This window comes from Elaeis guineensis, chromosome 13 (assembly GCF_000442705.2).
Source record: "Elaeis guineensis isolate ETL-2024a chromosome 13, EG11, whole genome shotgun sequence".
Lineage (NCBI taxonomy): Eukaryota > Viridiplantae > Streptophyta > Magnoliopsida > Arecales > Arecaceae > Elaeis > Elaeis guineensis.
In genome coordinates, this window is record NC_026005.2 from 48884841 (window position 1) to 48948470 (window position 63630).

General features: G+C 35.4%; 1 protein-coding gene across 3 annotated transcripts; it reads left to right on the forward strand.

Annotated features, from left to right (window-relative positions):
* Positions 1-19032: 19032 nt before the first annotated feature.
* LOC105033597 (uncharacterized) lies at positions 19033-49113 on the forward strand. 3 transcript variants are annotated; one of them, XR_012136509.1, is made up of 12 exons: positions 19033-19209; positions 19989-20050; positions 22864-23000; positions 34496-34554; positions 45295-45318; positions 46192-46274; positions 46388-46452; positions 46697-46746; positions 47195-47296; positions 47602-47661; positions 48607-48958; positions 49062-49113. XR_012136509.1 is itself a non-coding variant. In XM_010908461.4 (11 exons), the coding sequence occupies exons 1-11, from the start codon at positions 19207-19209 to the stop codon at positions 48715-48717; spliced, it is 756 nt and encodes a 251-aa protein (XP_010906763.1). In that variant the 5' UTR covers positions 19033-19206; the 3' UTR covers positions 48718-49113. The 3 variants fall into 3 exon arrangements, 2 of the variants coding, with proteins under 2 accessions (XP_010906763.1, XP_073104232.1); XM_010908461.4 differs by having other exon boundaries at positions 48607-49113; XM_073248131.1 differs by having other exon boundaries at positions 19040-19209; positions 19882-20050; positions 48607-49113.
* The last annotated feature ends 14517 nt before the right edge of the window (positions 49114-63630 follow it).

Here is a 63630-nt window from a genome sequence, read left to right on the forward strand (position 1 = left end):
ATTATTTTACTATAAAATTTTAAAAATATATGCTTTAAACTATCCGTTTTTTCTTCACCTCTATCAGTTTATTAATATAAATCAAAATTATACAAAAGAGGGAAGGGGGCTAAGCCTGACCTCCAGAATGCAATGAGGCAAAGAGAGAAAAAAATAAAGGTGACTCACCTCAGTAAATAAAAAGTAAACATGTACAATTTTAGGAAATTAAGAATTGAAAACAAATCTCACAAATTGTCTGAGCTGTTTGTGTCATCCTCATCATCAGATCCAGTATCACGTCCTCCTCTGTTCTAAAGTCTTGCCTTCATATTTAGCTAATCTTTAAAGTACAGCAGCATCTCAATTATCTTGCCCGTCATCCTGCTCCTCTTTTCATTCAGAATGCAGCGATCTGTACTAAAAGTTGATTTCGATGCTACTGTACACATCGGCATAGCTAAAATATTACGTACAATTTCAAACATAATAAAATATTAATTTTTTATATTCTTCCATCAGGACAATTGATAAGCGATATATTTTTACATTTATTGTAGGTATTTTTAGTATTTTATGGTGCTAACATCTTCTTAAAAATCTAATTTCATAAATAAATTAGATTTTCTTACAAAATTAAATAATTTTAAAAAAATATGAAATTAGAGCATATTTATGGAACATGGATATCAATTTAATTAAGCAATTTTAAGCACCAAAATGATAAAAAATTATTGAGTAATTTAATGCATATATTTTTTTTTTATTTTTCAGGAATAAATCAGAGCAAAAATCAAGCCAAAATATCCTGTAAATCAATTTTTATAGCCTTCGATGTACGGTGGACCGACCGCTCGGTCCACAGATTCAGAGGCGCGGTCCACCGAAATAGTATGCAGTGTTTGGCATGACTCACAGACAGACGACTCATTTTCACACGATCCGACGGTTGATATCGCTCCTGATACGTGATCTGACACCGAGATATGCCTTACCATATCCAGCGGTGGTGGCCCACTCCCAGTGTAAGATCCGATGGTCCGAATTAATCTTGAACTAGATCGAAGGGTCCACATTTGTTGCCGATGGAAAATTAAGTGAGGAAGGAAACTCGATGCGTGATCCAACGATCGAAGTTTGATTTGAAGCCCGATCCAATGACTGTGGTGGCTCCCGACTTTGAATAGAAAATTCAAGATGCTGATCGACGGCCCAGATTCCATTCGAGGCATGATCCGATAGCCAGCGATGTTTTCGATCGAGAGAAGGATTTAAATAATGGTTTTTAGGCTGATCTGGATGGTCTAATCAAGATCTGACGGCCAGAATAAAATCATATGGGTATTATATGAGTTCTAAGGATTTTGAAACTCCTTTTGCAATCAGAAAAATGTAAAAAATTCGCCTATAAATAGGAGGTCTAAGAATAAAAGTAAGGGATAGAAAAAATCAATGGAAAAGCAAGAAAAAAATTAAAAAAAAAATTAGAGAGGTTTAGGGATCCAAAAAAAAGGAGAGAATATGGAGCTAGAGATCTTGATGTGTGGCTAAATTCCTTCAACCCGAAAATATGATGAAGCCTGTAAATGAATTTTTATTTTTTTTTATGTATTTAATTTTGCATGCAATAAAATTATACTTTTATTTTATATCTTTTTATTCTGAGATATTAATCTCGCCTACATGGCTTATACCATCCACTGACATGCCGTGATCTCTAGATACAGTACGTGCTTAGAAGAGATAGATCGTGGTATGTTAAATTAAAATCTTATATTTTGTAATTAAATTTAGATGATTTATACTCTAATAGGATGAGCCGTAATTAATTGATATAGTCTGTACCCCTTAGAGATAAACTATACTAATACTCTAATCACAAGAACTAATATTGCAATATTAAAAATAAATAAATCAAATTTGCATGATAGATTCGAAATTTTTGGATTATCTCTCTGATTTATTTATTTTTTATAAATTAATTTATATTTACAATTGAATTCTTGCTATTTTATTCTTTCTTTAATCCTTCAACAATCAATTCTCTTTTATTTCTTCTTCAAAAAAAAATAATCACCCTAGATCTCCATGAAAATGATCCCGACTTACCCTATCTATATAGTTTGAATTGGTTTTTAATCTTGACCGCCTACAACAGTGATCAAATTTTAGCATCGTTGTCAGAGATCTAGGTATGATTATTTTTTTTATTAAGAAAAACTATTTTTAGTCTTATTCTTAGTTTTTTTTTATTTGCTTTCTATCTTGCTTAGTTCCTTATTCAAACTTACTTTCTTTCAAAAAAAAATAAAAAATTTCTACATTGATACCTCATAATCTACTTAAAAAATTAAATACTTAATCACAAAATCTAAAAAATAAAATAAATCAATTTACTTTTAACTAACTACCAAATCTGGGCACCTTTTCTTTTTGCATTATATAATTGCTTAAAACATCTTAAGGGCACAAACCCTAAACAAGATAAGGTAAGAATTTCATCACCCTTTCTTGATCCACAAACCACCATCTTGCATATTGCATTGACCTAAATCTTAACCTAAAATCAATTAAACGTTGGTCCCTAAGGACTCTCGAGCTCAATAGGATAAATGATCCTAAGAGTTGGATTGGGTTAGGGTTAGTTAGTTTGACTGGTGTCTAGAAAAGTGATTTAGAGACTATGTCCTGAAGGAAGGTGGTTATTTAATTAATTTCATTCGCTTATCTGGCCAACTCAGTTGGTATCTAAGAAAAGCAATGAGGGGATTCCCACCAACCTTATACTTATCTGACCAGTTGAGTGGCTAGTCTTTTACCTGTAGTACTTAAAGGCAACCTTGGCAGTTAAAAGCTGTCAAGATCTAGGATTATCCTTAGCTAGGATTGACTGTATAACTTGATTACTAACCTATAAATATTAATCCTAATTAAAACACTCTTCTCTATCGTCTTTCGATTTAGGACTCCTTAAGCTCTTATCTTTAGATTTCTCTTCTCATCTATCTCTCTTTTCTCTTCTCTTAAAAAAAATAAAAAAATAATTAAAAATTTTCAAATTTCTTTTTGGATAAGGATATCTGGCCAATTAGTGAGAATAGATTCAAATTTTGCATCGAGTCCAGTAGACCTTAAGCCCACCATGAGTGAACACGAACATGAACCTCGGATACTAAAAGACCTTTGCTATCCAGTTGGGTCAACCCAACCCTCATGTATCCAACCGTCACAAATTAATGCTAATTTTGAAATTAAATCTCAGATCATAAACATGCTTCCCAAATTCATCGAAATCGAGGATGCATCATTTTTATGAGGGAATTTGAGAAAGTATGCATCACGATGCGGCTCCAATAGCTCATTGAAAATGCTGTAAAACTTAGCTTGATTAACTTTACCCTCAAGGATAGTGCCAAAAAGTGGTTATACGGTCTTCCTAACCAATCCATAGCATCATGGGAGGGTTTTGTTAAAGTGTTCTTGAAAAAAAAAATTTCACACCATAAGACTACCAAATTTAGAAATGAAATTAATCAATTTTATCAATCACTCGATGAGTCTTTTTGGAAGTGCTTTGATCATTTTAAGAACATTTTGAGTCAATGCCCACACTATAGAATAGAAACTTAGAGGCTGTGCCAAATCATTTATGAAGGACTAGATCCAAACTCTAGAATCATGTTAGAATCAATGTGTCAGGATCAATTCATGAACAAAGAGCCTATAGAAGCCTGTCAATTTCTAGAGGACCTAGCAGAAAAGAGCCTACAATGGTAGATTACTAAAAAATTTGATAGACTCATACCTTCAAGAGGGGGTGTATATCAAGTTCAACCTTTCTTAGCTGAAGAGGCTAAATTTACATCTTTGATCCGTAGGATAGAGGCCCTAGAACTCAAGAAACACACCCAAGTGTACCAAGTTGCAACATCCACTTGCAATGGGTGTAATGCCACAGACCACACAATAGAAGGATATCCTTTCTTGATAGATCCAACTGAGAACGAAGTAGCATAGGTGAGCACAACCTATCAAAGATCTACAAATGACCCCTACACACCAATGTACAATCCAAGAAGGAGGAATCACCCCAATTTTTCTTGATCATAAGGGTCAAACTCAAATAAACCTGTCTTCACTTAGCCCAACCTCAGATTCACTCAATCATCAAATAACCCATCTGATTTCAGTAATGATCAAAGGTTTAACTCACTAGAAAAGAGTCTAGAAATTCTAGCAAAGTCGACTGCTAGCACCAACACTACACTAAATAACTTCATGCAAACCACGGACCAGCTTTTAACTTCCAACACCCAGGCTATTATCCATTTAGAGATGCAGTTAGGTCAATTAGCCACGGCTGTGAGTGAAAGAAAAAAATATAAACTACCGAATCAACCCAAGACTAATCTTAGAACCCAAAATAATCAAGGACCACAACAAGGAGCCTAGATCAACTAATTAAATGTAATTTACATCTTAAGATCTGAAAAATAAATAGGCAACCATGTCGATACAGCTGAAGATCAAGATGACCCATTGTTTAAACCATCTCATGAGCAAGTGATCGATCAGACCGAGTCTAAGGAGCCAGATAAATCTAAGGAGTCAACAGAGAGTGATGAAACACCCAAGCCACTTGTAGAATCCACCTCAGGATTTAAGCAATTCGAGACATCATCCACCAATCTTGTAGCTCCTTTTTCAAATAGACTTAGGTCTAATAGACACTCAGTCCATATGGATCAAATCTTAGAGATATTTAGATAAGTAAAAGTAAATATCTCTCTACTAGACATGATCCAACAAGTTTCCACATACGTCAAATTTCTCAAAGACCTATGCACAAAGAAGAAGACCACCAATATTCCCAAAAAAACTTTTTTGATGGTCAGTATGAGCTCATATTTGTTCAGCCATGCTTGTTAAGTACAAAGATCCAGGATCTCCGACAATCTCTTATGTCATTGGGGAAACCATCATTGATAGGGCCTTATTAGACTTAGGGGCGAGTGTGAACATCTTACCTTATTCGGTCTATGAAAAATTGAAGATAGGAGAATTAAAGCCTACAGAAATCACATTGCAATTGGCAGATCGATCAGTGAGGGTCCCCAAAGGAGTTGCGGAGGATGTGTTAATCAAGGTTGGCAATTTCATTTATCCTGTGGATTTTGTGATCCTCGATACTGAACCAGTGTCTAATCCAAAAGGTCACATCCCAGTAATCTTAGAAAGATCATTCTTAGCAACCACTAACGTCCTAATCAACTGTCGCAATGGACTCATGAAGCTCTCATTTGAAAATATGACCATTGATCTTAATATTTTCAACTTTAAAAACAAAAGGGACCAATTCGTTAATGTAAACCTGATCCAAAAGGAGATCTATGTGACCATTGATCTAGAAAAAGAAGATTTTGACTGTAATCTCTGATCAAACCAAAAATTTGAAATAGCTTATGAAATTTTCTCATCTAGTGATCAAAGAGTTCATCCACAATGGCAGTCACCTGTCGAACCATTTGTAAGGATGAATTTTCTGAATGAACCAATTGAAAAAATTTAAGTCCAGGAGGTTAATGCCCCGCTTGATTCACCTCACCCATCTTATTCACTTAAATTTGTCAATCCAATATTTGATACAGGATAAGTGAGGTAGAATTAGTATGGTCTGACTGAAAACGATAAATTTAGCATTTTCTGGGAGGCAACTCAATTTTTTTTATTTTATTTTAACTGATTTTTATTTTTTTAGGAATAAAGGATCGCTCTATGTGGAAATACCTGTCAATAAAATAATCTGGCTGAAGATGATAAACTTAGCACTCTTTGGGAGGCAACCCAGTTTCAGCTTTTATTTTTGCTTTCTTTTGTATTTTATTTAGAGTCTTACTTCGTATCTTTTGTAGAAATTTGAGGATAATATTGGCTAAATTTGGGAGAAGAACCAAATTTTGAAAAGATTTCTGGATCAGATGACATCTCTTCTTTTTTTTCTCTCTTTTTATGCACCCTTCATTTTTTCTACTCCATTGAGGACAATGTCGATTAAGTTGGAGGAGAGAATAATAAAAAAATTTTAATTTCTAAAGTTCTCAAGTAAGTTAGTATTTAGCATTTAAGTACCTAAGTACACTTAAAAATCAAGTTAAACCAAGTAATTTTTTTTTAAAAAAATTGATGCACAGACCAGACAGTTTGTGAGATATCGAGGGATCAAGTATTAAGAAAACTCAATAAAGAGTTAAGTTTAGAACTTAAATAGTTTTTTTTGAGTATTTTTAAATTTTTTTTACCAGCATCAAAGAAGAGTTTACTTCTCATGGACTTGTGTAGGATAATTATACATTTCTTCATATATATATAAAAAAATATGAAAAAAAAAGTTTTCAAATATTTCATGCTGAGTAATCGGATCTCTTTGCCTAAACAAGCATTGAGTTTCGCATCAAAAGGTATGAAGGGCAAAGAAGCTTGTTGTAAAGCTAGTTTTAACTTATAGCCTGTTTGATTCAAACAAATAGATTCGAGGGATATTCTATATCTAGTGTCTTAAAGCCATCTGGTTCGGAAGTCATTGACTGAAAACTCATTACATGGATCAAACAAAAAGTTTAAGGGTTAAGATACTCAATAGTGGTATAACGTTAAAAAAAAAATCAATAAATGAAGGACGGAAGTAATAATATACTTGTCCATATGAAGGTTAATGATTTGGAGATAAAGATAGGAGTAATTTAAAAAAAATTCAAAAAAGATTTAGTGTTCTTAGCTTAACTCCTATATTGATTAGTATCAATACCCCAATGACATACCTCACTCACACTCTACTGAACATCATTGGCCCTTTTTAAAATTATTTGGTAAAATTTAAAATTTTAAGTTAAACAGTGCTTAATTCTAAATTCTTTCTTTACTTGAGAACGAACAAAGTTCTAGTTGGGAGGTGTGATAAGTGACATATTTTTATATTTATTGTAGGTATTTTTGATATTTTATAGTACTAACATCTTCTTAAAAATCTAATTTCATAAATAAATTGAATTTTCTTACAAAATTAAATAATTTTAAAAAATATAAAATTAGAGCATATTTATGGAACATAGATGTCAATTTAATTAAGCAATTTTAAGCATCAAAATGATGAAAAATTATTAAGTAATTTAATATATATTTTTTTTCTATTTTTCAGGAACAAATTGGAGCAAAAATCAAGCCAAAATACCCTATAAATCAATTTTTATAGCCTTCGATGCATAGTGGAATGGCCACTCGATCCACAGATTCAGGGATGCTATCCACCGAAATAGTACATGATGTTTGGCGCGGCTCACAGGTGGGCGACTCATTTTCGTGTGATCCGATGGTTGATATCACTCCTGGTATGCAATCTGACGGTCGAGATCATGCCTTACCATATCCAGCGGTGGTGGCCCACTCCCAATGCACGATCCGATGGTTCGAATTAATCCTGAACTAGATCGAAGGGTCCACATGTGTTGTCGGCTGAAAATTAAGTGAAGAAGGAAACCCGATGCACGATCCAACGGTCGAAGTTTGATTTGAAGCCCGATCCGATGGCAGTGGTGGCTCCCGACTTTGAATAGAAAATCCAGGACGTTGATCGATGGCCCAGATTCCATCCGAGGTGCGATCTGATGGCCAGCGACATTTTTGATCGAGAGAAGGATTTAAACAATGATTTTTAGGCTGATCTGGATGGTCCAATCAAGATCTGACGGTCAGAATAAAATCATACGGGTATTATACGAGTTCTAAGGATTTTGGGACTCTTTTTATTATCAGAAAAAATAAAAAATTTATCTATAAATAAAAAATCTGAGAATAAGAGTAAAGGATAGAAAAAATCAATGAAAAAGTAAAAAAAAAAATTAGAAAAAAAAATTAAGGAGGTTTAGGGATCCAAAAAAAGAGGAGAATATGGAGTTACAGATCTTGATGCGTGGCTAAATCTCTTCAACCCGAAAATACGATGAACCCTATAAACAAAATTTTATTTTTTTTGTATATTTATTTTTTATGTAATAAAATTATATTTTTATTTTATTTTTTTTTATTCTGAAGTATTGATCTAGCCTACACGGCTTATACCATCTACTGACGTGCTGTGATCTCTGGATACGGTATGTGCTTAAGAGAGATAGATCGTGGTATGTTAGATTAAAATTTTATATCTTGTAATTAAATTTAGATAGTTTATACTCTAATAGAACGAGCTGTAATCTACTAATACTGTCTGTACTCCTTAGAGATAAGCTATACTAATACCTTAATCACAAGAATTAATATTGCAACATAAAAAAAAATCTAATTTACATAGTGGATTTGGAATTTCTGGATTACCTCTCTGACTTATTTTCTTTCACAAATTAATTTACATTTGCAATTGAATTATTGCTATTTTATGTTTTCTTTAATCCTTCTACAATCAATTCTCTTTTATTTCTTCTTCAAAAAAAAAACAATCATCCTAGATCCTCATGGAAACGATCCCGACTCACCCTATCTACATAGTTTGAGTTGATTTTTATTCTTGACTGCCTACGACAGCGATCAGTAATACATCAAAATTTTTTATTTGATTTTTATCTAATGTAGAAAAGATTTTATTTCATAAATAAAATTTTAATTTGTAATTTAAAGATGAAGAAGATGCAGATGAAGAAGACGTATGTGAATATCTCTTATGTATAAGAAATAAGAAAATAGATGATGAACAAGAGGTTACTAGAAGTGAGTTGTGAAGATGATGTAAACTATCTAGATCTACAAATTTTTTTATCATATAATGTAAAAATATCATAAAGTAGCTGAGTTGCCTCGGCTTTAGATACTTCAAAATCATGATTCATATATTTATTAATTTTATCAAGTAAAATATGTACGTCATTTAATTTGATCCGTGGATCAAATATAGCAGCTAAGTTATGCATGGGACATGCCACATCCTAATACTGATTTCATTTAATTTTTATTTTATGAGTAATAGGCATTAAAATATCATCATATCTATATTATGCAAATTGATCACAAATTATATATGCTTGTTGTAAAAATGCATAAGAAATTGAAAAATAAACATCAAAAAGTATATTTATAACATTATAAAAACTAACTAAAAAATTTTCTAATTTTTTTTTCAATCAATTTTAGTCAAAATAAAGTCTAATCTACGATCATTGATATATGCACTTAACAAATTTTGGTATGGATATGCATCATGAATCATTGTATATGTAGAATTCTAATAGATAACTGCATCAAGTTTAAATTTTTTGAAATATTTACCATGGTTTAGATATAATTATTTAAATTCTTGTAATCGTGCTCTTGAAGATTGAATAAAAGATACTGCATTCTTAATTCTTATAATTATATTTTGAACAATACTCATTCTAGCTTTAACAAAAAGATTTAAAATATGACATACACATCTAATATGAAACAAATGTCCAATAAGAATGAGATGAAAAGAGTCCTCTAATAATTGGATAGCTACATTATTATTAGATACATTATCAAGTGTAACAGATATAATTTTATTATTAATACTATATATAACTGTAGTTTCATAAATAGCATTGAATATTTGTCGGTCAGAATGGGATAATCAAAAGAATGAAAAGCAAGAATATGCTTATTTAATTACTAATTATTATCTATATAATGAATAGTGACAGAAATAATAGACATACTACTTACAGATATAGTCTGTATATCAGAAGTTAATGATATTTTTGTATTTAAGGCAGAAAGTGTTTCAATTAAATTATTCTTCATTGCTAAGTGATTAGTCATAGTTATTTTTCTAAATGTACGTCTACTGGTTCTTCTGTAAGCAGATTGTAAAGCTAATTGAACATACTTTTTAAAATTAAAAGATTCATATAGGCTAAAAGATAATTCATCCCTAACTATTCATTTTACAAGTACTTTTCTTTGATTTTTATGATTGTAAGCAAAAATTTCTACAAGGGCACCCCCTTGTATATTAAGGGTGCTTTGAAGACGAGAATCACTTACTCTATGAGATTTTTGACGTCTCTTCAAATGGCTAGTTCCTCCAGAACTAGCATAACTATATAATTTAATATATTTTTTATATTTTATCTTATAGACTCCATCAACTAAAACTCTATCAAAATTATTCCATACAATGCTGGTCCTCTTATGGGAAGAAGATCCAGCTTCAATAGAAGAGGCTTCAGAGGGAGTAGAAAGAGTTTCTTCCTCCTCAAAAATAGAGAGAAAGTCAGATTATGCGGCGGCAATACTCTCATCATTATAATTTGCCATTTAAACTGAGTAAATACAAAAAAAATAAAAAGTAACCTGTAACCAACAAAAGAAAATTGAGTAGAGCCGAAGAGGAAGAAGAGGTAGAGTGGAGAGTTGGAGAGCCGAAAGAAGAGGGCCGAGCCGGAAGAGGAGAGCCGACAGAGTAGAGCCGAAAGAACTACCTTTAGAATTTCGACCTTCAAACGAGAGACACTTCCTCCTTTTATATAACTCTTGAATTGCTAAACTATAATTGCTACTTGTTAAATATTGAATGGAAGAGAGCAAAATTGCTAGAAGAGAGAATAAATAGGAGTAAAAAGATTAGAGAGGGAGAGGATTGATTTGATGAATTAGTGTGGTAAGAATGAAAGAGGATGATCCTATTTATAGAAACACCAAAACTTTTATTTTTCTAAAATACCCCTCAATCTAGCCATTTTTTGACTGTTGAAGGGGTCAAAATGGTCATTTTTTCAAATATAACCATTATAACCCAAAAATAAAAAAAAAAAAAAGATTTTAGCCATTAGGGCCGAGTCTAGCCCGTAACAGCCTCAAACGGGCTGTGCCTGGCACGGCCCATTTGGGCTTTTAAAAAAAAAAATAAATAAAAAGACTGGGCCATCAAGCCCACGAGCCTGACGGGCCATGGGCTGTGCCTGGCAAGGCCTACCAAGCCCTGAGCCTAGGGTCGTGCTATGCCGAGGTCAGGTGTAATCGGGCCGTGCTAAGCACGACCCGTTTACAGAACGAGCCGTGTCCGACATAGTCCATTTGGTCTGTGGCCCGATGGGCCTAGGTCGGGCTGTGTCAGGCACAGCCTAGTGCCCAAGTCTAGTGGAGGGAGTGGTATGAAAAGATAAAAGGAGGCACTCACTTTGAAAGATGAGCTCCAAGGGCTATTCCACTGGTCTAGCAAGAATCTCAAGTGTTAGGTGTGGAGAATTGGTGGAATCAAGTTGTGGACAGAGGGATCGAATGGATGGGGGAGTGAATATATTGTAACTGATTGATTTAGGGAGAATAGCCAAATTGTAAAACAAGTTAGATGGAACCAAATGGCTACAATTGATTAGAAATGAGCACATCCAAAGAGGCTTTGCTGGCAAACAAGCGGTTGGCTTCATCTACTAATGTGAAAAGTTTTAGGTTTTATATGAACGAGAGCCTGAGACTGTACTAGGGAAGTAAGAGCACCATGCTTGTCTTCATTGACTCTAGGATGCTCTCTCTAATGTCTGATCACTGGAGAAAGAGAAGGTTGGGGATGTCTAGGTGCCAAGAGAGATCCTGACCAAGAAAAAGGATGAGAAGGAGGGGCCTCAAGATATCTACATTTAAGGGTCTTAGGTACCTTGTAACCTCCCATCATCATTGAATCCCTCATGTTAATCCTATCCTGGAATTGCAGGGAGTAGTGAAGCCATCTTTGCTAAATAACTTTAAAAGGTAAATTATATTTCACAGTTCAGAGATTTGTTGTGTTTTGAAGATTGGACTCTCAAAGCAATCTTTGAAGTAGGTGCAAAGGGTGATAAGCAAATATTGGTCTTACTTTGCTATTCCAGCTCAAGGATTGTTTGTAGAGATTGTTATCATTTGGAAGAAAATCTTATGACTTGTTTGGTTCATGGGAAGTGGAGAGAAGAAGTGCAACTCCTTAGAAGTAGAGATCTAGGAGTCTTCTTATTTAGTTAAAGTTTTAAGAAGAGAAAGAATGAAAAAGACTCTTCCCATAAGAAGATACTTTTCATATTTTATGGAAAGTGAAAACTCATAGAGAGATAGATTTTAACACTTATGATAAGATGAAAATTGATGATTCTTTTTTCTTTCCAAAATATCTTTTTAAGATTGTAAATCAAAAATGATGATGATGATGATGATTTTGCAAATATATGATTATGGAGCATATAAATTCTTAAAAATATCATTTAAATATTATCTTTATAAATAATATAATATAATATAATATTAATATTATCTTGATATAATATTAATATTAATATTATAATATTTATAATATATTAATATTATTTTAATATTTATACTCATATAATATTTTTATTATATATGAATATATCAATATTTATATTACTATAATATTATATTTATATCTTTATTAATAAATTTATTATATTAAAATATTAATATTATATTAATTTAATATTAATACATATATATTAATATTATATGAATATAATAAATTATTATGATCTAATATTATATTATAATATATTAGTATTATATCTATATTAATATAAATATAATACTATTATTTGTATAAAGTTTGAGAGTAAAAATGTATAATCTTATATTTATTAAGAATACAATAGATATTTTATATAGTTTTTCTAGAAAAGTTGTTACTCAATCAAATATAAGGTACTCTGCAATAAGTAAATTTTTCATGATCAACCAAATATACCAAAATCATATTCTAAGGAAGTTACTTCATGAAAAGAAAAGTTCTTCGCCTTATCAATAAAAAAAAAAATCTTCACATGAACTAAACAAGTCCTTATAGTTGTTGATTTTATATCTATTAATTATCGTTGGCTTACTAGATTCTCAACCCTAGATTTTTTTTTTTTTTTTGGAGAGGGAAGGTGTATGTCGGCACAAAGACCGAACAACATCAATAGCTTTGGCAGATGGCTGCATATGTGACCTGCATGGGATCACCAACTATTTTTTGGTGGTCAATTTCGATGTCATCACCACACCACTGAGAAATTGGGAAGGAAGCCTTTTAGGGTATTTAAAGGAGCTAAGGATTTTCATGATTTTATTATTGACAATGGTCTCACTAATATGGGCTATTATGGAGTGTCGTAGATATAGTGCAACATTAAGTAAAAGGAGCTCTGATATGGAAAAGTTTTGATCAAGTCCTCACTAGTAGTTGCTAGATAAGCCAGTATCTACAAGCTAAGGTGAACCATCTCCTAGAATTGAATTAGATCATAATCTTATTATTCTTTGGGCCATGAAGGGAATTAGTAAAAGATATGCTTTATTCAAGTTTAAAAATTTCTAGATCAATTATGGAGTGGAAATTGTAATTAAAAAAGTGTAGTGTTTTCCTCGAAGTTTAGCCTTAGGACATTTTCCTTCTTTTATATCGCTCTCATTTTTGCTTTTGGTCTCTGATGCTCCTCCAAGCTTATAAAATGATTTTTTTAGTGATGAAAGCCTCACTTTCATTGCCATTTGTAGCATATTTGAGATTTTTTGATTGAGTCAAATTATTTTCAAGTCGCATTATGAACATTTCCTCGAATAGGCTTTATCTTTGTAGTCGAGTAAATGTCGAAGTCAAATCATGAAGAATTCACGTATCAAGGTCAGACTTGCTAATTTTTTGCAATCAGAATTTAACCAATTTCTTTATTGGATATCATTCGACTATTATTTTTGATATGTCAGTGGGATATCAACCAACCATTATATTTTATATGCTGGATGGATGTTAGCCAACCATGATTTTTGATATTTTGGTCGGGTATTAGCTAACTGTTATATCCAATATTGCGATCAGATATCAACCGACCAGCTTGATCGATTTTTTATCGAATACCATGCCATGGCTTATCGATCAAATCATTGTTGCTCAAATGGACAGTCTTTTTTGTAGTTGATTCTTATTGAACAAAAAGCTATATGTAAATAAAATATTTCATTATATAAGTATTTAAAATAGAACTTACTGGTAGTACATCCGAAAGTTTTCAGCATTCCAAGTGTGGAGAATCAGAGAGCCGGCGAGATTTCAAGCTTGTACACTCTTGATTTGAGTACCTCCTTGACTCTATAAGGATCTTTCCAATTCGGTGACAACTTCTCTTATTCTGTCAGTTTAAAAATTTTAGCTCATCTTAAAACAAGATCTCTTTGGCAAAAAACCCTAGACTTAACCCGAGTGTTATAATAACGAGTCAACCATTGTTGATATGCTGCCACTTTTAGCCAAGCTCGTTTCTTCTTCGAGAATCTTCTTTGACTTCTTGTTGATTAGTCGCATCCTCCTCAACTTGAGCATATTTCGGTGCTCAGAGTAAGATTTTGAAAACTTCTTATCCAAAGAAAAAGAAAGCTTGGACCTTCAAAGTCCTCACTTCATGGCTAACATGGCCATAACTTCATTCAGGTTGTGGATCACCAAGGTAGCGATGTTGAAGCATGCCATATAATCCTTCAGGGACTTTCTTTCTCGTTACTAAATCGAGAAGGGGCTATCTGAGTTTTGTGACCATCTTCTATTTGTTAGAAATCGGATAAGGTTGCATGCATAGATTTCAAAACCTTTTTGAAATAGCAGCGGAAATAATCTAGGTTAAACCCTTTAACCCTATATGCAATAGATCTAATCTATATCTATCCGAGTCTTGGATTAAAGACATACATATAATCTAAAAATTAAAATAAAAATTGAGATCGGATCTCAATACTTTGCGTAGGTTGAAATACACCACAACCGATGATCCTAAATCTAAAGGTTCATAAGCCGTACAGGTGTCCGACCTTTATAGGTATCCGTCGAAATCAATCTTAAATCTTCTTCTCATTATAGATCCATCTTCTTCAAGATGAATCTCAGTCTTTTGAACCTTTAATCAACTCTTGATTTTTGACTACGATCTCAACACTTGAACTATAGTCTTTACGTCTGTTCCTTGCTGTAGAAGAAATCACTCTCAACTCAGGTATGTGGGAAGATGGGATGCCCAACTTTTGGGCATTGGAAAGAGAAGAGGAAGAGGAGATGGCATGGAGATGGAGAGAGGGAGAAGATCTAATTTCTCATTTCAATTAATTTTAAAAGCCTAGGAGATCATCTCTTATATAGACCTTTTCTTGATTCCAAATCAATTTTCAATCAATCTAAAAGGGCTAGTCCTTATCTCATAAAAATTTTTATCTTTTTAATTTATTTTTTTTAAAAAATCAGATCCAATTAGAAAGGTCTTCACCTCTTTTGACAAGCAAATGGGGTGCCCCACATCAAAATAGGTAAGTTGAGTGGGCGCCCTCATCAAAACTTGGCAAGTAGTTGGGGCACCAACTTTTGACGTCCCTCTAGGGTCTTTGCACACAAGAGATGAGGTGTAGTCCCACTCTTTCTCTTCTTCCATGCAAAGGCAAAAAAGGGGGTGGGCCTCTCTATCTTTCTCACGCCCACTCCAAGGGTTTGTGCCCCTTGGACTTTCCAAAAGGGGAGGCTTGCACCTCCTCTCTTCTTTTCAATAATTCTACGCCACATAAAGAAATAACAAGGAAGAAAATGAGGAGATTAGTTTGCCAACTCATCGACTTGATCTAATCCTTTTAGACCCTCAAATAGGTGCCTCACTAAATCCAAATCAAAATAGATTTAGTTAAGGTTCAAGGTGGTAGACTTGATTCAATCCTTATCTAATAAGAAATTCAAGTCTAAAGAAGAATTGCATTTAACCATGTGCTAGTATGGTTCTTTTAAACCTAATAAGATTTCAATAAATTCTAATTCAATTAGAATTTCATAAGTCCAATTGGACAATTCAAGATTAAATCCCTCAATATGTGACCCCATAGGTTCTATTCTATCTGGTAGTGAGATATATTGTGATCTCTATCATAATATCATCGAAACTCTTTTTGATGGATTGGAACAATTCTAACTTTATCCTTCGAGGGTTATCGATCATCAAGACGATATCCGATGAGTCTCACAATCTTTCAATGATACTTAGCAGTATGTAGTGGCAACCAAGTAGAATAAAAGTTTGAATCTCTAGGTGTAGTTATTATGTGATTCAGTCCTTCTATCGTGAGTCTCGACTTAACGGAGGTCATGGAGAACTCGTCAGATCCCATCGTCAGTCATATGCTAGATTGGCTCGATTCGAGTTTACTTGTAAATCCCGTGAAAACTCTTTTTCAGTATTTACACTTGCTTTGGTCAAAGACTTTTTGAACTCAGTCTCGCATAGGACTTCTCCTTTTTTATCAAGATCGATAGATTTTATCTAGGTGCATCCGACTTCTAACAGTGAACTTGAACTTACAGTAGCCAACATATACAGCAAAGACTTAAATGGCTAGGAACCAACAGAATATGCAGTCAAACTCAGTAGCCTCACTATGAATAGTCGATGACACCGCAGGTCAAAGGACCACTTACATCACTGCAGCTTCGAGACAAGCACTGACGAATGAGTAGACATCCAAGTAATTTTTCATGTTAGTCACACTCAGTATAAATTATTCTCTAACAACCACCTGCACTGATACCTCAGTGTCCCTACACTACAGATCCGAGACTCATCTGCTCAAAAGGGAGATGATCAATGCATCGATTTTTAAATGAATTGATCACTATCCTCTCTGATGATCCTTTAGTCGGGAGTATTTAGAAAGTAACCACTAATTAATATATGTCTCAAATTCTCAATACCTTGAGAATGTACAAAAATCATCTTTGTTAATTTCTAGGATAAATCATGGACACATAAACATGATTGAAAATAAAAATATCCTTTACTGATAATAAAAATATTACAAGTACAAAGTTAAATCCTAAAATTACATAATGTGTCAGCCAATAATTGACTTCTAAGGCACTCATCTAACATTATTACTGCGGAAGTGCATCATAAATTACTTCTCTAGTTGTTCGAAAGAGAATAATATCTGATTGGAGACTAGAGTGTTAGATCTATGCAGACTTCTAGAGAGTTGCTAGAAAAGCAAGATAAAGAAAGATATTTGTCCCTCCTTAAATTATCATGAGAGCTTTATAGCTCTTGAGATAATTGAGTGGATATAAGGAGCCATCATGTGGCTCCAATTGTGGCATGTTGAATTGACATCAAATCAATTCTTCCACAATCCTTTTGGAGAATGAAGGATGGATGTTGAATCCGAGGCCTTCTGCCTAACCTTTGTTGTCCTCGTGCAGCTTAGCACATCGTCGATCAGGCACTTGAAGCTTTTGATCATAGTCGTCCAGTTGATGGAAAATTGCTATGATGCTGTGAGCATCTCGGGGTCGAGTCTTCATCGGACGATCCTGATGGAGAATGGTACCATTTCTCCTAATTCGAGCTTTAACGATGAGGGGGAGTTTGTCGGATCGGAGGATCCGAATGATGAGACTATTGAGCAGGTTGAGATCATCAGTTGTGTCGAGATGGAGCGGCATATAGACTTTGCTCCTTAGGCTGTTGCTCTTGCTATTGCTTTTCCACCATCTATTGCCTATTGGAGATCTTGGATGGTGGCTATAAGGGTTTGCACTTGCTGTATTAGAGTAACAAATTGTCGCGGTCTACTATTATGACAGTGCGAAAAGAACCAGTTCGGATTGTGGAGCTAGTCATTCATCCTATCGTGAGAAAAACTGACCAGAATTAGTTGAAGTATTTTGCACTCACATCCTTGCCATTTTCTCCTTCAAAATTGATTTCTCTTCTCCTATCTAGCACACCAATCTGTTGCCGCTAAACCCTAGTGGCAATGCATTCAGAGATCGATCAGATGCTTCAGAGAGTGTGGGTTGCTCACAACAGTTAATAGACTTGCAAAGAATGTCTACTCATCGAGATTTGTTCGGTAGAGGACCCTCTGATATTTATGTTAACCAGAGTTTAGAGAACAGTCGAAGGAGCAAAAAGGAGAATAGGAGTAGAATATTCATTTTGGAGTTGAGTCTTACCTTAGGATCTTTCTTTTTTACCTCTTTATATAAAGATAGAGCCATAAACTGGCACCTCAGAATCTGATAGGCAGTTAGGGCCCATGAGACCATAATTTGACAAGTCGCTGGAATTCACCTACTAATCTATGGATTAGAATTGTTAGTCATAGATCTCAACTACAGATCGTATCTGTAGATCAGATTTATTAGTCGTGGATGTCAGCTACAAGTTATGCTCATATTTTGAAAGTTACTGAGAGATTTCAAGAATCATCAGCATGATCAAATAGACTGGCTGTTTAATATCAGGGTAGAATCAAAGCTCCATCTTAAGCATATCACATCTCATCGAGCATCATTTTTTGTCGTCAGATGGATTCCGACTCAAAGGTCAGTAAATATCCAATCTGAAGGTCGGACTAAAATTGATGACATTGCACTGCTTCACTTTTGATTTTTAGATTCTTCTTTGATATTCATGATGATCTTGTTGGGTCATCAATAGATATTTTATAGTGACTTCTGGAGAAGAGGTTGGATCAGAAAGTAGATAATTCTGCAACATCAATACATCAACTGGAGTTTGTGTTTCGGCAAACTCCGTATCTATCTTAAAATATGCCTAAATGAAGGTTTGTCTGCCGCGTTTGCCAAGAGCACCACACGACATGATGGGAGGGTCCCATCCGACGTGTCATGTTCATGACTTCGACTACAAAATTAGATGCAGCGTAGTGCCACATCCAAAATAAGCATCATCCATGACTCATCTTGGGCCCATGAAACGCAGCTGCTCGGATAAGTGGAGGCCTAAACTGCGGACCAATCCATTTCTAACCGCCCGTTCTTAAATCGACAGCCGAGATGACAGCTCCTTTCAGATATCAACACGCGGAGCGCACCCGGTATTCGCTCCCAGAACCGCTCCATCAATTCCGTCGCTGTCCTCTCACGATCCATTTCACGAAATGGCCCTCCGTTTGCCTTTATATTACAATGAATGGAATGAAATGCTTTTGATAATAAATGAAAGAGTAAGGGCATTTTACTTTCTGTGGTGGAAATAATTCCAGCTCCCTTTGGGACGCTGGTCCGGGGCCAAGTGAGAAGGGTGCGGAGAGGAAGAAAGGAAAGGGGCTGGAGAGAGAGGAAAGAACACATTTCCGAACCCTAATTCTCTTCTCTCCGACGCCTTTTCGATCGATTTTTTTTCGGATTTCTCGGTGTTCCTCGACGAACTCAACATGGTTAGTATCGTGCGATTTTTCCACACTATAATCGACCTCTCGTTCAGTTCTTGGTCAGAGATTCCGATCTCATGGCTATTTTTCTTCTTCCCATTTTTCTATATTCTCACGAAGTTTTCTTCCTTATTTTACCTATATTGTTCGTATTAGTTTTCCTTTCCTTTCGAGCAGTGTTATTGCTTGGGAATTCCTCTTTTGTTGATTTAGATGAATGATTTTGTGTGTGTGTGTGTGTGTATATATATATTATATTGGAATTTGTTTGATAAATTCTTATTATATTCTGTAGTTGCGTATCGTCTTGCTAATATGAATTTTTGGCCTACCCATGAATGGTTTGAAGTTATGTATATGCCTCTTCTAGATTATAAATTCTTTGCGGAACAATAAAAGGTGAAAGATGTTCTCTGCAGTCAAAGATTTCTTATTTGCAGCAAGTTTGGAGTTTTTGATAGCTAAAGTCTTCGAGCCAATTGCATAAAAGGAATACATTTCATCAATTTGAAGCTGTTTCCACAAAAAATTGAAATCTAAAGAACGCATATTTGCTGCTGAGTTGCTTATCATTTCGTAAATCTCTTGGTCATTTATTTCTTTATTTTTGATTACAAAATGGGTGAGCTGTGTTGGATCTTGAGTTTGTAAATATTCTTGCTATGAACTATGCTGCAGGCTTGAACTCAACGTTGCAAAAAGAAAAAAAAAATATTTTTTGCTAGCTCTTTTGACTCGAGTAAGTTCTTACTGCCTCTCAGTAAATTTGTATATATTTCTGACAGCATAAATTGGGAAGAGGACATCGTGACAAAGTTCAGCAGTTTATGGCAATAACTGGAACCAGGTATGCTTCTGATTAATGCATGTTGTCAAACTTCCTCAGTCTTATCTTTTTCCTTCAATTTTGCTAATGGGTCTGGATATGTTGGATCAACCTAGGTTTGTCATGGTTGGGTTCGATTGACATCATTATAGGCTATTTATTGATGGGAGTGGTATCATATTCTGCATGGATTCATTAATGAAGATTGAACATAAAAATAGTTCTTGCTCTGCATGTGAATTACATAATAATAACCTTGCAACCATTTTACAGTATTTTTATGCTGTCTCTCACACTGAAACAGAAGGAATAGGATTGGAAGGGGAAGAGTGAGAAGACTTTAGGTGCATATACATAATTTGAGCATAAAATGCAAACTCAATCATTCCACTGGTTTCTTGCTTGTCAAATTCGTAATTTGTGGGTGAACAAAATATGAATTTTTAATTTGTTATCTATTAACCACCCATTGATTCCATTCAACTGCTGCTGCGGTCATCTCTGATACTGCCAGTGAAGAAACCAAAATTTTAAACCCCCCCCTCCCCCACCTTTTTGTTTTTTTTTGGGGGGGGGGTGATGTGGTGGGGTTGCTAAGGACAATGTATTGACATGATTATAACAATTTTGCTATGGATTTATAATTGTGATGATCTAAAATTATAATTATTTATTATGATTTTGATATGAAAAATATTAAAAATTGATTTTAAAATTATTTTGTTGATCTAAATTATTCATATGTCTGAAGGTCAAAAGAAAACATAATGGCTCGTAACAGTAAAATGATGGTTTTTGGAGGAATTCATTTTAAAGTACTATTTCTTTTGTGTTTAAACTCTTGAATGCAGGATATCATCAAACAACAGTGGCCAAAATAGTTGCATATTAGCATTATGATGGATGTAGTATATATCGGTTGTAATTGATTTGTGTTTTGAATCTGGATGTATTTTAAACACAATGAAGGTTTCACGTAGTGGAACAGTTATTAAAAACATACCATATATGTCAAATTTGTTTTATTTTATATAATTCCTAAGGCTTGGAGGCTGGCTTTGAAGCCTCACCTTATCTTGCAATCCCCATGCCAAAAAAAGAAAAGAAAGAAAAAATAAACACAATTGCTCCCATTGTCCTTGGCTTTCATATTGTTTCCTCACATGCCCTGTGATTAAAAAAAAAAAAAAATTAACTGAGCAATAAAAAAGAAAGAAATCGCAATAAAAAAGAAAGAACTATATTTACTTGCTCTTCCTTTGTTTATTTATCTTTTAACTTGAATGATGTGTATCAAATAGATCACACATACTATCTCAGTAGATTCTCTCTCCTCTTTTTAATTTGGTATTGTTGACTCCCTATTCTCTCTTTAATTATAGCCTTGCATTTTATTCTGTCACGTGCGTTGCAAAAATCTCTCTTATGTTTAATCATAAACAGAACATCCTAGCTTGATAGACTCTCTCTTCTCTTTAATCACAACATTTTCATGGTTCTTTCACTTGCATGGGCATGGTAAAAAGAGAGGAAAAAGAAAGTAATATAGGTGGTAGTCTGACCATTATCATGGTAAAGTGGAGAAGTGAATCATCGGTATGAGAGAGGAGAATTAGGTTGTGAACGAGGATGGAAACTTTAAATGTGCTTTAGGAGATATATGGCAAGACATAATTGGGCATCTCACCAGATTTGGCTGTTCTATTATTGCCATCGAACTTTTTAATTTGACAACAATTTAAGTTTTCCAATACGATGATATTAAGCCAAATAATAAATGGTGAATGTTTCCTTTTTTTATTGAATAATAATCTCATTCCAATCTGGATGTCTAAAAGTATGAGATAACTACTATTGTTTTTCATTGACATAATTAGATCTAACTTGTCATTCTTGTGGGTATAGGTGGATGGTTTTCTGCTAGATTTTGGGGGTGGTGTGGGTTTTTTTTCGGGGGGTTGGGGGGGGGGGGGGTTGGTTGCACGGTGGTAGTGGTGGGGTGGGCAAGGAGTGGTGGGGTGGGCAAGGAGTAGTGGGGAGGATGCTTAGATTTTGGTGGTCATTCAAAGTATTTGGAGGGCTTTTTCTTTTGGAGGTGCCCTGGGTAGGCATCGCTTACCTCAGCTCCACTTGCTTCTGCCTTTGGATTTCCTATATCTCACAGTCATTAGATCATTGAAGCATGATTTCTCCTGAATTGCTTCAAGCAAAGAACCTTTCGATTTGTATTGAAGCCTCTTCTCTCTGTTACATTAGAGACCCATTCATTTTAGTCAGATTTTTCCTTTTGCTATTTTATGCCTTAGTCTACCCACCTTCATCTCCATCATGTTGATGACCTTATTCCATATTTGCTTTGCTATGGTTATTTTTATTATAACATTTTGTTTGATCTTAATTTTGCCTGAAAATCTTCCTCTTTTGATTATTTATGGGATTATTTATTATCACATTTTCTAAAACTCATTCAAACTTTGTCCCTTCACTAAATATAATATGTGGGTTTGATCCCCAATGAGAAATGCCATTCCTACTTGAAGCTTTTATATGAGTCCTCCATCATTATAGTCCATTAACAATCTTCTCCCTTTTCTGAAGTGATTCTAATGTCATTCTTAATTTCAAATTTCCAATTCCTTAGATGATTTGAGTCATTCAACATGGTCATTAATGTGTGATCTTAATTTATTTAATTTTTTATATTTTGCATCCTGTGCATGACCAGAATGTGTTGAATATTTAGTTAATTTCAGCTATTAGTTTGTTAATGTTATGCAATAATTGTTGTTTCCTATGCATTAAGATCTTATAAGTCATGCTTTTGGATGGTGCAGTGAGAAGGTTGCTCTTCAGGCTTTGAAAGCCAGTGATTGGCATCTAGAGGGGGCTTTTGACTTTTTCTATAGCCAACCACAAATTAGAGCAGTGACAGATTCTAGACATCTTGAAGAGCTTTACAATAGATACAAAGGCAAGTTATGTGACTTATTGTATCCCAGTTGAAGAAATATTACATTTTGTAACTGCTCCTTAGAACTTCTTTCGTACGTAAATAACTGGATTGTAATATGATAACAATATAAGGGTTGATTTGCTCAAACTTTTCATTCTCTCTTCTTAGTTCTGTTGTAAAGATCTTACTGTTGAAATCAATAGTTGGACTAATGCTTATGCTTTTGCTTTTGGATTAGCCCTTAAGCTCTACATTTTTTGATAATTTTATGTGTCGATGTATGGATATTTACATCGAAGTGTACCATTGACCTGAACTTATCAAGCTTTGGAAATTTTAAGAAGTAAGACTTGTGCTCCTGAACACTTGCTTCTCTAGCTTCAACCTTGTACATTTATAGACATCCCTAAGAAATCGAATCCCATTTGACACATGTTTATGGCTTGATAGCTCGAAATTTAAAGCACGTAAACAATTTTGTCTTCGGGGTTTTATTTTTCTGGGTATTTGTACCAGCATCTTGGAGGTGCTACATCATTTGTTATTTGTACTTAGGGTCAGGGTCACTGTGTTTTCTGGAATGTCATAATTCAGACCTTGTCTTCAATACTTTAAATGAGTAAATTGTGCATGTACCACATTGGGTAGGTAGTTCATATTTGGAAATAACAAAGGGAAGAAATTGTTTCAAATATTAGCATTTAAAACAATTAGCGTGCACCACTTGATATAGTTTCACGCATGATAACTTCCTAGATTATATGTAGCACCATACAGAAGTAAAGAAGGGAAGAAACAGTAACCAATTCTAGCATTAAAACAATTAGCATGCACTGTGTGATATAGTGTGATGCATGATAACTTGATAGGCTATATATAATGCCATTTGCATGACAAAACAGAATGTCATGTAAGTAAGATCTATATGCTATTATGTGTTTATCTTAGAACCATGCTAGGCCACCCCAGATTCTTAACAATTCTTAATATGCGATAGCATTTGTATTGTTTATTCTGAGAGAAGGTGTAAGACAGGGACTGTTTTATTTTATTTAGGATTTTATTAGTCAATACTGATGTAGGACAATAGGAGAGAGTTATAGAGAGGAGGGAAGATGTGGCCGGGGGGGCGGGGGCGGGTTGGGTAGGAAATAAGATGACTGAACTTGGCGTCAACCTGTCTATTCATTTTTTTTAAAGAAATAGCATACAAGTCTTTTTCTAGACCCTTGTTATAATTCACAAGCTTGACCAACAAGTTAATGAATTTTTATCCTCTTGGGACTCTTTACAAAGATAGCTAATTAATTTCTAAAACAGACAACTTAATCCTATTGGGAATCTTTAAAAAGATAGCTAATAAATTTCTAAAACAAACAACTTATTGACCCCTAACAACTCGTGGGTACTGTAGCATCACAAATCCCTCAACAGTCATGTGAATAGTAACTGACCCCTAAACTTACCTAAACTGACTCCCGGATATGTTTTTGAGTGGGTATTATTGGACTTCAAAACACTCTAATGATTTTGATCTAAAGGCTACAATTAAAGAAATTCAAATCAGCAAAATTCAGGCTATTGAATGCCATGCAATTATGTCTCGCATCATTCGCTTTGGCTACATGGCTCTTGTCCCTGAGTTCTTTCTCCAAAAGCTTGATCTTCCACTGAGTCTTTATGATTTGATTGTTTGTTTGATGTGCATTGTTTTACAAAGAAACAAGGCATGGATCATTTGTTTGATGGCGATCTTCAAGGAATCAAGCAAATCAGTGAGGAATGGATCTTCATTTGGCTTGATTTTGATCATTGATTTTACATTACTAACTTGATCTTGCCATGTATGCTCCTCGCATGGATTTTCATTATTTTGATCTTTTGGCTTTGAGAAGTCCAATGGATCATCAACTAACAGATTTTCAATTAACAAGTCTTAGATGGTGGTATTGTTGCATGATGGATCCTTATAAACTCTTCACATGATAAAACCAATCTTAGGCTCTTCACATATTAGTTCTTTGGCTTTGTCATCTTTGAGATTCATGATTTTTGGAATGATTTTAAGTTCAAATTAATGGTTTTGATGCTATTGATGTTTCTATCATTCCGGTACACCCTTAATCATGCACGACGTTGATCTTTAGGGACAACCTTACAAGGACTAGGTGTTATCGAACTTTAATATGCTCAAATTAATTAATAATATATAACTCTAAAATGATACAATTGGTTGTATGTATTTAAATATATATATCGAGATCTAGCATCTCTTTGCTTATCGATGTGTTCATAAATATCCGGATCATGGTATTTCGTACATGTCCAAACCGATCGGCACACCCTACACCGTACTGTAGCTGCAGGGAACCGGTCTCATTTAGATCGAATTTTTGAAAAATGGTCTGAACCAGACCGAATCGATCGGTTTGGTATGGTATTGGCCTGAACCCCCCGATATCGGGCGGTTTGATCCGCTTCGGTCCGATTTTCTTTATTTTTTTGTGTCATTGGATGGGATTTTTTTTTGATTTTTTATTATCAGTACGGGACAGTTCGGTATGATACGGTACAGTACTGTATCGATCGGCAACCGATATAGGTTTCGGTACCGAGTCCGCGAATCTTGATCCGGATCATTTGCATCATCAAGAGGAACATCAACCTCTCTCTATCCAAGCGGCATTATAGTCCTGTATGCTCATCCTATAAGGTATGCACACTAGATGGTAACCGGTCGCAAATCTCTTATTGAAGTGTGGCTCTGAGAGGTGTGCTCAAATTGATAGTACGATTGTGGCGGAGCTCATCTGAATATACCAATAGCAAAATCTGACCCATAAAAGGATGCTCTGGACTGTATAGGATAGTAGCTACTTGAAGATGATGCGTTGGGCGCACTATATCTATATCTCTATGGATCATAAGCTATATGTGACTGCGAACCATAGGATCCAGAATACGATGATGAACCTGATATGTCCACGGATCCTACTCTACATGTGAGGATATTTGCAGCTATATCGTATATTGAATGATCTCGATGGGTCCATTATCTGTATGCTATCGTATTCTCGTGGGCTCTACGAGCTCGTGCATCGTGATCCCTAGCTTGTGGGGTATACATAAATTGAGACTTATCAGTGAATCGAAGACCATCCCGTGGCTGTATATTATATACGGTGGTCTTCTGTCATGCACTCCCTTCCTAACCACTAGATTCAATACCATCAGAATTATCAATCATGCTCTCTCTGGTGTCTGAATCTGAGTGAATTAACTCCACTCTTTTCATCGAGACTGCAACTGCCTTTCCTTTTTCTGTCTCTGCTGAACAATTGTCTGCCCTTCTCTCTTGCCTTGCTTTGGCTAATTATGTTGCGAGGATGGATGTCCTCCTCTTTGAGATGCTATGTAGCATGCCGACCTTATCTAAGCATCTCTTGGTCAAATCTTTACGTTGATGTCTTGGACATGGAGTCATGCGATAAATGAGTCTCTAATGGCCCTTCTAGTTGTGGCTGATCAGTTGGGAGCCTACGTAGAATGTTGCCAATAGCCCATCACTCAGCATCCACCCTAATCTTGCTAGCTACAAAACTAGCTGGTCATGAAGGTGATTCTGACTCATAAAGCTTTGGCTTCTGCTGCTGGCTCACAGTTCATCTGATTATCGGATTTGTCATTACTAACAAATGCATCTACAGTTGGGTCTAAGTATTTCAGCTCAACTTCTTTTTGAATGCATTTCAGCCTTAACCTCAGATTGTGGTGAACGTATAAAAGGTCGTCGAGGTGTCTCTGTGTTAGATGGTTCCTTTTTTTGTTGTGGATGAGGGCGAAGGTCGATCAATTGTGCTCGCAATCACTTGAGGAGATCATCTAGGAGAGGATCTAGATGGTAGGTCGCTTTAGATTTTTTGCCAATAAATCAAAATGAATCCATCATTCAGTTGCAAAAGCATTGAGCAAAATTACGTATAAGACTATATCATAATGTACCATATTAGTTTCTATATAACATCAGGTAAGAGTTGTCGTCATTGATATCTAATCTATTTGGTTATCTTGTGTTTGATTATGATAGTTGATTTGTCTCCAAAACTTTCAGTGCCCTCTCTAAATATTTTTGCCCGTGAAAAATATACTTGTGAGCATATGTTACTGGTTGAAGATAGAGTTAACAAAAAATATACCACTTAACCTATCTCTTTTAGACACAGTTGCGATTTTTGGATTGAGCTCCATCTTATGTATCCCATTACGTAGGGTGATCAGAAGCTTCTCATCCATGTCTATCTCAGGTATGGTGTATTGGAACTCGGATTCAGGTAGTAAACTGTAGATTGATTTTATAATTATGTACGTAAAGTTGTATAAGTACAAAAGTAGTAATTTTATTGATTTCTTTCTTATTTGCTAGTTGCATGTCTTTATCCATCTGGTAGTCCCACCATCGTTCAATGATGTTGATGTACTCTTGGACATGTTTTCGACTGCCATCCTAATCTGATTTTCTGTGCTCTCTATCATGTGATATAAGAAGCACATTTGGGGATATCTCTTAATGTCTTCGGTCCGAAGCACCCCATATAAAGGTGGATAGCCTTTACTATCTTCTCGACCCTTGTTTAGAATGTCTGCCTCGTCCTTAAGTCCTTGATATGACTCTTTTTCATGTTGGTTTTTTTTGCTCTCCCGTCACTCGACATTGACAAACAGTTGATGCAGACCTGCTTTCTTATCTAAAAAGTTATCAAGTGCTATGTAGTTTATAGCAAACCAGGTCACACCTGATCTTAGGATCTCTCTCCTTGTGTATCTCCGCATAAGTGACAGGATGCATGTGTGGTTGTAGATGAATCTAGTGATATCCAACGTTGACTCCACTATTTGTTGCACTTCACGAAACTTTCCAATATTCATCAATATGAGATCAATACAATGTGCTGCACATAAGGTCCAACAAATCTACAATTGCCGCTCCATCAGGATCTCTCCTGTGGTCTTGTATTGTGGCCCATTATTGGTGACAATATGCACTATATTTTGCTATCTTATCTGATCAATTATCTCCTCCATCAATCTCAGAATGTACATGGCATCATGCACCTGATCAAAAGCATCACTTGACTTGTGGAACTATATCTTTCTATTATAGTATGTCAGAAAGTTGATGATGCTTCATCTAGTAGGACCAGTCCAATTGTTACACATTACCGTCGCTCCATATGTGGGCCACTTGTTCTGATAGGATGAAATCCAATTTTCTAACTTGTTGTCAAGAAGGTCACCATAAATTGTCTTTTGGTCTTAGAGGATCTACATCCAGTCTAGTAGTCTTTATGGCTAAAATGGCAGAGCGATAGTATGTGCTGCCTGTCATATTTGTTGGGATGTAGTTGAATTGAAATCAGGATCCAATAGCTCACCACATATATTTTTCTGTCATTCTTTAACATACTATCAATCCTCTGTTGCTTTGAATTATTGCTGGGAATCCAAGTCATAGATGGTGGCACCTGATGGAATCTCTCTAGATGAGTTCTTCCCACTGCCAAAATTTTCTAGTGCAAATGCAATATGGCTACCATCTTTATTGATGTTCCTCCAAACTGAGGAGGTCCTCCTGAACTCTGATTCTCCTTTGATAGTTGCAGAGCTTGATCCAGACTCATAATATGATGGTCCAAATCGAACCTTATGTCTGGCCAACTCCTCAAGCTATCACGGATCTTCTAAGCTTGCATCAATGGCAGCTTGGATCTATTGCCTCCTCGTCATTTGAAGTGGAGGTCTTCTCTGACTTCTTGGAGTGATAGGAAGATGGCTCTGTGGCTTAGCAGTCTATCTCTGTCTTCTTCTTCGAAGCCTTCTCTTTCACTACTTTGAAATCAATGAAATACTTCTAAATCATATGCCAGATCTCCTGTGGATATTTATGACACGTGGCTATATCGGGGTAGCTACTAATCAAGTGTTGCTTTAACTTAATTATCTCTCAAATTTTGTATTATATCAATTGCATTTCTAGTGGTGCTGATCCGAAAGCATTGGCTTGTGATCTTAATAGATGTCATACTCTGGGTTCTTCCTCGATGGATCCGTTCCTACAAGATTAAGAAGCACATCAATTTAGTATTTTTATAAATATAATAAAATTTTATTATCTTAAGAAAAATATATTTTCTACTGCTGAGAATGCTTCTAAATTATGTAATACATAATTATAATTTTTCATAATTATTTCTATTTTAAAATATTTTTAATAAAAAAATATTTTAAATATCATAAATTTAGAAAAATTTGTTTTGTACCTCATTCTAAATTATCCAATATGTAGTACTAATTTATTATAATCTTTTGAATTAATTTGATATTTATTAGTTATTTAATTTGAAAATTTTAAATTTCAAAAAATCAGAAAACTAATTTGAGCATAGATCCATATATAACCCTATCATAAATTCTATGTGTATATTTTTCTAAGCCCCTGCGCATACATGAAAAGATATTTATTTATCATTTTTATTCAAACTTAGGCCTAGGTTGCTATGTGCATGATGCATGAAAACTTTCATAAACAGACAATAAATTTATGCTGAGAGTAGCTTGCATGTTCTTAAACAATATTTTGATTTTATAGTTATTTTTCGAATTATATTTTTTAAAATATTTTTTAATTAAAAAATATATTTTTAAATTTAAAAATTATATACTTAACGAAAATTAATGATTTTAGCATCATTGTATAAATCATCCATAGATTTACAACATATAATAAAATCATGCCAAAATTAAAAATTTTGACATGATCTCTTGTTGTTTTTCTAATTTCTTGGAATATCCGGCCTCAAAAAAAAAAAAAAAAGAGGAGGGGAGATGGGGGAGAAGGTTACATACTTTTAGGGTCCGTTCTTTTGTAGGTCAAAGATTTGCATGAGAATCCATACTTTTCTGGATAAATATTTCTCAGGCAATATTTAGATAGAAAAATAATTTACCTATGTTCTTTTATACATAGGAAAGTGGCTTCGGAATTTGTTATCTATGTTCTTTTATATTACTACTTTTCTGGATGAGTTGGTAAAATTTATCCATATTTCTCGTGATATCCCTTATGCTTTTTAGATTTGACTAAGTTATTAAGCATTGAATGATGGAGATTTTAGAAATTGGGATGGGCATTTTAGGCACAACATTAAATGTTTACTTTACTGGCTGATGGAAAAATAATTTAGCCGCCCCTTGGATGAGTAAAACTTTCTCCCATTTTATGTGTAAATATTGCCCATGGTAAAGTAACTTACTTATCTTGAAAAATGTGAGAACATGGGTAAGTTGGTCAATGGGAAAATTGACCAACTTTCTCATGGTATTTACCCACAAAAGAAGGACCCCTTAATCCAATGTTTCCTCTTATTTTTGGGCTGCTTTTTGATTTTTTGAAGGGGAGATGTTGAAAAGAAGGGGAAATGGCTTGAGAAGGTTCGGAAGAGCCTTCCTAGCCATCTAACTTATTAGAATGATGGGTGAACGGATCTGAACCAGATGGTTTGGATTGGTTTAGGACAGTTTGGTCTGTTTTTCGAAAACCAGGGTGGAGCCATACCGATTTTGCCCCGGTATGTTTTGGTATGGGGTGTATCGGATGGTTTGGCTCGGTACGGTGTTCCATAATGCACCATTAATTCAAAAAATTAATAGATTAAGAGGAACTCGACACATATCTTTCAATTGTCTTTTCATACACATCTATAGCAAATTGTAACAAAATTGGGAACTTAGATAAAATTTGAAAAATACTTTGTGGGTTTCAAGAAGTTTATGTAATACATGATTTAGAAAAGAATTTGCGACGATGTCTGAATTAAAGTATGAACTTCTCTTTGTAAGAAGCTTATAGGCACTTGATCTTAAGATGCAAGAGCAAAAGACTAGTAGTCTACCATGACCAGAGTGATGGTGGCGATTTGCTGGTTTACTAGAAGAAATCTTAAACTGGAGTATGATTGTATCTTTCATTGTGCTCTGCATGTCTCATAGGAATATGTTTCTCATTTGGACCTGTCAGTAAATTCTTTGTAGATTCCACAATTCCTCAGGCAAACCATAACTTGTCATCTCATCTTCATCCAGAATATCTCAAAATCTAGGAAAAGTTTAGTGGTTTACTACTCCAAGGTTTGACTGCAACAAACAAGGGAGTTGTGGGTGCTCATCCACGGGCCAGCTTGGTTTGACAGTGGGCCTCTTTCTTGTCTAAAATTGTATTTCCCAAGATTTACCACTGATTCTTAGAATCTCAAGGGATTGAGCTTAGGTTGATGGTTGGTTGTTAAATTCTGCACTTTTCAGTAGGCTTTCGACGCTAACAATTTTACTACATGGTCAGATCCAATTTGATAATAAAGGGTTTGCATGACAATGATGATATGTCTTTGATGCTATTGAGATGAACTTGTCTTGGCTGGAGTTTTTTTTATGGTACAAACTCTAATTGCCACACATGCAAAATGGGTTATGATCTAAACTTTGTATTTTGATGTTCTGTTAAAGTCATTGCCTTTAACTTATTTTATTACTTGATGTCACAGCAACAATGCATGCTCAGCTTTCATTTTGATTGTTTATATAGCTGCATCAGTGTTTGGAGTTTTGTCAACTTTTATGATTTAACTTGTTAACTCTTTTGGGTGGTGTGTCAACGAAATGCGACAAGATTATATCAAACTTAACCCCTCCCCATTTTTCCTCTCCCCATAGTCAATCATAACACAAAACAGGACATGTTTGTTCATGTAATGCAACTTCAGGTCTCACTTATCACTGTGAACATGAAAACAAAATGCTCTCTCCTCTAAGGTTGTGGCATCAGCCATGCTTCACCAAGAGTGACATGAACTATGCCTATTTGTTTATCCATCTCCAATGTCTTGACAGCCATCATTTATCATGATTACCAGATTGATAATCCAAGGATTGAATCTTCTGCTCCTTCCAAATCATACTTTTTTCCCAATGACTACATTATTCACTCGTTGCAACTGTGCCTTTGCCAATGGCATTAATATCTAGTATATGAGCAGATGGGAGACTTAACTTGAATTTACTGGTCCATTAATTATGAATTCTGTTAAAACCACATTGTTAAACACCCATGATGGGATGGTGGCGTCTCGGTTTGTACATGGAATGTAGTGCCGAACATCCCACCCATCTTGGCAGCCATCTCAGTTGAGCACCATGGTAGGTACCCTCCATCCTCTCTTTTCCCCTTTCTTTCGTTCTTTTTCTTTCTTTCTTTCTTTCTTTCTCTTCTTCCTTCCTCTCTTCTTTCACTCTTCCATTTTTTCTTTCCTTTTTCTTTTTTCTTTCTCTTCTTCCTTCTTTCCTTCCTTCTCTTTCTTTTCTTCTTCCTTCCTTCCTTTCTTTCCCCTTTTCTTCGTTCCTTCTTTTCTTTCTTTTCTTCTTCATCATCATCTTTTTCTTCTTTCTTTCCTTTCTTCCTTTGTTGCTTCTTTGTTTCTCTCTTTATCCCAGCCTTAGAATGATTTCACCCTACTTAGGTGTGTTTTGGGCCCCTCCTTGTCCCAATTTCTGTTTTCTCATAGGAGCGAGATAGGATGGCAGGGACACCCCCCATCCCACTGGGGTTTAAAACCATCATTAATACTATATGGTCTCCACTGCTTTTCCATGTGATAAAGGAGACAGTAATGTGTAGCCTTTTTATGGTTTAAGCTCTGCTTTCTATTCTTCCAGAGGTGCCACTATGTAGGTTTTAGGATGAGATGTGCATGGTTAACAGTGTGACAATCTATCTTGTTTTGGGCCTGGTATTTGATGGCTGGATGCCATATGATTGTTGACTTTTTGTCATGATGTTGAAACACAACTCTAACTTTTAGTAGCTTTGCTGGTGTCATGCGATGATGCAAAGCACACATGTATGTCAATTTGCTAGTTGAATGTTTACAGAATAATTTTAGTCTTAGTTTCTAATCTTCATGTGAGTCAAACCAGAGTGGTCGAGTTCTTATAATTAATTTACAAAGCTATCCTGGTTATGGTCTGTGGCCTATCAAGTGTTTGTTTTCGCATTTGCACTTAAGTTGCATTGGTAAAATGGGAGCAACAACAGTTTTTGACTATATAAATGATCCTATTTTATTCACATGCATGGTATATGTCAGATTTTGTAATATTTGGTTGTTTTATAGCTTGGTGATTGCGGAGTTATCTTGACGATCAACACTGTTCTACTAATCTGGAACCACCATTCTGTCCAATGTTGTATGCTTGACTGCTGTTTCAGAGGCATTTTCATGCATGCACTTGATTCCCGTGGTACAGAAATATTTGAAATTTATTGCTGCTGAGTTGTCTTGATGCAGAAAGTACCCATTTGAATCTGGATGCCTTTCTTTATAGCATGTTTTGAACTCCCAAACATAATAGCTTTGTGATGCCTCTGCATTATAGTGATGGACTAAGATAGGAAATGAAATGATGTAGAAGTTGGAGAAATTAATTGGAGACGGTGACACCAAATCCCATAATTATGTAATTTAGAAATCAATCTATAAATTGTTTTTGGCATTTTGAAATTATAGGGACGGTGGATTTAGATTCCTTAATTTTATCACTTTGTTAGTATTATCTACTTATCAACTCTGACATGTGGTGAGGAATATTGCAGATTTAAGATAATCAAGCATCCATAGAGGAGTCTTAACGATGTTAATCATGGAATACTATGTCAGCCATTTCCAAATTGTTTTTTTAAAGATATCCTGTTAAAAAAAGGAATCACGGTTTCAGTCTTTTCCTTTATGACCCACTTTTTTTCCAGTACCTTCTGTTTGATACCTCCCTAACTTTCTTCTACTTCATAATCATTTGAAGTTGCCCTGACTGGAAACAATTTAGTGGACTTTTGCTTAATGGTTAAGATATAATTGATTGCTTCCATAGTAAGGAGTGATACTATAGAGTGGAGAATTTTCGCTAATTTATCTATGATGAACTTCCTGTTTCTTTGTGACTTGCTGTTTGTTCATGATGCATTTCCAGATAATGAAATTGAGGAAGAAAATGTTTGGGATGTAAGATGGTTGAACACCTTTTTGGTAACTTGTTCTTGAAGTCTATCGTCCTTTTTTTCTAATTGATCACTTCAGCTTTTAGTGCTATATGATTGATATAGTTCTACTGGTAAAAACAGTCTTGGGAGTTGGGACTAGGATTTTGTTTCATCATCGTCATTGTTCTGTTTGTGGTGGAAATTTTGCATGGGCAGATTGAAATCTGAAAAAACCAGCAAAACTATAAGCCGCATTAAATATTAAGGAGCTGGTCAGAGTGATGATCTGGAGATTTAACATTAAAGGAGTTTGGTGACTATGGGCACTATCATAGTCCCATCCCCCACCCCCCATTTGTTTAATTCAGTCTAACTAGTTTATTATTCTTTGGATGATAATTCTAGCAAACTTCTTTGACTTTTGCAGACCCTTATGTTGATATGATCATGGTTGACGGTGTATCTCTTCTTTGCAATGACTTGCAGGTGAGTTTTTGGTTAGTTGTATTTTCTTGTGTGTTCTCATTTTATGTCCTCTTCTTACCATACTTCCACCTTCTGCACCAATTTATTAATATCCTTGTCAATTGATTTACATTTTCTAAATATTGTACAAGTTTTGGCTTATATAGTACTTCTTAGTTCCCCCTTCCCCACCCTGAAAATCTTAACAAAGCAATTCGAAAATGCTGAGCTTTTTTTTTTTTTTTCTCAATTAAGGGGATAAATGCCCACAAGTTCAGTATTTTGTTTGAGATCCTTTGATGAATTTTACGAATACAAAGCAAGTATGCAAAACAATAATCATAACTCACAAGTCAGAAGGCTGAGAGAGAGAGAGAGAGAGAGAGAGTCAGCATAAGTGTTAAAATGTAATTGCTTGGCACACGAAAGGATATCTTCTATATGAAGCAAGTAGGAAAATAGGAAAAGATCAGATAAGAGAATCTGCAGGAATAGAGTTGTATACCTAGATGGATATTTCTTTTTTGAGGACTCTCCCTTTTAGTTTTCTTCTTTAGTCAAAATAGAGCATTAGAAACCAGCAACATGTTCAGAATTTGCTGTTAGAAAACAGGAAATTTGATTCAGAAATTAAACGCATAATTGTAGATTTATGCATTGCTCTTTTTGAAGACTTGATCTTATTTTAAATGGATCTTATCCGTGTATGTGAAGGAAAATTGAGTGGATTTCTGATTGGGAGTGCCAAGATGCTTGGGGATAATATTTGTAGTTTGCACTTGTTTTCTAGAGGAGAATGCTACTGCAAACTGCAAAAGCCAAAATAAAAAACAGTCCCTGAATATCTACTGCTCGAACAAAAATTCTGCAGATCGGGAGTTTTAATTTAGGCAGATGGCCCTTTATTCTTAATGCAGAGTATAGCATGTTTTTGTCATGCAACAGAGATTTGTTAATCAGTGTGTTCTTGTATCATTGTCTTTGGAGATTAAAATTGGCACCAAAGTTATGCAATGGAGATTCATTAATCAGCATGCTTTTGTATCGTTGTCGTTTGGGGGTTTAAAATAGTACCAAAGGTGGGTCATAATGTAATATGTTTGCAAGGTTTTCATCTCAGCCGGTATCTTAGCCGAGATACCAGGTTTTATTGGTACAAGGGGCAGTCACTGAAATGATAAAATCTGTATCTTGATCCAGATTATATTTGCCAATATAGACTGATATATCCCAATATACTGGTGATATCATATCAAAAGATTGGCCGAGATTGCCTAATTCGCCTTTTAGAAGCTTAATTTTCTTAAGTAAATTGTTAAATAAACTGTCTTAAAGCTGTGCTTGGATGCTGGTCAAAGGGCGGATGGTTATCTGATGAACCAGCCAAACACCACTCAAAAAACGATGAACAAACTAATTCAGTCAACAGGTGAAAAAGTACTTAACTAGGTTAAAATTATTTCAGGGGTTGGTGATTTAACTTTAACCCCCAAAAGGTTTTCTTTTTTCCTCTGTACATTTTTACTTTATTCACAACTTTATCCTACTAACCATGAGAGCACCAACCAAACAGCAACTAAAGTTATTTCATGTGTTAGTTGGTAAGGGAGTGAATATCGATGGTTAAAAGTTTTTCAAGGGGTGGTTAGCTATTCGGCGTCCAAATGTAGCCTAACATGGAATCTAGTCAGGTTTATGATATTAACTGAGATCTCAATAATCTTGGTTCCTGTAATATTGTTGGTTGGGATTTGCAAAATCTTGTCTTTTCCTATTTTTACAGAACTTCATATCTTGACCGAGATAGACTGAGATCTCGGCATCAGACACCTTCTGAGGTAGCTGAGATCTCAGTAATCAAACATCATGTTTGTTAGTGAGAATTCTTGCATACAATTGAGAAGCGAGCATTGTTGGTGTTTTTGTTTTTTTGTGCTTTTTTTTATTTTGGGGGGGTGGGTGGGTTGCGGGTTGGTGGTTGTACCCTTTCCTTGGCTACCCTTTCAATGTCATGAAACATGGGATAGTTTTTGCTAGTAAAATCCATGCTTAAAAAATGCAATGCCTGCATGACAGAATTATGTAATACTCTGCCATCAGATTAAGGCAAATGGGGCTAATTGGGCCAAACAACACAGCACTTCACTATCATTGTGACTGTGTGTGTACTTTGGGTCATACACTCTGTTTGTGATCCTTCATATGACAACGATGTGCTCGATCTGTATGATATGGTATCCCGCTTGCACCTCTGTTCCTTCCAGGTGTAACTTGTGTACCCCAATTTAAGGGGTGATCAAAAACCTGGAACACCTTATGGAACTTGAACTCTTGACTACCCCCAAATAAGGTGGTGACTTAGGCAATTCATTTATCAGGTTGTTGGTGATTGCATTGTCTTCAGCTGCTTAAAAGTCTAGATTATGAACTGTCACAATTCTTGACTCCCAATGAAAGTTCGAGTATCTAACATGGTCCATATCTGAACCATGTTTTTGATTAATTGACAGCTGATATATTTATTTATTATTAGTTAGGTCAGAAGGCTGCCTGGAGATCCTGTTTTGATTGGAAGGTCTTGTATGGTGATCAATGATGATGATTGCTTAGAAGTCTTATAATATTTAGATGGTTTAATTGTTATATCATGTTAGTACGCAATTAGATTGGACTTTTTTTTTTTTTTTTTTCCAGTGCCAGCCCATCACCGCTAGGTCTCCATTGTCAAAACTCAAAAATATCTTACTAAGCCAACCCTTGAATAGACATTACTTCTGGTTGAAATGCCATTTTTGAATTTCATTGAGTCAAATAATAAAAAAAATTGTGCTTGAAATAGATTTATTGTAGTTTTGTATGGACATTTGCAGATTACTTGAACAAGTAGAATATAATTTGGTCAAATTTAGATTATATGAACTAAGGTTCGCCATCTCAGTATCGGATCTTACACTGGTAAAATCCTATTATAATGTTGGTACGCAGTTTGGTATGGTACGGCAGTGTCGGTATGCTCCGAAATAGTGTACTATTATGAGACCTATAATATCGGTAACAATTTCTAATATGAACTTAGACCTGATGTCCAGAGAAAATCAGCAGCATATTCATTCCATGTATGATTTTAGACCTTATAAGCAACAAAAGTTGTGGCATGCTTTCTTGCTTTAATCACAATAAAAAGAAGATTTGCATAAAATTGAAGGAGAGAGGGAGAGAGAAAGATGGGTATGCAGAACATGGAAAAAGGGACCGATGAAGTTCCCTGCTTAAATGTCCAATTGCTGCTTAAAAGGCCAGCCAGTTTTAAAGGGCCTGTAGGCAAGCCGATCCCCACCATTTAATTGGTTCGGTGAGCCACCTGTTTGGTTCCTAATAGGGCTTCTCAGATGGAAGACGATATGGGCCGTTAAAATTCATGCTAGGAGGTCTGACCAGTCTCTTGTTGATTCCTCAGTTTTAGTTGGACTGTTGAAAAGGAAAGCAATTTATACTTACTGGGTGCTGGATTCTAATTTATTTAGAATTCCATTAGATATGAACAAATGACCAACTACAAGAAATAACAGATCTTTGCTGTTGGGCTTCCAGGAGCCTTCAAAGCACTGACTTGACAAATCTGAAACTTAAATGCAAGGGTACTAAACTTGGGTCTAAGAAAAGGGCCGGTTTAAGCCTTCTCATGAAGTGGAAGAGGGGTGGCTAAAGGCCTTGTTTTTATGGTTCTTTTCTGCTTGTAGTTGCGCTGAGATCCAACCAGATAGATTTGCACCCTTAATGGAGCTGTTAGAAAATCCATTAGAAAAATATGACTTAAGTAGAGTTTTTCCCTAATCCAAAATGTAACAAATTCAAGACTCTCAACACCAATCATGCTTGAAGCCAACATCTGTTAGAAGTACCAATGACTCACCTCCCTTTCTTGATCGTGTTGGTCATATCTGGGTAGACTAGGCTAGTTGTTTTGGTTAAAAGTAAGGTTCACTGTCTTAGTACCTAACCCCCTACAAGTATTATCTTATTGCAGTGTCGATATGGCTGGTATGAAAGTCGGTTGGGTATATGGAGTGTTGATATGCCTCTTGTACTATGTATTGGTTCAGTACTAGTGTGGTACAGTATGGCAAATCTTGGTTAAAACATTGATTCTTAGTCTTCCTGAAAGTACATGAAGAAAAGTTCAGTAATCCAAAAACTTTTAATTTTAATTTTGCACTTAGTTCCTCTTTGCATGTGTGAAGCCTTATATTGCACTTTCTCTTTAACTTATAATTTCATTTAGAGTATAGTTGGTTGTCATTGAATTTAAAGCCACTTTAGAGACAAATGACTGGGGAGTTGATTTAATGATTCCAAACTTGCTTGATGACAAACAAGCAGAAACCTCTATATTTAACAACTATGAATAGTAACAGTCTAATATATGGTTTAAAATTACAAACATACTTCATATACATGATCTTGAAATTCTTGGTTTCTTTGTACCTCGTAAGACATAGAGAACCTGACAGAGGACCATCAATTAATAAGGAATTTCAGGTGCATGTTAGGTGCAAATATGGAAATTAAGAAATTTTATTTTTATTTAGATTTTAGAATTTTGTTTGGACTCTAGAATTTTATTTTTATATGGACTCTAGGGTTTACCTTATTAGATTTTTGGGATGTGTATGTAAACCTATTGCTATGTTAGTTGAGAACAGAGTTTGCATTTTTGAGAATGGAGGTTATTGAGTTGCTCTTCTTTCCTTCCTCTCCTCTTCTCTCCCCTCTTCTTCTTCTTCTTCTCCTCTCTCTCTCTCTCTCTCTTCTGCTATCTTGCGTCAATTAGTATCAGAGCAAACCTTGATCCACCACATCTGCCATAGCATCTCCTCTGCACCATTGCTCCTGGTAACCCCAATGCACCACCATCCCCAGATCATAGATCAGCTGCCAACATCATTGCCGTTCCATGCTCCATTGTTCCCACTCCGACTCCAATCCAATCCCCCAACCCCTGTCCTCTTGATTGTCTTCATCATCTTCCTTGCCTCTGTCGGATCCCTCCCCATCTCCAACCTTTGATTGCCACCACTGCACCTTGCTCCACCCTCCTCAGGTTCCACGAAACCTGCCAGATCCCACCTCCAATCACCAATAGTATGGGAAAAAAAAATGCTTGATCCGCTCCTCTCCATTGAGATCTGTTGTGATATGCTCCCTGTTGAGATTCACAGCGATCCGCTTTCCGCTGAGGCTGGCCGCAATCTGCTCTTTCCCACCAAGATCCATTGAGATCAATTATAATCTTTGTTCCTCTGCTATTCTCCACCACCCTCCATTGATCTCCACTCCTCTTCTGTGGTCTGCCCTTTTTCTCAGGCTTTGGTCTCTCGTCAACTCTTCTCATCATTGCTCAACCTCCTTTCCATCACCACCTCCAAGCTTGCTGCCTTTGGCTTCTTTGCTGCCCTCTACCTCCAGCTACCTTTGCTTGCCATCTTCAGCTCTTTTGCCGTCCTCCACCAACTAGTAAGTTGCTTTAGTCCCAAGTTTAACCTTATCTCTTTTCTTCTACTCCCTTTTCATTAAGTACCCATATTGAGAATTTCCCCATCTTGCTTGCTTGTTCAATTTGAAGCTTAGTTGCTTGTACCTAACCTTTACTTGTATCTAGCCTTTTTGTTTGTCGCATCTTGCCTAGTTTGTGGACTTTGGCATATCATTTGCATTAAACTTATTAGTTCTCCATATGTGTATTGTAGTAGTTCAAGATTCATAATTACTTATTGCATTTAAGTTTGACTTTGCATTTCTTTGCCCCTACACTTGATTGTGTCACACCATGGCCAACAATAAATAGAGTGAACCAAACTACCACAAATGTCGTTCCCTCCACTTCTACACTACAATTTGGCTCTCAAGTGATGCAATAGGAAAAGGAAGAAGGTGCGATTTGATCGACGAGGTTATGCTTTGGGGATCAACAGGCAAATAGTAGAAAATTAGATGGAAGAATCCTTCATTTGGTGAAAGAAATTTTCTCAAAAAGAATTTTATTAATATCTCAAGGATTGCTCTTACAAGGGGTTATGCACATATTTATAGAACATGATATCTTAACCTTAATTTGGGCATAAAATCTGATATAAAATCGTACTCAAAATAGAACTCCACAATAAGAAAATGTACTAGAATTATTCTATTCTAAATATGGAAACCTAGCTAAAATTTCATATCATCCCTAATGGAAAATTTATAAGAAAATCTATCGAAAACCTCTGAATCTGCTGCAATTTTTGCCTGCAAATTGGCTTGCTCCTTTGACACTTGACATGGTTTAGTTGGTTATAGTACTTGTTAACTGCACCTTTGCTACATCATTAAGCCTTTATGAATTCTGTAGCCCATAAATTTGAGCAAATGAGTTAGCAATTTGAGCGATTGAGTTAGCAGGTAGCTCAAGCGCCAAGAGGTATAGGTAGTCGCCATGCAATGAGTGTGGTAGAAGAGTTTGTTAGGCAACCTTATGGGACACTTTATTCAGTTGGGTCAGTCTAGGGTATCCTCTCCACTTTTGGATCATTAGTAACTACTAATAGGATGAGTTATGCCCCTAGACCCGCTGTTAGAGCCTTACATAAAGATTCTTATTATATTATAGAGCATTGAGCTAATGAGGATGTAAATGAGGAGGATGAGTTTATAGAGGAACAACATACCACTAGGCATCAATGTAGATAGGACCATAGAAAGCCAGTCATTTACTGTCCATGAGGAGTCCATCATGGCCCAACTGATCAATCATGCTTTATATCTTGATAGGGTCAATCGGTGGTCCCCTGCACCTTGTAGATGTGATCAAGAGGACACTGGTGGCATTACTAGGTTGGTTAAGGTACACTTTATGATGGTCAATGAGATCTTGGCACCTTCGTAGATTGGTTAGAAGAGCTTGAGGATTATTTTTGATTGGTATGATATCATTGATAGAGAGAGAGTTCGCTTTGCCAGGATGAAGTTGGTAGGGGCTACTAAGAAATATTGGCAAAGCAAAACCTTTAGTGTTTAGATGAACCACTTATCTCCCAGGGGGTAGTTATGAGGTGGAAGTTAATGGAGAAATATCCATCTTTTACCATAGGAATTAGTTGTTTGATCTGCTTTTGAACCTTAGGCAAACTTCAACTGTGTCCAAATACATGAAAAGATTTGATGAGCTTATGCTTAGGACCAAGATAGAGGAAGATCTACTGCACACAATTGGGAGGTTTATCAATGGACTTAGGGAAGATATAAAGGAGGTAGAGTTATGTGCTCCTAATTCTTTGGAGAAGGCTTATCAAAAGGCCATCACTACAAAGCGGTATCTTAAGACTCCTTTTGTAGGTTCTCCTCTTAGATGAGTGAGTCTCATCAGTCCAGAGTTGTTTCCCAGTCTTCTTCTAGGGATGATACTGCTAAGAATGGTGAACCCTAGCTTGTTACTTGTTCTAGTGGTCCAATAGGTGATCCTCGTTCTAGTGGTTTTGGAGTGCAATGTCATCACTATCATAATAGAGGTCACCTAGCTACAGGTTGTCCTTCGTGAGCTTTAGTTTTAGAGGAAGTCTGATGAACCACAAGAGATAGAGGATCAGGTAGTAGATTCCTAGAATATTCTAGAGATGAGGAAGAGTTTAAGGATGAAGTAGAGGTAGATGACCATTATTGTAATGTAGTGAGATGTATTTTGTCCATTGCTATGGATAATGATGAGTGGAAAAGTGTACTAGTTTTTTTCACATCTTCATTTGATGCAGTAAAATTTGGTCTTAGATGGGGTTAGTACCATGAATGTAGTTTTAAAGGTTGTTGTAGCTAGATTGAACCTTTAAGGTAGGGCCAGCCCCAAGCCTTTTAAGGTAGCTTGGGTTAATAAGATAACCTTGCCTATGACCAAGAGATGTTTGGTTTCCATTAAAATGGGAGATTATGATGATGATGTATGCTATGATGTGTTACCTATGGATGTGGCACATACTTTGTTGGGACATTTGCCCATGCCTTTATGACTTAGATGTGACCCACCATGATAGAGAAAACAGCTGTGTTTAAGGGCAAGAACATCCTCTTGATCCCTGCCAAACCCCCAAGTAAGGAGTCTAGGTCTAAAAATAAGCCACCCCCTTTGGTTTCTGTTTGAAAGGCATCCATATTTTGCTGCCTCTTGCTGAATTCATTATAATAATTCTGCTAATAAGTTGACAGGTAAGAGCGTATTTGCGTATGTTTATGGATATCAACCCCATATCACCCCCCCCCCCACCCACATCTTGTTCGTTTGCCACCCAATGCCCATGTTTCTAAACTTGCAGAAAATTTTGCCCAAGACATGCATGATTTGTGTATAAAGATTAGGCGCAAAATTGCTATAAGTAATGCGGATTATAAACTCATTGCTGATATGCATCGTAGGTTTAAGGAGTTTAATGTAGGAGATAATGTCGTGGTTTGCATTTGTCTAGAGCACACGTCTAAACATTCCTTTAAGAAATTGCTTGCTGAGCCGTTGGCCCATTCCCTTGCATTAGAAAACGTGGACCTGGTATATATTTACTTGATTTACATGGTCATATGAATATTAGTCCAGTTTCTAGTGTTGAGGATTTATTACCTTATTGAGGTACCTTTGAGCCTCTTGCTTTGCTATCTAGTGTTCCTGTTGGCACTATAGTTCCTAAGGTGCCATATTTTTCTCAGCAAGAGATGAGATTGAGATAGTTTTGGATGATGAGGTTGTTAGTTTTTCTAATGGTAGCTTCCATCATTATCTTTTCCAATGGAAAAGCCACCCTTCATCTGATGCATCTTGGATTACAGAGAATGAGCTTTGTGCTTGAATCCTAAGTTTCTCGAGGGGTACATGTAGTCAAACTCTCCGGAGTTGAGTTCTTTTCCATTGGTGGAGTGTGATGGAGGACTATCCATTAATAAGGAACTTAGGCATACTTTGGTGCAAATTTAGAAAATGGGGAATTTATTTTATTTGGACTCTAGAACTTTATTTTTATGTAGACTTTAGGGTTTATCTTATTAGGGTTAGGGGATGTTTTTATAAACTCACTGCCATGTTATTTGAGAACACGGTTTGCATTATCGAGAATGCAGATTATTGAGTTGCTCCTCTCTCTCTCTCTCTCTCTCCCTCCCTCTCTCCTCTGCTTCTCTCGCCTCTTCTTCTTCCTTCTCTCTCTCTCTCTCTCTCTTTCTTCTTCTATACTGCATCAGAACCTCTAGGTCATGTCATGGTTTCTGTCTTCTCTATGTTTTATCTTAAATTTGCACTACTATGTAAATTTTTCCTCCTTCCTGTTCCCTTCACAATGCACTTGCACCTAGGTTAAAACTTTTGCCTAGCGCCAAGTTAGTTGTGGTTGTCAGTTAGCTAGATGGGCATGTAAAATTGCATCTGGTAATGAAGACAAATATTGGTGCATCCCTCCAAGACATAGCAGAATGACATTAAATTGCATTTGGAGATGTTTTCCAAGTCTAATACAGCTTTCTACAGGACAAGAAAAATCAGATTTTTTGAAATCTCAATACAATTCAATATTTTGATTGTCGTTATTGCGAAGTCCAGTAGATGAGTCTATTCACCTTTTGTGAAGAAAATGTGCAGTTATTATCTTGATGTTTTTCTTAACAGTTGAAAGATCATTCTTTGAATGCCTGCACACACACAATGTCTCGAGTATGCACACCTAGAAAGCTAGATAATGGAGGTGCCAAATTTCTAGTTATGTTGATAGATTTATTATGTTATCTTGGTTGGTTTGTAATCATAATGTTTAGTGACTAGCAAAGTTTGATACCGAAGGTTGTATTAGCTAACAACCGGTTTGATATGGTGTGGGTCCATACCGTGCTGTTTGGGGCTGTACCAAAGCAAAGCGTTGGAGAGGGAGTGGGAGAAGAGAGGAAGAGAAAGAGAAAGGGAGGGAGAGGAAGAGAGAGAAGGTGAGGGAGAGGAAGAGAGGCTGAGATGTCATGGGGGAGCTTTGAGAGCTCCAGATCTGGTGATGGGGATCGAGAGGGGGGAGGGAGAGGGGGAAGAGAGAGGGGGGGGGGGGGGGGGGGGGGCGCGGAGAGAGTTACCTAATCGGGGATCTTGTTGTTGTCGTCATTGAACTGGCTAAGGATGGAGGGCTTTGGGGATTAAGGTTTTGAAACCAGGGAGAGGTGAAGCGAATGGGGTGGGTCGAGCTTTATATTCCCAACAGAAAGTTTAAACCATGCTGGTAAGTGGTAACTAAGTGGTCCAGTTCAGTATATTCCTGAATCAACTGGTTCGGCACAATTCAACTGACCATGGTGACTATAATTGCAAGAGCTGTTGTACATGTGCTATTAATTGGAGTACTACTTCCACCTTCCAGCTGAATACCATAAAGTGAAACCATCAAGATAAATTGCATGAAGTAATATTTCATGTTAGCTCTAGTTGGATATTCTGTGAAGCAAAAAACTCACTAAGGTACGGAATATGATGCTATAACCGGTGCATCATTTATGCATTAATCTCACTTCCCTCTGGTAATTAGATATTTGTGAACCAAATAATTCACTGAGGCATGGAATATCATGTTATAACCAGTGCATCATTTATGTATATTTGATTTCTTGAAGCCTACTTTTAGAAGTTGTATTTCAACCATATGAATTTTTATATTATTCCTTTTTATAAATTCCTCCAATATCCAGTGACACACTGTTCTTTTCATTTGGCTTTTGCAGGTGGAGCCTCAAGATATTGTAATGGTGCGTACATTTCTAGCACCAGCAACACCTTTCTCTGAGTAAATTATGCTATTGTTAGATGACAGTATAAATGGTTTTTATACTGGACTCCTTGAATGATCTGTTATTAGCTGGTTATTATGTAACGTGGCAACTTTGTTTTTCACATGCCATTGCATTAATGTAGTAATCTTTCCAGGCATATTAAATTTCTAAAGAAGTTCTTTTTAACCATGAATGAGTGGATTTTAAGTAGGATCTGGAAGTTTTTCTACGGAGTTGTCTTACAGAATAAGAGGATGAATTTCAGGATTGGGTTTTGGCCTTTCTTAGATAGTTATTTTATATGTGAAAGATGATTGTGATTTGCTATTTATAATTGTCCTGTGTATGTGCATAAGTGTATAGGAACTTTAGAAAGCTTTCTCCCTGGTTATATTTGTCTAGACTGGTTTATTCAGTGGAGTAGCTTTGCTCTGCCAATTGGTTTTCCATGTTTCATGGCAGGCCCTTCTCTTTACCAAAGTTGCTTTCATTGGGAACTTGACAACAATTCAAAATGATCATAACCAGAATTAATGTTCATCTTATAAACTTTTTAAGCACTCTCAGATTGGATTGTAATCCATGAAGCTAACCACCTGGATGTGAGTAGGCTTGACAATTGAAGTAGATTGTAGCTTGACAATGGGATAAGTTGTATTGCTGGTGTGAAATAAAAATAATTAATTAGTTCCACTAACCTGGTGCACATGAAGTTTTTTCTGGACTGAAAACTTTGCCAACGTGCTAAGGTTGCGGTTCACATAATATTTGCTTTTAAATTTTATGGGAGTCACCTTTACATTACCTGCTGCAAAGGTGCTACATGACTTGGGTTTTGTGTTGCAACAGTTGGTTGTGTCTTGGCATATGAAGGCTGCCACAATGTGTGAGTTCTCTCGGCAGGAGTTTATAAGTGGATTACAATCACTTGGGTGAGATTTTATTCATCTTTGCCGGTAGATTTTTTTCCCCCACCTGTTATATTCAAATGTTTTATTATGAAAGCAATAAAGGATACTGCTAAAGCTGAATCATTTTTATGCAGGGTAGATTCAATTGAAAAATTTCGTGAAAAAATTCCATCACTGCGTGCTGAGCTTAAAGACGAAAGTATGTGTTTTCTATATCAGTGGGAAGTGATTACTTCATTGAAATGTGCTTAAATTTGTTGCATATGGAGTTAAAATTTAAAAATAGAATAAGAAACCATATAGTACGCATTGATTAAAATATGTTTTTGTCACATGGTGAATCTTTTCCATGTTTATCATAGCTTTATTTTGCAAAATGACTTTGTTAGGTGGAAAAGTAATTTCTTATCAAACTGATATTTGCTCTGTCCTTTGTCATCCAGATAAATTTCGTGAGATATACAACTTTGCATTTGGTTGGGCAAAAGATCAGGTATGAATTAATTGTTTTCCATTGTAATCTGTTTTGCCTCTGTAAGGTCCTTGATCAACCTTGTTTGCTATCTACTGATGCAGTTAAAGTTTACTAAACAACTAATGGTTTCATGTCCTTTTTGTCTTGATAATATTTTTTGGTGTCTATTGATTTTTTTTTTTTTTTTTTGTTGGGGGGGGGGGGGGGTGGGGTCTGGAGATTAATCTCATATCTAATTGGGGAAATATAGTGCTCCTTAATAAGTTAGAACTGTAATTTAATCACTTAGTAAGAGGTAATGAATTTTCCACATACAATACAGAACAGATTGAGATGAGTCACGAGTGACAACATCAATTGAAGTTAAGAATTTCCATTACTTAAAATCCTCTGTTAATCATGACACAACCTTCTCTTTTTGCCTGAGCTTTTTACTGGAAATATTGTGTTGTTGTGATATTTGCAGGGTCAAAAGTCTCTGGCTCTGGATACAGCTATTGGCATGTGGCAGTTACTGTTTGCTGAAAAGCACTGGCCCTTGGTTGACTATTGGTGCCAGTTCTTACAAGTAGTGCTTTTACCTTTTCTATTTAATTTTTCTGTGCGCTTTCGTGAATTCAAATTTTTGTTGTGGCAACAAAATTTAATTACATCACATTTCTGCCTCAAAATTAAGTTGTAATAACTTAACTATTTTGATATATTAAGTACTTATTTCCTAGGTTGGTTCCACGTAGATTGCACTTATCCTCCTGCTGCTGCTGCATGCTTTTGCTGCACCTTTGCACTCGATGCTTCTAGATGAACTTTTACTTTGTTCATCTAATTCTTTACTGCAGCTTATTTGACTTCATCACTAACTTTCTGATACAGGTCAGGCATAATAAAGCAATCTCAAGGGATACTTGGTCTCAGCTATTGGAATTTGCTAAGGTACACACAAAATATTTGTTGTATATTATTATTTCGGGTCTGTTATGAAATTGTATTTCTGTAACACTGGTAGGATAATCCAGGGCAAACCATGCTGATGGAGACATGTCTATGAAGGACAAATCCCATATATTCTCACGTAGAAGATGCTACCAAATACCAATGCCTGTAGAAGTTTTTGTTGTGTGTTTATTCTTTAGATTAAAGCCTGGGTTTGTTAAGGGTGCAGCTAAAATTTTGGAGGCAAACAGAAGAGATATATCTAATTGTACTTTTTTTCATAAAGTTATGTGTTGGTACCTGCCTCATAAGATGATGATGGTTATCATCAAATTCACATCCATATGTATTTTTCTTTTAGTACATATTACTGATATGGATATATCTGTAGGTGTTTAACAAATGAATGTAGTATATTTTATTTGACATATTTATTGGTTGTAAAAATTCTAAATAATTTTCAGAAACTGCTAAAACTGCAATGAATCTGCTAAAACTAGAAATTTAGACCAAACTGAAACCAAAACTAGGCTTTTGAACCTTATTGCATCTGTCCAAATGGATGTAAAATATTTTTATTCATGCATATGCACATGCATGATTTTCTTGTTCTGTTTACAATTTTATGTGCTGCTTGGACTTGCTTCTGAGATTAAGTTTATTTATTGCATTTTCTTGTTTCATTTTGCTCATTTTGTTGCATTTGATTTTCTTCCTGTTTAGGATCATGTTCTATAAGAAGATCTATATTTCTTGTTATTTCTCTCATTTCAAATGAAATAATGCGGAAATCTGCTCACAACTTGGAGCTTTTTTCACCCTGTAACCTGAAGATCCTCTGCTCACAACTTGGAGCTTTTTTCACCCTGTAACCTAAAGATCCTCTGCTTTTTTTGGAACTTGAGCATGTATATACTTTTTTAATTTCCATTTTGTTCTGTGCAGACAATTGATCCTCAATTATCCAACTATGATGCAGAGGGTGCATGGCCCTACCTTATTGATGAATTTGTGGAGTACTTGTTCGAAAACGGGATTGTCCAGCGTGGAAATTGAAAGGAAGTTGAGAGATGAATTGTGGCATAGGTGATAGCACACAAATGTACATCATTATCAACTCCTTTTCAATATTTGAATTATTTCCCACCCATGGTATGGCACTAGTTGCTCTTGAATTCAGTCGGTTGCTGCGTAAAATTGGCTTCACCAAAAACAAGATGCTACATTAGAGAATCTTTTAAGCCTGGTGATGGAGGAAATATTCTACTCTTCTGGCTGGCCAGTGAATATAGAGATGGTATTAGTGATTCATCAATGTCTTGATTGTTATATGGCTGAATTTTAATGTTATTTGGTAACTTTTTGGTGCAAGCTGCCTGTGACTGGTTTTTATTCAACAGATGGTAACATTTGCACAACTGGGATGAAAAATAAGAGCTGTTGATTTAGAGATGTTACCCTCTCATAGCAGAATCTCTCGTTGGGTGTCTGACTACCTCATGCATCATTAATCTGCTGTATGGGAATCAGTTGACACAGGCTGATTCTTTTGTTCCCACTTGCAATTTCTTGGATGTGACTTTGTTTTTGGCATTGAAAGATCTTGGATGGGGTTTATTGCCCAAGATTCTCCTACTTGTTGGTTTGTTCTAACCTAGAGAACTGTGGCGGGGGGTGGAAGGAATATACATGGATAAGATAGTATATCACTTATGATGCATTATTTTTATTTTATGTTTTTGTATTTTATGCATTGTCATGTAGTATTGTGTTATATTATATTTTTGAGATTAGGAGAGGTTAATTCTCATTTTCTCTTCTATGTCCACCCCACCCAGGAGGGTTGAAGTTAAAAGTCATGGCATCTCATTTTATAGGGCGCTTGAGTATGGGCTCCTAAGATGTAAGAAATCTTGCCGTTTAATGGTTTTGTTTTCGTGATGTCCAATTAGAAATTGGGCAGCCTAATGATTGCTGATAATTCTCATAGTGCCTGCTTCCTTCTAACATTGATCTCGGAGAGAGGTGGGATGGTGTTGCCTTTATTTGATGGCAACTACAATCCTGGTATGGAAGTAATTTAATTCTCTTTGAAGAGGTGTTTATAGTTTAAAGATGAGAAATCACTGGTGATGAATTTTTTTGAATCAAAGAAGGTCAAGATAATGGCATGTGGTATCCAATTATTGGCTTTAAAAAAGAGCCGTCGATCCAGATTTTGGCTTAATGGATAAGGCTAGGTACAATGGCTAGGAATTTTTCTCTTTTTAAATTTAAAAAAAATGTATTTTTGTATAATAAAATTTAGGAATGCTAGCAATCGGATGATTGAAGTTTTATGTTCAATAATCTGGCTAATAATGTGGCAAGATCAATCAAAATCAGAAAAATAGGAAGATGGGATTCAAAACCATTTGCCTGTGATTGCACTTGACCTTTTAAACCCTCATATGTTGCAACTTAAAATTATAAAATAGGGAACTTTAAGTCCGCTAGGAGAGAAACCTTCCTTCCATTCTTCCTTTGTCTTATTCTTCCTTCCATTCCAGCTTCCAGCCTAATTTTTTCAAAGTATTCTTCTTTGGCACCAATCGCATCTTCATCTGGCAATTGAGTTGGTCAAATCGGCCATCTATTAGGTCCCCCTTGAAATGCCACCATTGTTGTGAAGAAAAGGACCGTCAAGATACTTAAATCGTAGGTTCTATGACAATTTGAGAGGTATGGAATCCAAAACAAAAAAGGTTTATGGTTAAGGGCATTAGAATATTTGCATGAATCTTTATATTTGGAGATTTGTATTTTATTTATTTTATAGAATTTTGATATGATATATTTATCTTTTATTTTTTTCTAAGTCATGATTGTGGTCTTCTGGTCTCTACTTTGTGATACACAATATCTGCTTCCACATGCTATAAAATTTCTATTGTCTGCTTCTAATCTGTTACAGGACTCTTTATGTCTGTTTTCGATCTGCTATAGGACCTTGATGTTTGCTTTACCTCTTAAAAGCCTATTATATAATATTTTAGTAGATCATTAATGTCTGCACTAGATTATTATTTAATGGTTTAGATTATATATTGTCTTGTTTAGAAATAAATTTAGTCTCTTATTGATTATATATATGTTAAAATGGAGCAACCGCATAGGTGTCTCCATTGGACATGTGGATTTTTGGAACGTTCGCCATGTATACAATACTCGAAAATAATACCTCATGCGAAACGTGTCGGTTTGGAGATAAAAGAAAAAAAAAGTGCTGGCGAGAATCGACAGACGGAAAGATGGTGAAAATCGAAGATCCAATGGCACCACTCCTCCCTCCACTATCCCTGCCTCCCATTCTTTTGGGATCGGTTGATATCAGTAGTACTGTCAAAATAGGCTGGCCCGGCCCACAAGGGTCTAAAATTTGATGAGCCGGGTCGGACTAGGTTTAGCCAAAAAATGGGACACCATATAGCTAGCCCAGCCCAGCCCGTTAAAGGCCGTGGGCCGGGCCGAGCCAGTCCATGGGCCTTGAACTTCAAATGACTGAAGAGTGAAGAGCGAAAAAAAGAGAGGTAGAGAGTCCGAGAGGGGGAGAGCCTCGAGCGATCGAGCCTGGAGAGTGGAAAGAGATCGAGAGAGCTTGAGGGGAGGTCGGAGGCAGCACAGATCTGACTCTGAGAGTGGAGAGATCGAGAGAGTCCGAGGAGGAGCCGTGGTCGGATTTGACTCAAAGGTGGCGGTGCCTCGAGCGGTCGAGCCTGAAGAGTGGAGAGAGATCGAGAGAGCCCGAGGGGAGGTGCGGATCTAACTCGAAGAGTGAAAAGATCGGAGAGTCCGAGGAGGAGTTACGGTCGGATTTGACTCAGAGGTGGTGGTGCTGACGATGATGAGGAGGAGGTTCATCCGGAGGTTGGATGGAGGGGCGTCCGTTGGCGGAAGGGAGGAGGGGTCCAGAGGAGGAGGGGGATCGTCTGGAGGTTGGATGGAGGGACGTCTGTCGGTAGAAGGGAGGAGGCGACCAACGTATCTTGATTCGTGATCGAACTCGAAGGCCAGAGGCGGCGGCACCGACGATGAGGAGGAGGAGGATCTGTAGAGCTGGGAGGTAAAAGGGAGAGAAACTAGCAGAGGCGGTCATCCTGCTGGTCTACAACAACGGTCGATGATGTGGGACAGCGGGGCTCAGGAGTCAGGAATTAAAAAATAAATAAAATTTTTTTAAGATTTTTTTTTAAGTTTTCATGGCCCATCCGAGCTAGCCCAACCCAACCCATATTAGCCCTTGGACTGTTGTGGGATGGGCCAAACAGGCTCGATTGTTATTTGGGCTATTCATATGGCAGCCCAGCCCACCCCATTTACAGGGTTGGGCCGGACCGGCCCTATGGGCCAAGCCTATTTTGACAGCCCTAAATATCAGGAGTGGCACTGCTCGACGAAGGTGGAGGAGCTTCGGTGCCTGATTCTGATGCCGGCGCCACATGTGAACCTTCTCCATTTAACATGTGTATAATAACCTGAGATAATTGAAGGGAGACAAGGCGATGGTTTATTGGCGGAGGTTTTTGAGCTGTTTGGCATGGGTCTGGGGGTTGATGCCCTTGCGAAGGGAATGCCAGGCAGTGGGGGAGGAGGGGGGTTCTTGGATGGAGTTGAGGCTGAGCTGAGATTTGAGCTAGACGATGTCCTCTAGGGTCGGGGAGATCTGGTGGCGATGGTGGAGATGGTGGTGGTGGGGAAGGAGGAGAAGAAAGAGCAGAGGGAGGGAAGGAAGATGAAGAGCAGGAGAACAGTGGTGCAGGACACAAAGAGGAGGATGGGGATGCTGATGCCATTGGAAGAGAGAGAAGCCATGGAAGGATGGTTGGAGGTGGAGAGGATTAGAGAATTAAGGATGCAGGTGGTGGTGGTGGTATTCTGCCATCGAGCTGTTTGATAGTGGGCTCTCTACCATGGCACACCAGTGTGCGGCAACATCAACACTGACTGAAGAGCTTTGGTGTGCTATTGGGAGTTGAGGAGATAGATGATGTCAGCTTTGTTATTGGAGTTGACCAAGAAACAAGATGCCGATCAGTTTGTGGTCATAAATAGATATGGATTGATGATTTTTAAGTTTCATGGTGAAATCAATCTCGAAATAATCTACAGTCTAATAATTCAATCTTAAGATCCTCAACCATGTTTAACAATAACTGGCATTAAAACGAACTTCAAATCTAGCTTCGAACTTTCGATGTAGAATGCACTTAAATCGACTCTTTTCGATCCCTACTTTTTGAAGTTAAAATTTCTATTTCTTCCTAAAGCTAAAGATTCCTGATGCAAGAAAGTGAAGGAGAACACAAAATACCCTTTTTTATTATTTTAATTATTTTAAAATATATATAAAATAGATATAATAGAATAGATAAATAAAATAAATTATTTTCTTAAAAAATTACATCCGCGTGCATAATACGGGGTTATAAGCTAGAATAATATTTTATATAGAGTTATAAAAGAATTATTAAATACTTAATAAAGTATTTTAAAAATATGCTATGTAATAATTATATCCTATTATATACAAAAATATTTTAAAAAAATATGCCTCTTAGCATGCAAGATTTATGAGATATTTTTAATATATATAAAATAGATATAATAAAATAAATAAATAAAATTAAATATTATTTTAATAAAAAATTGCATCCCATGCATTGCATAAGGTTCTAAGCTAGTATTTACATAAATTTTTTTAATCTTTTTCAGCATGGATATAGTTGTTACAGTTGTTATTTATCATGGTGGTTCATTTGTCAAGCATCTTACATTCGATTATGTTGGTGGGTCAGTGATAAAGGTAGAGGATATTGATGTGGACAAAGTAGCACATATTAGTATTATTGATGAGTTAAATAAGTTGGGTTATAGTACTGTAGGAAAAGTATACTATGGGGTACCAGAAAGGGATTTCAAGAATAGCTTTAGACTTTTAGATGATGACCAATAAGTTTTTGAGATATTTAGTCAAGTGAACCGTGATGGTATAGTGCATATCTATGTTGAACATCACTTGGATATACTTGAAGTTCTTGATACTATTGAATTTGCAAGTAAATCTGGAAAGGTTGACAATGTGGGTACTGGTGAGAATAATGTTCAAACTTCTGCTAAAAATATAGATAATGATGGTAATAGTAATGCTCACAGTAATGCTAATAATGATACTGATAATGATTCTGATAGTGATGGCTATAGTAATGCTGATTGTGATAGTGATTTTGTGGATGTAAATGTGATAGAAGATGGTAATAGTAGTGACTTTGAAAGTGATTTTGAGATAGAGATGCACATATACAAAGACTTAGGTCCATCCAATCAATTCTTGAAAGATATGGCAGAAAGAAAAAATGCCTTAATCTGATTATGCTGATAGTGATGATGTTAGGAGAAGTGATAGAAAATTTGAAGAGTGTAATATTAGAATAGATTTGAAGGATCCAAAATTCTTAAATGGAAAAAGTTTGATAATCATAAGGAGTTTAAAGATGCGGTAAAGACATATGGGATATTGAATGGATATAATATTAGATTCAAAAAGAATGCAAGTTCCTAAATTGCCGCTGTATGTGCTGATGGTTGCTTGTAGAGGATATCTACTTCATGGATGAGTGCAGAAAAGTCATTCTAGATTAAGTACTATTGCCCTGAACACAAATGCAGTAGAAGCTATGAAAACTGTCAGATAAGGTCCGCATGGCTTGCTAGGCACTACTTGGATAAGTTTAGGAGCAATCAAGATTTTAAAGCCAAAGAGTTACAGGACGATGTGCACAAGAATCTTATTATTAATGTTTTAATATACCAATACTATAGAACAAAAAAGAGGGTACTTGAGAAAATGCAAAGATTTTATAAATTGCAGTATGCAAGATTGTATGACGACACTCAAAAATTGAAAAGGTCGAACCCTAACAATATAGTTTCAAGTTAAGTACTATTGCCCTGAACACAAATGCAGTAGAAGCTATGAAAACTATCAGATAAAGTCCGCATGGCTTGCTAGGTGCTACTTGGATAAATTTAGGAGCAATCCAAAATTTAAAACTAAAGAGTTACAGGATAATGTACACAAGAACTTTATTGTTAATGTTTCAATATACCAATACTATAGGATAAAAAATAGAGCAATTGAAAAAATTCAAGGATCTTATAAAGTGCAGTATGCAAGACTTTATGACTTCATTCAAGAATTGAAAAAGTCAAATCCTAACAACATAGTTGTTGTTTATGTATGGAGGCCACAAGTTGAGATGAAGTCTATTTTTTAAAAGATTTATGTACGCTTTGATGCATGCAAGAAAGGATTTCTTGCTGGTTGTAGGTCTATAATTTGTTTAGATAGCTACTTAAGTCAGTTTGCCAAGGACATCTACTTGCTGCAGTTGGGAGAGATGCCAATGAAGGGATGTTTTCTATAATTTGGATAGTAGTAGAAGCAGAAATAAGAGAGCTATAGGAGTGATTTTTAAATTTGCTCCAAATGTACATTGGCCTTGTACAAGACAAAAGTTGGATTTTCATGTCAGACCAATAGAAGATAATGTTAAATAAAATTTCTTATTTTCTTTCAATTATTTTTTATATTTTTTATTATAACTATATAAACTTGTTCTGCATGTTGTTTTGTCTTAAAATGCTGGATTTGGTACCATACTCTCCACAGGTTTTGGAAGGGGTTGAGTGTAGATTTTGTATGAGGCATATACAAAATAATTTTTAGAAAAAATATAGAAAAGGTTCTTAAAAATGTACTATGGGAGGTAGCTCTTGCTTATACAATACAAGAGCATGAGGCTGCATTGGAATACTTGAAGAGTCTAAATAAGGAGACTTACAAAGATGTCATAAATAATAAGGATGCTCCTCCTCAAACATGTGCTAGAGCTTTCTTCACAGAAAGAGCATGTAGTGATGTGGTACAAAATAATATGACAGAATATTTTAATTTATACATTTTGAAGAACAGAGACATGCCTATTATCATAATATTGAAAGAGATCAGGATCCTTATAATGATCAGATTAAGATAGAAAAGGGAAGAGTTAAAGAACTTTAGTGGACCCATATGTCTTAACATCCAAGCAAAGGTAGAGAATGCCAAGGTGGATGCTAGATATTATACCTTAAACTATAATAGAAAGAGTGGTTATAAAGTGAGACATGGGGTTGATAATTGGATTGTAGATCCAACCAAAAAAATATGTAGCTGTAGATTATAGCAGCTTAGTGGAATCCCATGCCCCCATGCAGTGATAGTGATATGGTTTAATAGGCAAATTATGGGAGATTATATGGCACATTGGTTTATAATTGAAACTTATGGAAAGATATATGACTATGCAATAGAGCCAGTCAATGGATCAAGACTATGGGCAAACTCTGGATATGAGCCACCAGAACCACCACTAATTGGAAGACCCCTTCGTAGACTCAAAAAGCAGAGGAGAAGAGACTTGGATGAGCTTAAGAATCCACATAGGCTATCTAAGAAAGGAGGAACAATGACTTACTCCAAGTGTCATATGGTTGGCCATAACAAAAGAGTATGCAAAAGTCTAAGTACAACTCTTTTCAACCTCCAAGGAAAGAAGAGACTAGGTACAAGTAATAAAAGAGACAGTATGCGAGTCCACAACTCCCAAGAGATAGTGTAGGTATCTCTGCCTTATTTCAATTTATATATATACTATATGCTATCTAAATGATCTTCTACATCAATGATCTCAGACTGAATCTCAGAGATAGAGTAGTAGTACAAAGCAGAAATCAGTGACAAATCAACAATAAAATAGGAAGCAGAAAAAAAAGTAATTGATTGATTAATTTTGTTTTGAAATTATCTTGGAAACATACTAACAAAGATTGTTTAATTGGGTGATATAGGCCTCAAAAGTTTTTGTTGGATATGGAATATATATCTCAGAGATAGAGTAGCACTATAAAGTAGAAATTAGTGGCAAATCAACAATAACATAAGAAGCAGAAAAGAAAAGTAATTGATTGATTAATTTTGTTCTGAAATTATCTTGGAAACATACTAACAAAGATTGTTTAATTAGGTGATATAGGCCTCAAAAGTTTCTGTTGGCTATGGGATATATATCTCAGATCAAAGTGAAACCTTTTTTTATGATTGAGAGGTGGAGGGTGAATATGAGTTCTATGTCCTGATGTCATGATACAGGTGAGACAAAAATTATGGTCAATGTTGTGTTGCAATTATTCATCAATAGCCTAACATGTTATATATGATTTTTTAGAATCCTAACAAAGACTACACCTCAAGGGACTTCATTACCAGGGACAGCATAATAAAGGACAACACTACAAGGTTACATGAGCAAAGGAGGACTGTTATCAGCACTCAGACATTAATGATGGAGTCAAATACTCTCAATCAGTCAAGTCAAATATCACAACAGTGAATATGAAGTGTTAAAATTTTGGGTTATAATTGTTGTTTTGTTAAAGTTGTATGTATGCTAAACATAGAATTGTTTAAGTTAATTGTATTTAAACAGCTCCTATTTTAACTAAGTGACTCTATAAATGTTGGCCAATTGAAATTATTGTTGTTTTGACTTTATGAATGTTATAGTTGGTCCATTCAAATTGAAAGTATTGTGATTCGGGCTTATTTTGCTTTGTGGCAATCTAAGCAGTCTATAACTTTCATGCTATTTAGGGGAAAATTTATTCAGTATTCAGAATGTTGAAAGAAGCAGCAAATGTTGTATAGTTTTCTCTCTTTAGGTTATTCTATTTCTCAAGTTCTTTGTTCTATTTATGTGCATACTTGTGAGGTGCTTTCCATTGTCAGATATATGCAATCTATTATTTCTATTCTGCAAGATGCTAAACCTTGGCTAGCTTTATCATATGCTGCTGATACCTAAAGTTTGTTCATGCTATTTGCTATTTTTCTATTTTGTATCCTTTTGGTTTCTTTTTTGTTGCCCCTCATAGACTAGCAGTATTCTTTATGGCAAATGGTAGATATTTGGCTGCATGTCATGTATAAATATGTTAGGAAAATTTGATTGTTCTATCTATTATCAGGTAAATAGGCTTTTCTGAAAAAAAAAAAAAACTATTTCAAAGTTTTCTTCACGTACTGCAATAGTTTGCCTTAGAGTTTGTTGGAAAAACTATGCTCTTTAGTGGAAGAAGTCTATCTGTGCTAATTGTTTGGCTTTCATACAATTAAGAACTACTTATATTTCTAGTAGGACTTGAACGATTTATCTTGATTGTCAGCTGGTAGTCTCTTTTTTGACTGTGATAGCTAAGAATCACAACCCACATAAAATAAATGAATATTTTTTCAAGAAAAAATTTACATATTACATTGAACAACTGATTAACAGTAGTAAAAGTTTAATTTAGGGAGCATGGAACATTCTGAAGATACTCCACTTAAATGGCAACCCATCTTTGCATATTTTTCACTTTATAGATTACATCAACATACCAACATCATCATTACAAGATAGATTTATTATCCAAAAATTTACAACTCATGATATAAATAGTGCAAACAAAGTCATTTTTCTAAAACTTCCATGTCGAGTCTCTGATTTCTGCAACTTTTGAAGCAACTCTGACTTAGTTTCACGAAGTCTACTTGCTTTTTTCTCGGCTACAGTAAGCTTTGTTTGACAAGTAGAAGCTCATAAATTTATATTTTCTCTTATCAAATTCTGAATTTTATTACGTAATTTAGGGATCACCGCTGTTGATAGAGCACATATAGGAGGGTCGATCCGATCAAAATATCTATAATATAACTCCTCATCCTATACAATCAAAGCATTCAATAACTAAAAAAAATAATATTTGAGAAACATAATCTTCAATTATATTAAATCATACTTACATTGTAGTTAGGATAGCCTACAAATATCCTATTAGGATTATCATTAGTCTACGATATCCATTATCAAATAAACATATCGTACTTGTATTTTTTTCGACCAACGTTACTATTCTTAGATGGAGCAGAACGTCGAAGTGGAGGTGGAATATTACTTGTTGATGAAGAAACCGAATTATAGCTGGATGACTGTATTCATGACTTAGAAGGGACCAAAATAATGCGAAAGAAAGATATTTCTCTTTAGTACCTGGAATGAATAGCTTCTCCTTTGCCTTTCCCTTTTCATCTCCATCTATTTTTTTTTTCCTTTAAAGACCTAGACGAGGATGATGAAATGATGGGAAAAAAGAGAGGTACTGCTGGAAATCCAACTATATTGCAACTATAATGATTGGTTAAGACACTAAGATGCCATGTCAGCAGTGCTTAACTATTTTTGTACCATGTATGAGGGTTTAGTGGGTCAGTGTGGTCACGTGACAGTTATGGGCAAATAGCGTTGAGCTCCATCTGTCCGTTTTCTTGATTTTGATCGATCTTGCCACATTATTGACCAAATTATCAAACGTGAAATTTTGATTACTTGATTTCTAGTACCTCTAAACTTTGTTGTATAAAAATGCATTTTACCTTAAATTTAAGAGGTAAAGCTAAAGCTTAAATATATTTACTCATCCATTTTCCCCTTTTGATTTTTTTTGAGAGGGATTTAGGCATTTCTGGGGTATGCTTGTTTTAGATAGCAGAGATGTTCAAAAAAACATGAATTTTTAAATGTGCCAGCTAGGCCATATGCAGAGTTCATGATTCAATTTTTAAGCTCTATTGAGTTTATTTGATAAGAGCCAAAATAATGTTAAATTTGAGATGAAAAGTGAATCGGGCTTTGTCCAATTGACTTGCATGCATAGAATTTGATCAATTTGAGCATGGGGAATTCAATTGGAGACTAAAATTTTTATTTGGAATAGGAGAGATGAAATTGATGAGGAACTAGGAGAGATTTGAGCAGGTTAACGAATTAGGCTCGGATGAATTGGAGTTAGCCCTTTTAAATCAATTGATAGGATTCGTCAGAATCTTGCTTAATTAAACCTATAATTGGTCATTGATGAAATTTGGTAGAATGGAGAGTAAGATTCAAAATGGCTTGGGCTTGGGGTTGGTTGAATTGGATTGTATGGGTGAATTAGACTTTGCAACTAATAAAATGGGTCAATTGGTACAATTAATATATTTGAACTTAATTAATTCACAATTGAATCAAGTGGGAATAGAGTAAAGCGAGATTTGACTAAGCTAGGGTTTATTGAAGTAAGAGAAGGGCATTAGTAGGATGCAAAATTCATTGAAACAAAGAAATTTTTGATTTAAGGGCAACTTCTTAAATTTCTTGATCTCGGAAGGATGCTCAAGGGTGTCTAAATTAACAAAACCACTAACTCCAAAAGGAGCCCTTTGAAATCTAACAATCCAAACTATATTTCTATCAATTCATGGTGTTGCCAAATTTTTTGGAATAAAATTCTAAAATCTTCACTTCCTAATTTCATTTCCAAGGACCTAAATGATTTTTATGGATATAAAGGATCATCTTTGGCTCCTCAAACAATGCCTTGCAATACCTAAAATCGGTAAGGTTCCTAGATCTGTATTAAACTGGCCAACAAAAATGCATTACTGATACTTATTTCTACAAAATAATATGTTGTATATATATTTGATGCCAAGACTAAGGGTCTCAACATTTCATAATTTTTAGTATATAAGTAGTTTAGAGATAGTAGATCATATTCAATAGTTTGAATCATCAATATGGAATTGCTATCATCTCATTTAGACTTGACAGAGTGGAGATCCACTCAAAATGTAGCTAGGTCTAGGAATATGTACACATAGGGAGACAACACACACACATACATCTATGTGTGTGTGTGATAGTTTGGAGGTTCAATGAAAGAAGTAGGGACTTAAGCCCTACTTTCTTAGTTTTTCTATCTCATTTTAGTTTTCTTTTGAGATATTCGAGTTGAATGGGCCAAAAAAAATCTTTCTTCTTTTCTATTGGATCAAATTGCAATCTCTCTTGAAGGAGAAAGAGTACTTATATTTTTATTTCTTTATAGGTAGATGCCAATCTCTTTGTTTAACATTGTGGCATCGACTAGGCTCTAAAATCATGAGGGAGATAGTATCAATAATGAAATATGAGGTAATGAATTCATGGAAGAATCGATAAGATATAACTACATGAAACAAGATGCATGGCTTGATAAAATCTCTGCACCATAAAATTTGAGTGATTTTCAATTCAATTAATAGTTAAAAAGTATTTCCTAAAATGAGCTTAGTGCAATAGTTACACCCCTTAGGGATAGGGTTGTATCTTTCATGCGAATGAAGGATTTATCTTTCTTTGTGCAAATTTATTATTAGATCACGCAATAGTTGCTTTGAGATCTATACAGTAGATGAACTGAAAGGTTTGGAGTGCTATAAGATCTATATAGTGCAATCTGACAGACAATATCATGAAAGAAGGTCAATCATTCTTTTGCACAAAAGATACATCCCAAACCCTTGCTTGGAAGCAAGACATCGAGGTTTCAAGTCTTCAGTAGTATCATCCCCCGAGATTGTATTGGTTACACAAGCAATAGATCTTGAAACACAAAATAAAATGTATCTAAACAAGACATTGGCCAAGGGGTACATGGAGTAGTTTCTGAGCTAGAAACACATCTACTATCTTGTATCAATATAAAATTGTGGATCATGATCCATGGTTTGGATTCTATAATGGCTTGCATATCATGATGGCTGGTTTGGTTCGATGATGGTTTATATTATGTTTGAGTAGTACTTGTTCACTGCTTGCAACATTCAATGTTCATTGCTTGCAACACTCAATGCCACACCTTCTCACAGGTATTGGACATTTAAGAGGACTCTAATTTAAGGCCCATAGAGAAACAAAATGTGGGCCAAGCCTGATTGGCTTTAAGTTAAATCTAATGGTTCCTGAATGAAAATTTAATGGATATCTAGTTGAATGCTATCTGCAAGAAAGAATATTTAGGACTGCAAACAAGCTATCCAGTGCGAATTATATCTAAATTTGGGCTTCTGATGGTAGGCTTTATGTGAAAGTGTTATTTAAGCTCAGATATGAGTGGAACCATTTGAAGTTGGCTCTTTTCCTAATTGAATATGTCTATTATGGAGATGGGCTTAAGATTCAACTTATCTTTGCAGCCTAGTGTTTAAGCCCTGGTTGTTTGAGTCTAAGATTTAAATGAGAGGCTTGAGCACAAGTCCCAAAATTTGCAAATACAACTTGTCCAACTTGATTCAACTTACTAAAGGTTAGGTTTGATTATCCATCTAGTATCTATTTGGATATTCCTATAGAATTTGGCTGAAAATTATAGGATTTGTATTTTGGACTATCCATTTAAATATGATCCTATATCAACCAAACACTATCAAACTCAAATCCCATGGAAAGAAAAAAAAAACTTCGATAGAGCTTTTTTCCTTCCAAATGTTAGGAATTGTTTGGGTTTAAATAGGGTTTTAAAAAATGCAAACTAGATGGATCAACAGGCCTAATTCCTATATGATTTTCAGTCTAATCTTATAGGAATATACGAGCATACCCTTAATTAAAATTTTAAACTCAAATTTATATATTTATCTATTTAATAAATAAGTCAAGTTTGAGTTAACATATCATATCCTAAATCTGGGACATAATATGGCCATGCCACCAAGAGATGCTATCCTCAATAGCATGAAGCCAATCAATCATAATCCACTAAAATCTTTTATAAATAAAAATAATAAAAGATTCAATTTCATCATTTATTAAGTAATTAAAATAAGATTAGTTCAGAGCATCTAAATCCAAAATCAACTATCAAACTGATATCTCAAAATTTATAAATAATTAATTATAAATTAATTATTCAATAAACTAAATTTAGCTACAAAATTTTTATGTTTACTACGTTGATCCCCAAGCTTAAAACTTTCATCTTCTTAACTTTATTTCTCTATAAAAAAAAAAAAAAGGGTATGAGCTACACTAACTTAGTAAGTAAAACTTACACTTTCTTATCAGATTAAGTATAAATTTTTTCAAGATAATATAATATTTATAAAATAATAAATATTAAAAAATTAAATATTTCATAGAGCATATAATAAAATAAATTATAAAGATAATTATGTATACATAAATCATGAATATTTTGTAAATATGATTCATAAATTATTTTTTTCAGATATTCATATCATATTTTAAAATATTGCTCACAGATATTCATGCTAAGATCACTTTATACTTGTGATAGGGTTATATTTCTTAATCAATAGAATTCTTGTTTCATATGTCAATTTTATATCCGTTAGTGGGGTCATGTTTCTTATGGACGCTAGCTCCAGGTGTTGACTTTTTTAATTTTAAAAATTCATTCATAGTTATCTGAGAGTCTTTAAAATCTTTATATCTTTTTTTAAAAAATATACACGTATATAGATGAAAAAATAATAAAGTTCATATTTCATAAACAAGCTATTTTCATAAAATATATTCATGGAATCAATGATCATAATAAAATATACTTTTTCATATCATATATGTTCATCCTTATTTTATGAAAATATGAATTCATCAATAATAAATTATTTACAAAGAAAATATGATAATTTAAAAATAAATAAAGAGCATAAGATTCACTTACGTTGTTCATCTTAGATTTTTAGACTTCATTAGACGAATCAGATAATCTTAAGATGCATGTCTTTTTAGAGATACAAAATAGATAGAGAGTCTTCATATCCCTCCAAAGAGAAATCCATAATCAAGATATCTAGGGTCATGCTAGTGTGACTCAATAGGCATTAATGATGATCAGATTCTATAAAATTTGGTAAAGACTGGACTGAGATCGACATATTGCATGGATATCAAAGTGATTTTGGATCTCCTTTCCAAAAGAAGTTCTTGATTCATAGTAGGAGAGCACCACAATAGATATTGGGAT

Coding starts and splice junctions, on each gene's coding strand:
- LOC105033597 (XM_010908461.4), top strand. Junction 23,001..34,495: donor GCTTTACAATAGATACAAAG/GCAAGTTATGTG, acceptor TGACTTTTGCAG/ACCCTTATGTTGATATGATC. Junction 47,662..48,606: donor AGCTATTGGAATTTGCTAAG/GTACACACAAAA, acceptor TGTTCTGTGCAG/ACAATTGATCCTCAATTATC.